General features: G+C 52.5%; 7 protein-coding genes across 7 annotated transcripts; 2 read left to right on the top strand and 5 right to left on the bottom strand.

Moving 5' to 3' along the window:
- Positions 1–434: 434 nt before the first annotated feature.
- TGME49_257720 (proton ATPase, putative) lies at positions 435–13,022 on the bottom strand (the record flags this gene model as incomplete). Its single annotated transcript, XM_018781150.1, has 10 exons — positions 435–2,833; positions 3,253–3,448; positions 4,602–4,726; positions 5,644–5,692; positions 6,100–6,209; positions 6,840–7,002; positions 7,337–9,184; positions 9,730–9,915; positions 10,123–10,505; positions 11,360–13,022. 10 exons carry the CDS (start codon positions 13,020–13,022, stop codon positions 771–773), a joined length of 6,786 nt encoding a protein of 2,261 aa, XP_018636985.1. The 3' UTR covers positions 435–770.
- A 4,536-nt stretch (positions 13,023–17,558) lies between these two features.
- Positions 17,559–24,495, bottom strand: TGME49_257730 (methionine aminopeptidase, type i, putative; the record flags this gene model as incomplete). The annotated part of the gene is made up of 10 exons (XM_018781151.1): positions 17,559–17,618; positions 18,093–18,184; positions 18,434–18,481; positions 18,903–19,003; positions 19,720–19,790; positions 20,316–20,386; positions 21,234–21,323; positions 21,906–22,025; positions 23,173–23,382; positions 23,904–24,495. The coding sequence occupies 10 exons, from the start codon at positions 24,493–24,495 to the stop codon at positions 17,559–17,561; spliced, it is 1,455 nt and encodes a 484-aa protein (XP_018636986.1).
- Positions 24,496–25,099: 604 nt separating this feature from the next.
- On the top strand, positions 25,100–28,382 carry TGME49_257740 (UMP-CMP kinase; the record flags this gene model as incomplete). Its single annotated transcript, XM_002364967.2, has 4 exons — positions 25,100–26,008; positions 26,643–26,730; positions 26,957–27,031; positions 27,823–28,382. Exons 1-4 carry the CDS (start codon positions 25,343–25,345, stop codon positions 28,380–28,382), a joined length of 1,389 nt encoding a protein of 462 aa, XP_002365008.2. The 5' UTR covers positions 25,100–25,342.
- Positions 28,383–30,562: 2,180 nt separating this feature from the next.
- TGME49_257750 (homocysteine s-methyltransferase domain-containing protein) lies at positions 30,563–34,958 on the bottom strand (the record flags this gene model as incomplete). The annotated part of the gene is made up of 8 exons (XM_002364968.2): positions 30,563–31,090; positions 31,639–31,699; positions 31,882–31,949; positions 32,507–32,585; positions 32,932–33,044; positions 33,551–33,805; positions 34,226–34,303; positions 34,836–34,958. 8 exons carry the CDS (start codon positions 34,956–34,958, stop codon positions 30,563–30,565), a joined length of 1,305 nt encoding a protein of 434 aa, XP_002365009.1.
- A 378-nt stretch (positions 34,959–35,336) lies between these two features.
- TGME49_257755 (hypothetical protein) lies at positions 35,337–36,297 on the bottom strand (the record flags this gene model as incomplete). Its single annotated transcript, XM_018781152.1, has 2 exons — positions 35,337–35,652; positions 36,128–36,297. 2 exons carry the CDS (start codon positions 36,295–36,297, stop codon positions 35,337–35,339), a joined length of 486 nt encoding a protein of 161 aa, XP_018636987.1.
- Positions 36,298–38,355: 2,058 nt separating this feature from the next.
- On the top strand, positions 38,356–43,026 carry TGME49_257760 (hypothetical protein; the record flags this gene model as incomplete). The annotated part of the gene is made up of 1 exon (XM_002364969.2): positions 38,356–43,026. The coding sequence occupies one exon, from the start codon at positions 38,356–38,358 to the stop codon at positions 42,082–42,084; it is 3,729 nt and encodes a 1,242-aa protein (XP_002365010.2). The 3' UTR covers positions 42,085–43,026.
- Positions 43,027–44,544: 1,518 nt separating this feature from the next.
- Positions 44,545–57,055, bottom strand: SET2 (histone lysine methyltransferase SET2; the record flags this gene model as incomplete). Its single annotated transcript, XM_018781153.1, has 13 exons — positions 44,545–44,992; positions 45,553–45,692; positions 46,301–46,387; positions 46,648–46,776; positions 47,122–47,198; positions 47,549–48,815; positions 49,218–49,263; positions 49,590–49,984; positions 50,515–51,122; positions 51,565–52,292; positions 52,733–52,892; positions 53,657–53,897; positions 54,521–57,055. The coding sequence occupies 13 exons, from the start codon at positions 57,053–57,055 to the stop codon at positions 44,545–44,547; spliced, it is 6,861 nt and encodes a 2,286-aa protein (XP_018636988.1).
- Between the last annotated feature and the right edge of the window lie 3,893 nt (positions 57,056–60,948).

Raw genomic sequence — 60,948 nt, 5'->3', positions numbered from 1 at the left:
GCTATCGTTATTTGAAGTTGTTATAGTCCGACCCAGCACTGCTGCCGCAACCTTGTACTCGCACACAAGTGGCGCTTCTGATAGGAATGTGTGCCACCCCTGTCTTAGGAACTAAAATACTGACAGATCGATGTGAAGACGACACCACCCGGTACTATCAACACTGCTTGCATATAACGTCGTCAGGCGAAAACCATGCTGTCTGCGTCGAAACTGAGATCACAATACTAAAGGAACCGAGCACGTTTCTTTCCCAAATATTCCAACACCAGGAAGCCCACTATGAATGAATTTCTCAGTCGCTTCCCATTGCCTTTCCAATATGGGCATCGCCTGAATGCTGTCAGCGCCTACTGCACGTGATGATACGGTGGTATACCAGAAAGCAAACAAGTAAAATCAAAACATCCGTCTTTACAGCCATGGTGCTGTGATCACTCCCTTTCTCAAATTGGCAATGAAACACGGGCTCGCTCATGTACCGAAAACAAGGTACTTCTGAAGAGCCCCTGAAATGGTGGGGATTCGCCAGCGTGCCATCACGCGTTCTGTGAAGTCAGGCGTGCTCAATTCTGATGTAACCTGCTGATTTCGCATACCACGCTCGGCAGGTACACCACGACCTCATGAAGATGTTGGCAGCGAAAATCACTGTCTGCCCTTACGTCGACAAAGGGAGAAGCCGCCACAGTAGAAAAGGATTGTCCACGCTGGCGGCTTGCGACTGCAATCTGTCCACCAAAGCGGCTGTGGCATCCGCACTTCTTGGCCTATTTCTTCGCATCACTCCCCTCGCCACCTTTAATTAATGTCTGGGTCTTGCGAAGGAGCACCTTCGCGCCTTCGCCTGTCTTTTTGAGTGCTTTGTATGCCTCCTGAAGCGAGGGAAGCACACTGAAGATCGGCTCATGCGTGAAGGCGAAACCCTTGTACTCCTCTTCGTCACCACGCGCTCCTGTCCCTCGGCGCATCTGCGGACTCTCCACAGCAACATACGCCACACCTTCTGGACGACCTCGCCTGGCTGAGATTGGTTTATAGGTCCCTGATTTGAGCTGCTCAACAAGAACTTGTTCTAGCGTCGGTTTGCGAGACATCTGCCACGCCAGGGGCGCCAGAAGCGGCAGCAGACAAGCGATAATCGTTATGGTCAGGCCGAAGTAATACGACGCACACAAGGAACAAAGGACGTACGTTCCATGGAGCATCTCTGCTCCAGCGATGTTCAAGAACAATTTCCAGTACGAGATAACGACCCAAAAGAGAAGCGCTGCCACAATCTCACCGACGTGTATTAGGACTTCTATAACTGTCCACGTGTTAGACAGCACCGCAATGACGGCGTTTACAATGATGATGTAGCCCAATTCCATGACATGAGAGAACGAGTCAAACTGAAGCGAAGTAAAGCCATGAGACTTATTCACGCTCGGTGTCCACGCACCAACCACGCTGTAGACAGTAAATGTCAACTGGCAGACAGCTACCCAAAGGGCAAAGGCAAGCCAGAGAAGCAAACAATGAGTGCCGTAACACCGGTCATTTTCCGGTTTCTTTCGATGCTGAAACCATGCGTAAATCATAGAGAGATCTATCCGGTTACCCCACCGGGCGAATGGCCAGAATAGGAATCTCCCAACCGCTCGGCATGAACGGGATGCCGGATCAAGGATAAGATTGTTTACCCACTCACGTGCTTGAACCACCCTATGATCAGTATAATACGGCCACAACGTGGAAGGAATAATTTCGTATAGGACAGGGTTTTCTAAAAGTACTCTATGCGGGACCTGACGATCAAGAGTGACGAACCCAAGCACAGGCAGACACGTGAAAGCGAGGGAGACGACTTGTTTCGTCCAGGTATTCCACACATCTAGCCCACTAAACCCAGAAAGAAAGTTCATGGCAAGGGTGCACCAGCACATAACGGCATTTCGGAAAATGCATACGTACACAAGAATACAATTTCGACGAAGGGCCTCGCGCCCATGAACAAACAGCAGCTTCCGCAGAAGTCGGAATTCACCGATCGAAAAATCGGCTGCCCGAGCAGCTTGCAACCCTTCCCGTCCGGAGATGCCAACTCCAACGGAGGCCGCCAGGATCATCGCCACGTCATTTGCCCCATCTCCGATAGCTAACGAAGTGCCTCGTGGGTTGAATGCTGAGTTTTGCCTAAGAAGCAACGCCTTCTGTTTGGGAGTGACGCGGGAGGCAATCAAGGTGGAGGCGTGCCGAGCTAAGGAATAAAATTTCACTTTCAGCAAGCGATCTTGCATGATAACGGCTAAAGCCGAGCCTGTAACAGTCGTGCAGAACTCGCTGTACTCTCGAATCCGAACATCGCTGCCGAAGCCTGAGAAGTGCGGCACTCCTCGGCCACTTCGACGGTGCGCTACATTTGTGCCATCAAGGCTCGAATCATCAGAGGAGTCACCACTCCAGCCATGTGAGTTAATACTGAGTAGCTCCCCCAACTTCCCACGGATGCGTTTTGTTGAAAACAACGCAAGGGCACTTCTTTTGCCGTGAGCCTTGCTCCCTTTTTTCGTGTCCACGCCAGCAATAGCAGGGGCACTGGGGGACGGTTGCAACACGGCCTCTGTTGCTGCTTCCACCGCTGTCAGCTTGAAACTAACGTCTCCCTCTTCTGATACACGACCATTATCGGGTGTCCTCCGCCTTGTCCTCATCCCCACAGTTTTTCGGTCTGACACACAGGGAGAACCTCTCTCTTTGTTCCCCTTCTCTGACCGCGAAAGCGCCTCTGCGTTGAGGAGGGAGCCAGAGAAAGGGCACCGGTTGCCCCGCTGAGCGGTAGATGACACACCTGGAGGATAAGTGACATCAAAATAAAGCGAGGTACCATCTTGCACTAGTGGCACGACAGACACACGATTCGCCCGCCAAGATGATCTTCATAACTACAAGCCGGCTGTCCCTCCAGTCTCGAAAGTAGAAACGGTGGTGCTCGAGGGCGTGCCAAGTGTCAACGCGTACTGCGTGTCTACTGCGCTTCATCAAGTGTTTCGTCGCGAAATATCGAACGGCCAGAGAATGACGCCGGATCATAAGGAAGAGAAATACTAGTGCCTCCCTTACGTTCAACTTTCTCGGAGGCAGCGGCACGAGGCATTGTAGCCGAGTTAACTGGAGTGCCCTTCAGAGCCACTGCCTTTTCATTATGCACATTTTCATGGAGATGTTCGTCTTCGAGATTTCCTCCACCAGAAGCAGATCCGCGCCTACTTTCCAAGGTCGAATCTGGTGGGCTGCCTTGCGGGGAGACACCGTCTGGTTGACCCGGGAACAGACTCGGATCTGTCGCCTCCACTTTTAACGGCTCCGGACTCAGTGAGGCACTCTCCGTAGATGAACCCGGAACTCCTCGCGATCTTTCAACACGAGACTTTTTCGACATTTGCCGGTCGACAAGCTCTCTAACCTGAGTGGGATTCACGTTCAGAAAGCACAGCACCATGTGAAACGAACCCCGTGCCGGGTGAACAGTCTACCGAGCGATTCCATAAATGCGGACCCTGCATGCGCGAGAGTAGCAAAAACGTAGATATCCCTGTAGGGGCCCTGTTAATCGAAATGCACCACTAAATGCTTTTTTGTTCCAGCGGCGGAGGAACTAAAAAATATCTGGCACCACAATGCCGTTTAGTAACATGGACGAATGCAATTTTGCGCATATACGGGCGACACGCTTCGCCGACTGCTGCTTGGAACTGCTGTCAATCTGGATTCTGTGGAGCAAATGCTACCGTAGGCGCTCATGCTTATAAGAGAGATACTTACCTCGTCGTCTTCCTCCGGGTCCATACCCAGATCACCCCAGTCGATTTCAGCCCACCACTGACTATCACGAATGCCGTCACTTTGCTGGCCAAGAAGATTCGCCACATGACAGTGCCGCTAATCGAGAAGTACAGCACGCACACCCAAACGCGACTTTTCGGAGGTGTTCTCGGTATCAGATATATGACAAAAACCGTCGACAAATGAATGACTAGTGCACCCCTTCAACTAGCGCCACGAGCGTGTACCGGTTTCGATTGTGCAGCGCTCTGCTGTCTTAGTCTCCGCCCTAACGTATTTCCTTACAGGAGTGCTCACTGTTCGTTGTCTTCTCCCACCTGCGTTTCTCTTCGAATATTTCCCTGTACCCTGTTATTATGACTCCGACAGACAGCCACGCACAGTGAAGCTACTGTCGTTGCTCTTGAACGATATCAGCGTCCCCAAGACTCAACACTTGGTGCTTTTCGCCGGGAGACAGTCGACGATCCAACATGGCTAGATGCTCCCGCTTCCTTACACATCTCAAGGTGTTTCCAGTGCGTCACGGGCGCCAAGTATATGTACATGAGCAAGGACATTGCCTCTCTCCACACATTTGGAAACGCTTATACATGTTGCACTCCTGGGGATAGACACAAATGGCTATGTATGGCATCTAACTGTACTCGCGTTTTGTACCCACGGAGTGTACACACAGATGCAGATGCTGGGGTGCACGTTTCCTGGATGCTTATAGACAGTCCGTTTTTCCTTAATCTCTACGTGCTCTATGTCTCAAGAAGCAAACGTACTTCGTGTCTGGAGAGCTGCTCGACAATGGCCTCCTTGTTGGTGGCATCAATAACCGCGTTATACGCTGTCTCGCTGATTAGGTTGGTGCTGTGGCCAATGTTGATGGCTGTCTCCAACTTGTCCCCTACAGTATTTGAAGCACACAATAGAGAGTCAAAGAGGCGATAAAAAAATCATGAAGCTTTCTCAAACCCGCCAATCTCATCTCTGCAAATCTCCTTTCTCATCTTGGTCTGCACGAACAACTTAAAGAGATCCGCATGTCCTGAATGCCTGCTCCCCAGAAAGAGCTTGTAGACTATCCTGTTTCAGTGGTAGTAAACACGTCTCACACTCCAAGGTCATGTGGCGCACGCAGGTGTGGTCCCATTACCCATCGGAGGAAACGCATGTGACAGAAAAGCACACTTTGCAGAGTTACAATGAGAAGGCCTATGGTTAATACAGAGGTGAAGCCGCCCCATTCGGTTGACTTTCGATTATTAACGGCAAAGTAAAGTGCCATCGCAGATGCTTCGAGGCGAATACGACATTGGAGAGTGTGTCCACAAGTGAGGATAAACGCCTTCGCCTGTGATGTCCTGCGAGGTCGAAACTGAAGCGGGCCTCTCCCTTACATTCAAATAAGGCACGCCTTTGCGTACACGAGAAACTACTTTGCAGAACTGCGTTTTGACTTTTATAGACCTCCAATGTCTCTCCCGCAGCCCTCAGACTGCAGCAGCCACAGATGCTTTATCAGCGCCAATGCTGAGAGCATAGTGATGTCACACAGTGACTTTCGAGAGGGATCGACCAGGAGGCGTAGACTGGCTACGCTGTTGTATTTCCACTACAAGACTCTGTTGTCAACGGTACAGCGTACAAAAATACCATCTGTATTTGTGTACAGGCAGTGACATGTGTAGAAGATGAATTCTTGCTCCTCGTTGTGGTATATAAGCCAGGAGCGGGGGCGGGAACCCAGAAAAATAAAACAGTAAATGCGTGCGATGTATTGGCACCGAAAGACAATCTTTAAAGAAAACTGAAGAGACCCACCGGTAAGCACCCAAACCTGAATCCCGGCGGCCTTCAGATCCTTTATCGTCTGCACCAATACATGTAGGATGAGAAGACACAATACACACCATGTGAATGAACAGAGGACAGCTGCCTATAATCAGCTTAATCCCCTCTATGTGGCCTCGTAAGCTGCACCTGAAGATTATTTCTTTTCCATCGCATTCCCCGGATTCCATTGACTACGCGACTTGCTCAACGAATCTTCTTCATGGCCGAGGAGAGCAAAGGACAGAGAACAAGGAGCAGGCGAAGAACAGCAGAGGAAAGGGCAAAAAGTACAAGGAGAAAATACGAAGCAGAGGTGAACTCATGAAAAACAGAGAGAAGAGAGAACATCGCGAAAAAAGAATTTCATGAAGATGCAAAACCTGAAGGGGCCGTCTGAGAATTTGTCATCAGCCGGTAACGCGCTGTTCTCTGTACGGTCCTCACCCCCTGAACGTCATCCTGAAGACGATCCTCGATACCAGAGCAGCCAACAACTAGCAGATCTCTCTCGACCATCGCAATGCAGTTCGCGACGGCGTTCTCCTGTTCCTCCCCTACAGAATAATACAGAACAAGGGCAACGTGGTTCATCGCCCTTCTGTTGTCGCCCATAGCGTCCGGCATCGTGGCTGGAGGAGCATCTGATAATTCTGGAGTGAAGGTGAACAGCCTTGCTTGAATTGTGTTAGACAAGACGGCGTCACAAAGGCACCAGGCGACCGCTATAAGAAATTGAGTTGTGCAGTGCCAACTGCTTCACCCTCCGACAAAACGGATGCCTAAAAGCAACTGTACGCATTCCATGTTCATGACATGTTTCGATGCGACAAAAGACACGAAGCCCACACTGAGCCGGGAAGTCTTCTCCCTCCCAGTTGATTCGCCTTGGAAGCGTCTCACGCATGCGCAAGTGTATGGACACGTCCTGAGGCGACTGTTCAACGATCATTGGACCTTTACAAGTATGCGAGTTCTTTTCTCTTCCTTTTTTCACATACGTACATATATACATAGTGAAACACATATACATATATATACATATATATATATATATATGTAGGTGTGAGAGCCACTTGACAGTTACGGAAACACTGCGTAATTCTGGCTGTGATCGACGCACTCACTGACGCGCCAGCCGCTCCCACTGCTTCTGTTGAGGCGCTCTATATCTTCTTCAGCCTTACCAAGAAGTTGCTGGGCCTGGGTAAATCGAGAATGGAAGTCTCTGTAGAGCTCCGGCGGCAGGTAGCGATACCCAAAGACCAGTGTTCGGAGTCCAGAAGAGGCGAAACCGTGCAGCTGGGCATTAATGGAAGCCAAGTGCTTCTCTTGTCCACGCGCTGCAACCTGTTGGCAATGATAACGCACTCACCCCGTTTGAATCACAGATCCTGTACATCGGCTCTCGCACCGGAGTTGCTACTCGGCACCTTTTCCCCAAAGTTCCATGGTGGCTCCCGGACTTCCCACAGAGCAAGCGGGTCAAGCAACCTTTGGCGTCGAGGATCAGTGATACACCAGAGGTTCATCATCAATCGATGGAGATCCACGAAGAGACGAACGGCGTGAGCAGCGCATGCAGCTGTCGCAAAAGGCTTGTCGAAGTATGTGACTTAAACAGAATTTCCCAGTGACAATTGGGTGCACAGTAAGAACCGACTTCGCCCGTCATCGCTCTTACCTCCATCATCTGCGTGTCGGCACCTTTGCAGAGGAGAAGATATCGGCCATCGAATCCTTGCGTGATGACACTCATTCGCTTTCTTACATTGTCAAATTCGAGGACATCGAAGATTTCAAAAGACAGAAAAGGTACCGCAGATTTGGAGACGCTTCGCTTGTCACTTCGAGCATGGACAAGGGCGCCCAGGAATTCTTCTTTGGATTCCGATCCCACAGACGCGGCGCCGCAAGCATCTGACGGGTATACTCGTGACTCCTGTTTTCTTTTTTTTGCCCCGTGATCCTCGCTGTCTGGGACTTCTCGTTCGGTTGGCTTCTCCGCAGCACCCCTACCGCTGGCCCCAGGATGCGCTTCAGCTCTCCCGTTGAAGCGCGGAGTCGCTGGAGCCTCCGATCTTCGCTGCGGTCCCGCCACCAGTCGCTGGGCTCTTTCGAGTTGCTTCACAATCAGTTGGCGTGTCATTTCGGTGAAATCGGTACTGCTGCCATTGCCGTCTTTTCGCGGGTAGCCACATCTCCTGTCTTCATGCGCCCCAGGCCCCGGGCTCCGCAACCCTGCTGCCTTTCGGCTGACCTCGACCTCGCGCTTCCACCCGAGCAGGAGCTCGACCATGAAGGAGGAAGTGAGTTCGAGCTCGACTTCCATAAGAGAGGGGCGGCCGGCGAACTCGAGGCCGAAGTAGTTGCATGCACTGATGAGGCACAGCTCGTCGGGGGAGCTCGCATCGTACTGCGGTGGAGCCTCGTCGAATTCTCGGAACGCGAATCCGGAGGCCTCGTCGACCCACTCTGTGCGACGGGGGCAGATGTCGAAGGCGTCTTCCCAGACCGGCGCTTCGCCCTCGGCTTCTCGCGCTTTCCCTTCCATCTGTTCCGCAACCGACACCGTGTGACTCCTGCGAAGCCGAGGAAGACTGACCTTCCGCAACCGCGCTGCGCCCCCTGCGCAACTCGAGAGAGCCGCCACAGCAGCAGAGCTGATACCCTGGCGTCCTCCGGCTTTCCGCCGACGGAAACGTTGTTCACTTGAGCCTCGCCGCCTTGCGCCCCTGCCACGCTTCCTGGCTTTTTCGTCGTCCAAGCTGTCTCTCCGTAAGCCTCCGCTACCGAGCAGCGGCTGTGAGACGCCGCGCTCGAGAGCGGACGGCCCGGGGGCCTTAGTCTCCTCTCGCGAGTTCCATCGCCTCTCGCGAACGAGGACGGTATGGCAAATACCCATAATCAGGAACAGATGGCGGGCAAAATCGACGACGTTAGGAGGTGATCGAAGAATCGACCTTGCGAGTTCAACGCGGTCTAGACTCACGAAGCTGTTCTCCTCTCGGAGAAAAATTGGATGACACACAGTAGAGCGGAGGGCGCCTCCCGCGAAGATGGGTGCTGACGACTGGCCTTCGTCTTCGTCATTACCACATCGAGAATACATTTCCTCAGAGGTCGACGGCCCAGAGCTGCTGTCGTTTGCATCCTCCTCTCTCTCGACAGAAGCGCGCGACTCTCGCGCGCCTCTTCGAGAGCTGCGGCTTTCACGGGGCATCCGCTCCTCAGCATTACTCCGCGGAAGAGAAGGTGCCTTTGAGAGGGAAACCGGAGAAGCCTGAGCCATTCCGGTCTCGGACACGGAGTCGCTGTCAGCGCCAAATGCGGAGTGCTGCGAGCAGTGTGAAAGGCAATGCGAAAGGCTTCCGCTAGACCCAGGCGAGACTGTCAGTGCCGGCGGATCACCAGGAATGGAACGGGGAGCACTGGACACCGCCCGCGGCATGGCCAGGCGCCCAAGAGCTGAAGTTGCCTCCTGAGAAAGGCGCCGCGATACAGCACAACGCCGCTGCGCTTCGCGTTTCAGCTGAAGCAAACACACAAGGATGGAAAGGAGAGTGAGAAGGAGAGAAAGAAAGATGAGAGACGCGTCAAAGACGCACGGAAGGAAAAGAGGGAACATGTGTTCTCTGGACATTCGCATTTGCATGCACGCTGTGATGCTAAACCTGTCGAGGAGCACTTTCAAAGAATGAACAGATTTCGGAGCACCACACAGCGTAAGGGACATGAACGTGTACCGTTACAGACAGTCCATCTATGAGAGAAACCAAACACTTTCTGGCACATTGAAAACGCGGCCTCATTCTCGATGTCTGACAAGAAGTGTGGAAAATGATTCACGCCTTCTTCCACACCCCCCACCTCTAGCTGGATAGAGAATCGAAACGCTCCGAATCCAGCTCAACAGGTATCAGTGTCAGTAAACCTATGCATGTATATATATATATATATATATATATGTAGAAAGAGGACGAAGGTGCTTTGGTTTGCCAGGCCGACACGGACAGGGATTCAAAGACTGTCTGACGGGAAGGCGAGAAAGAAAGCGTCTTCCTCTAAGGCACGAACCTGGCGCATTTGCTTTTGGAATTTCCGATCGCTGGCATTCATCGCCGCGCGGTCGTCGCACCAGAGATCCATGCCGTACTCAAAGCCGTCTCCGAGACCCACGCACTTGAGCTGCATGATGTTCTTCGTCAGCGTTCCAGTTTTGTCGCTGTACACGTGAGTCACGTTTCCCATTTCTTCTATCAGCTGGGAATGAAAAGACCGGAAGCAGTCGAGCAGCAAATGCGGAGTGGAGAGCCGAGCGTATGCCAAGGGCGGTGCCACGACCTACTTCAGTTACTGCCCCCACCTCACCTGTTACTTGGAAGTTACGTGCCTAGAAAACGCAAGGTGGCAGAAGAAAACTGAGTGTTTATGTTGATCCAGAGAAAATGCTTGGGTAGTGCAGCGTACCTGAGCTGCCTGACTCAGTGCATGGCGTTCTGCTTCAGTGCTGTACATTTCCTTGTCGAAGTTGATGAAGAGCCCCTGAACAAAGCGGCAGATTTCCCAGAGCATGAAGAGGTCGAGGGGGACGAAGGAGGCGAAGACCAGAAAGGTGGCCCCGAAGGTGAGCCCGAAATTCTTTATCGTCGAAACATAGTGCCGCAGGTCGAGGTACGAGGCGCGGTAGCCTTGCGTCTCAATCCAGTAGATGGACATGAAGGAGAGAAGAAACACTGACAGAACCTGGACGATGATCATCACCACAACGTGCGAGCTGTAGTTGAGTTCCAATCTGGACCACTTCTGGACGGCCCCCACCCGACTGTTCATCATCAGGCGCGTTTGCCTGCCTACAACGAACATAACACAATGCAGGCAGAGGTGAACTCCACATCCTTCCGGAACTTTTGCGTTGTATTCTTGTCTCAATTTACGGTCCAGGATGTTCCCCTTTTGGCTTGGAAGATCACCTGTGAACGTCTCACTTGTTATGATGGTAAAATGAAAATATGAACCCTACTTTGTAATCACTTCAAAAAATAGTCACTCAGGTACCCTGTTTTATTTGGAAACTATTAAGAGGCGTGAGCCTCGTGACCGCCGAAAGAAGAGGAACGAACCCAGGAAGCTTGTTGAAAGTGGTCTCGGACCCCGAGCGCTGACATGAGTGGCAAAGGAAAGCTAGAATTTTGCTTTCGGGCACGGTATGCAATGATGTTACGAACCGACTCTCTGATATTCAGTTATCTTAATGTGATAGATCAATCAGAGTCGAAGTCGCTTTTTAAAAAACCTACAATTAAGTAACCAGTGTGTAACAACAAAACGACGACGAAAGTGTCCATCAAAAGATTCGGCGCCTAGAAGCAACGGCTGGAGACGGAGAGGACACCATGGAGGAAAGTCAGCGAGGAATGCATGAACGGACCGAGGAAAGCAACGCAATCTGCGAATGCAGTGGACGCGGCAGGCCGGCATCAAACATCTGGGAAAAAACTGCCGAGCACGAAGAGCTGGCATAAACTAGTACTAAAGAGGATAACACAGAGAAGCATCCGGGGAAACTTTCTTGCAGTAAACCCACAAAATCTCAACGTAGGCGGGCCACAAATACCGAAAAATGACGAGCAGAAAACCGAAATTCTAAAAGATGACAGGCGGTCGAAGAAAGGTGTGTCTACCCTAAACGCTTCCGTCGGCTCACCTGCGTACACAACGGCTCCGTAAGCCCACTTTGTTTCCACCATCGATGTGCCTCTCAGAAGCAGCTGGTTGAAGCTGAGCGCGATTTCCTCTTGTTCCTCGGGTCTTCGTCGTTGCGGAGGATCCTCAGCATTTCGACTGAAAGTGTCCGACGACTCCTGGCGAGCTTCGGGTCCTCCCTCATGAATCTCTAGGGCTTGCAGTCCGCCACCGTCACACCTGGTGCCCTCACTCCCCTCGAGGTCCTCCTGCCGCTCCTTCCTGCTGCCTTCTGAGGCACCGCTTTCGTCAGTTGCCTCTTCCTCTGAGATGGACGCACGCTCTAGATGGGGCAAATCATTGTCACGTTCAGAAGACCGCGAAGCACGATAGGAATGGCACGGACAACGTTTATGGAGATTCCGTCCCTCTCCGTTTTGTCGCGGACTGGAATCCTGCTTCTGGATCTGGCCGTTGCGAGGCACCTTGTTTTTGCCGCCAGAATATTCTGTCACATGCATTGCATAGCTGGAGTCGCTTCCTCCAAAGACCCTCTCGTTTGTTGCCGTGTCTGCTTCATCTCGCTCGCGCTGGTTCTCACTGTTCCCCATTGGGATTCTGCTTCCTGAACTCGAAGAACGGCCTCTCGTACTGCGGGTCGAGCTCCCGAGTCTCTCAGCATTTTCGTCGCCGCCTCGATTCGGAAGGGGCGGAAGAATCACTTTGCCACTGAAGCTCGTCAAGTTTTCGCAAGCTGGCTCGCAGACGAAGCGGACTTTTGCAGTTCCAGCTGTGCTGTCATCTGCGAATATGCGCGTGAGTTTCGGCAGACAAAACCGGCTCTTCACATTGCTTTCGCCGTCGACGTTCTTCGTTTCGACGTTGCAAATTCCGTAGTCATGAGCACAGTTGAGCAGCACCAGATCAGCGGGAAACTGCTGGCCAGCCGTGACCTTCACGACGTCCCCGACGCGAACCTCCCGCCACTGCTTCTCCACCAGCTTGCCTTTCTCGAAAACCAAAACCTGCTTGGAGTTCTCCTCCTCGTCGCTTTTGTGGCGGCTGTAGTCTTCGAAGAACTCCTTAATCACTGAGAGCCCGACAATGATCGAGATGGGAATCAGGTACGTCGGCACCCCGCCGGAGTCGCTAATGGCGGGAAGCAGCTGAAGCATGGCGACGCAGAGGAAGTAGAAATTGGAAAACCGCGTCAGCTGGTAAAAGAGCACGAGCGGGACAAAGCTGTACTTGGTGTACTTGGCGGTGTGGATTTCGTTTTCAGGACGGGCACCCTTCAAAAAGGTCACATGACTGTCGCTAACCTGATGCACAGGTGAAGGCTCATAATGCCTACGATGCCGCAGTTGAAGCGTCGCAGGAAACTTCCGAGTCTCGCGTTCTTTATCTTCCGGGGCCTCGAGATGCGTGCCTAGAGAACGGGCTGTTTCTCGAGTTCCCTCTCGTTTGCTGTCTCCGCTTGTTTTGTGCACAGCTTCAAGGTGTGGCAGTGCTAGCAGGCTCTCGCGAATCGCGACGTCTTCGTGAAAGTCGTAATTGGTAAGGAAGAACACATACTCGTTTCGCCTCGCCTGGCGGTTGCTCCACCATATTTCAAAGGGCAAGCAAAGCACATTTGCGAGGACGCCTCGATCCGCCGCAACTTTATCTTGCACAGGAATTGACATTCTGTCAACAGCCCCCGGCCTCTTCAGTGAAGGAACACAGCGGACGGCCAGCACGGGAAACACACGAAATCATCTCCCAACAGTGGAGCCGTGACATGAAACGCAACCGCTCGTTATCGTGTTTCTATCTACAACAGATAGCAACTACAGAAGACTCACCGCAAGGTAACCCAAACATGTCGCCAGTCACCGGGGTTGCAGATTCGCTGGGGCATAGAGTCCAAAGAGCCAGCCACAGAAGAGAAGAAGAAAATGAGAAACCACAAAGACACAAAAGGGAAGCAATCTATCTAGGAATATGGTGCTTCTCTCGATCTAGTATGTAGAATGTCCAAGATCCCTCGGTCCGAGAAGCTTTCATTTCCCCTCGTTCTTGACTCCGTACTGACGTCCGTCTCGACTCTCCCACACGCTGCTTCCGACGTGTGATGGACCGGCGGTCGCGCATCGTTCAGGTGAGAGAACTGAACTCTGCGCCAGACACTCTAACGTCGACGGCAAATACAAAAATCAACAGCTAACACGAAGTCGGACGCCAGAGAACTCAAACAGAGAAGTTCACGGGATGCAGAACAAGAACCAACAGCTACACGGTCCGCCGCATCACACTTCAGACACACCCTCGAACATCAATTGTATTGCATGTATCGTACACGCATACACAACTGCATTTGTAACTGTCTGGATGTACCGATCTCGATCCCTGCATCTGCGCATCCGTCCACTGAGATGCGTCAGCTACTATCACTGCGCAGAGAGACAAAGACGAAAAGAACGGATTCGGATATATCCGTGCATGCATGCTTATCTATCCACGTGCTACACTTATAAACGGTGAGCCAGGTACGTTTGCTTCTGTACTTAGGGATAGCAGATACACGCAGGCAGTAGTAAAGCCGACTCCCAAGAATCCGGTTCAGATTTGCAGCAAGTGTACACCGTGAGTACTTGCTGTCGTGATACGAGTAGGCTGTGCGTTTTCTTACAAACGCACGTCTCACGCTGTGCACGCGTGCCCGCCACTACAAGGGCAACCTTCGATTTGCCCTACACAATACTGGTGAATTTGGACTAGAGCACCACGCAGATGAGGTGCCACCATTTTGTCCTTCTCCCGGACAGAGATGCGAGCCTCTGGCTGCTCGATGCGGTGTCATACAAGAATGGCGCATCCCCCCAGTGTGAGCGGCACAAGCCGAATTGAGGGGGACCGTTGGTTGAGATGGTGTGCCTGTTCAGAGTAGGCGCTGAAAACGACACTCATACACGAACGAAGATGAGCATCGGTTACTGGTAGCCCAGAGGAAGGATAAAAAGAAGTAGAAGTCGGGAGCGCACGCGGAAACGAAGACGTTTTTGACCGGACAGCCGCGTGAAACAGGGGCAACCAGTGGCGGGACACAGCCTTGGTGCAGAGGCCGAAAGGGGCGGCATACAAAAGTTCCTAATGAATACGGCAGTTTAGCTAACTTCTTCGCGCTTTTCCAGTGAAGCATAGAAACACTTCAAACTCTCTGGTAACTGCTGTAACTTTTTCAGTGGAAGTCTGGGACAAGCCAGTTACGATACACACGTGCATGCGGCGGATGGAGATCCCTGTATACCGCTAATTGAGTTTTAGAGAGTGCTCTCCAGAAAAGTAAAGCATTCGCCAAAAATGTGGAGGGGCAGCTAGCTTAAGCATTTCTAGTGCTAGGCACACTGAGATACCAACTGAGAGATGACCGCTTTATCATCAAGCAACTCTCGCGCAACAAGCATGACTCAAAAACCTGCATACGCGCGACTGTTGGATGGCACGTGAACGTCAACAGGCACGATTTTGCCGTGGCCTCCATTCTGGTCGAGACGACTGCACGAACACTTGAACCCTGTGCCCAGTATGCCAATTGTGACGTGCCGACTCACCACGTCGGAAGACGCAAAGTTGGTGGACTAGCTTCGACTGGCAGCGAATGTACGCAAAGCATGTTAAAATATAAGAAAAACGTGATCTTCGGAGTTGAAGTGCTTCAGTCTAGAGAGGAGTGATCCCAAGAATCAATTGTTTAGATACTGGCGTGTTTTGGCCTCATTCTGAACTGGTATTGCGGGGTTTTATAGCGAACACGTAAATGCCCAAGCGAGACGGGGTTATTGATTGCCCAAGCGTCTCATGCACGCTATAGCTAACTACAGTTTAACTTTTTGTCATTCTTCCTTTCAGAGGCTTTTGCTGGGAGCGTGCGGATTCACGGTCCAGTCCATCTAATTTGATTACCCCACACACGAGAAAAAATCTGATTGTTGGATGTGCCGACATCTGGTGTTGACGCCAGGTATGACGGTGTCTATTTTTTTCGCAATTCTACACTAACAATCACTGGCCTTTGTGAATTCGTCGCCTCGATATTATCTCACCTATATTTCATGTTGTGCTGGCTCTTCGTTACTGGGCTTGATGTGTGGCAAACGCACCGTTGCATTGTGCTTACTCGCTTGCCAGGTCGTGTGCACGATATCCTGTACAGTCCAGTGACCAGTTGGACGATTGGCTGCCTCTATCCCTTCGCTCCCTTGGAGCTAAACATCCCATGCCGCTCGTAGTTTTCTCCGGGCTGCGCAAGCCGACAGTTTCATCACCAGTTGTTCGCAGGCGATTCAATGTTGCCGGCGGGGGGGATACTGAGGACTTGTGAGGCAGTCTTACAGTTTTATCTTTCGGCAAAAGCTTCCGTATTTTCAAAGCTCCTGTCGAACTCACGGCACGTTCGAGTTTTTTGTCTTCGGGCAGCCCACTGGAGTCCGTATATCATCTCTTGCCATGGAATTCAAATCTTGTGATCTGCTGCGATACGTATGAACTAGGCTGTTTAGCGTCCGTAACTTTAACAGCCAGAACCTTTTTGCCACTCAAAAGGAAACCAACACCGTTGTTTTCACCTCTTTCTCGAGTGGGTTTTCGAGTTGCACACGTCTGCTTTGTCGACGGTCGCAGCAATACGTCTGCATGCAGACAAAGAGATCTCCTCGTTCGCGCATGATTCTTCCGTGTCCCTAATTCGACTTCCTCTCATCAGGATACGTACCGGAAGGTGTTTACGTTTTCTGGCTCGAAGTCACCAGGCGTGGCCGGCACCGAAAGCCATCTCGCTTTTCTATCCTTCACACGATGTTGATCTGCTGCGTTTTCATTGGGGCAGCGTTGGTGGGTGTCGCAGCTCTTAGCGAAGGTATCCGCAGATCGGGAGTTCTGACAGCGTCTTCCTCACAACCTGAACGGCGAGGGGGCTGTCGTGGTCGTGTCCATACGCCGGCGTAAACGACCCACGTATATCTATATCTATATATAACGTATGCGCATATATTTTGGACTGCGTGAATATTCGCGTATATGCATAGCTCAGAGATACTTGTATTTCCTTGCACTTCTATACACTTTCCGGCGTCTGACATGGTTGCGATTTGACACAGTGTAAGCGATACCACAACACGTTCATACCGTTTGTCGCCGCGGAGGCGTTTGTCTCTGCTATGGCGGCTGTGAGGTAACAACGTTCAACACTCTTCAAAGCGAGGATTCGACCACATTTTCGGTAGCTGAAGGCTGTGGAGATCTCCCAAGCCTGGTCGCCGTAGAAGATTCCGTCTTTATCCCAGGAAGTTTGAGGGACTATTGAGACCTGAACCTCTGCGGTGCTCGAAGTGCTTCGTAAGCTGTTTGATACATTTCACACTGGCATGCCCATCAGGCATCGGGACCCATCGGTCGTGCAACTCCAGAAAAAAGCAGTAAACTGAATCTGCGCGGCTGAGTCTCGCAAACCAAGAACAGAAGCATATGAAGTATGTAATGGTGTATGACCTGTGAGAAATGTCCACAATTATGTAGAGGGTGCTCAGTTACGGTGGATACCCGGCCAGCTGCCCGTGGATCCCGAAAAGGAAACACCAGCAGGGCGTCACCTCCTTCCTAGCAAGTGGGGAATAACACTATGCAAGAACGGGATGCCGCCGCAGTTCGGTCCTGTATAAGTAACTGACAAAAACCCAGCGGGCGGCGGAGCAGAAGAAAATTCCGTTAGATCTCGTATACCACCGGACGCAGAGTAAACCCTTCGGACATAGACACTCTTGAGCCAGGCAGGATAGCGAAATGCAAGTAGAGAATTGTGGGGCACCGGCGCTAGTGTTCTTCCCACGAGGTTCTTCATGTGTGACTTATTTGCATGAGATGGCGAACGCCAATCAATCCGTTGCAAACCGTAAGCAACTTAATGTTTAAACCTCACGGAATCCTCGTTCTCGTCACTTTCGAAACTCGTGACTCGAAAATGACAATACGGGGATGGTGACACGAAAGAATCAGATGCACGAAGACTTTTGACGGCGGCCCCTCCGAGTATCGGCACACCTCCGCTGCTTTCAACTCCTGGAGCAGGGCGCTCAAGACCCACGAACGGGAAACAAACTCGCAAGGCTTGGAGGTTCCGCCAGGCGGCCGATACGACCGAGGGACGATGCTGATTCGGGAGACAAAGGGAAACGCGCAAAAAATCAAAGGGTCGGCTTCGTTAACACCTCCGCTCCCTCGGGTGTCATTAGGATCGTGTGTTCCTGAAATCACCAACGGACAGGAGAAAAAGGGTCCTACAACTGGAATCAGTCTTCAGTGGGTCTGAGTTCACTCGCCGGCCAGGCTCTTCAGAGGCCGGCATTAGGGACATACGCTAAGTAACGAAGCTCCACCACGTATTGATATTGTCACCTTGAAAGACGATTCTCACGCAGTGATGCGGAACGCTAACACAAGGCGCAGGCCCAGGTGAGGAAGAGGTGAACGTGGACAGAGTTCCTGCACACCCCACGCCCAGATGAATCCCTGAACCATCTCGTTTCATTTTGACGAAGTGGCCAGTCACTCCTCAAACTGCCTTTCACACTGCCTATGTCGAAAGGCGTTAATGCGCTCTTTCACTCGGGGCGAAGAAGCACCGCTGTTCAAATTGACTCGTTTTATCCACGGAAATAGAGACGGGAAACGCAAACGCGCACTTGCCCTTGAGACATCTGTTTTTCATTCCGACTTACAAACTGTGCTGCTCGACCGCCGTCTTGGGTCACAATGGTCCAGCCGTCGTTCCACGTGAAGAGGTCCGAGGCACCCTCGCAGAGAATTGGCTCTACAAAAACAAACGACACGCATTCCCAACAACAGCGAGTGACGTCCGCAAAGAGAAAGTTCACACCACATAGTGCGACACGGACTGCGTTCTTGAATGCGAGCTAAGACAGGATCTACCTGTTGGATGGAGAGCACGAAAGGCGGACTTTGTCACAGGCGGCGATTAAAGGCTGACAACCTTCTACCTGGAAATGTAATTTGGCGAGACTTGCTTTGTTACAAACGTCAGCTTGCTGCCTCCGCCTACCGATGGTGAAAGTTTGACCGACACGGAAAACACCCTGTGTATCGTTTGCTGTACACACATGACAACACATAGAATCCTACAGATTCACGACGGCCAGCAGGCCGACACCCTGAACAAGGGTTCTTTTCCTCTCTCTTCCCTTACTTCACCTTTTGCCTTCTACAACCCTTTTTTGTCAAAACAACTGCTTCCTCTCGTATTTCACTATTAACTACGTCTCTCGACACGTCTCGAAGTTTCCACTCCCGAAGCAAGTCAACGAAGACATATCACACATCGTCACGCGCAGACACATAACTCTACCCGCATGTCTGAATGATCAGCGATACATGCAAAGACGAACACCTTTTGGTTCTCGAACATCGCGTCAGCGTTTCACAGACTGCTAGCTGCTGCAAAGACTTGTGACCCCAGCAATCCATGTATGAGTTGGGTACTGCGGGGAAGCAAAATGAAGGGCAAGGCCTACGATAGGCGTGACAAATCAAAGGTGGAAGGTGCATTTTTCTCCCGATAAAGTGGCCGCAGAACTCGCGAACAACGGAGAATCCTCTCTGCTCCGCAAGAGCTCTGAGCACAGTACACGCCGCATAAGGCAGGGAAAGCCGAAAGCTCGACGGAGTGTGGAGAGTGTGGATTCCCTGAGAAGACGCAGACGCCGTCCGTGAATAAGAGCGAAACCACAACTGGAGATCTCCTGCAGATTCATCATGTAGCCTGTGTTGGTGCTCACTTGTTTGCTTCTAAAAGGGTGTCTTGCTGTCGTGAACCAAGAAACGCGTTTTTTTCTTCGCAATCAGAGACCTAGTTAAGAGAAAAGAACGGCGGTAAAATGCCGCGCGTCTTCCTATGCAATCTCGAGCGCCAGGGAGATTTGGCGTTACTCACTATAACTATCAAAAATGTGTAAGATAGTTTCGAGGCGCAACATGACGCCTCAACAGCGACGTCCCGATTTAATCATATCCCTCAAGTCCTAGTAACACACGAACCAGGAATTGTCGTGTCACATAACTGCACGACTTCTATTTGGAAAAGCTTATTGTGTTTCTTATGTTTTTGTCCTCGTTCCGCGGCGACTCTGGCGTTCGCCGCTACCACTCGAATACAAACGACAAGAAATAACGTCCCTGTAGCCCCTCGCGATTTTCGTAATCGGCATAGGACTCATGTTGTGCCCGTTAACGTTGCCCGGAGAAGCTAAAGTAATTCATGTTTCTCTTTCCTCGCTCTCGGACGTTGATCCGAAAAAAACACTATCTGGTTCGTTTCCTTTCGCTGCTTACGTGATGCATCGGCCGACCTCCTTGATGGGCAACCCCGGGTACAGAAGCTTGATGGCCTCGTCCAAACAGTCCTGAAAAAGCCACGGAGATAGATAGGAGAAGCGAATTCGATACAGTGTCGTTGCTGTTCATTAGAAAGTCATTCGCCGAATCGGCTGCCTAGCACAAGGAGAGGCATACACCGGGACAACCGAGAAAAGAAACGATAAAAGAGAGTTGTGCAAGAAGAAACGCGTTTCTGGTAGGTGCAGCAAGAGCGGCACTTGTCCTAGGATGCGACTGACCCAGTGAACCATGAGAGCTTAGAATCGACGGACGCCGCAACACGCTAGGGAGAAAGTGAGAAAGCCGTCTGTCGGCTCGGACTCTTTATTCAGCGCATTTTCGTCAAGACCATCCTTCCAAGGTTTGAGGATTGCTCTGGCATCAGAAACCGGGGAGAGAACACGGGGACGAAGCCAACTAAGAATACGTGGCCTCACATGCAAACACGCTGTGTGGAAGCGGCAACATAGAGGAACGTAGAACTGTAGATTTTCGAGGCTAAGGTGGGCCCTCCTGACACGAACGCCACAACACACCGAAATCTAGCTTACTTTTGTCGTTTCAACGAGCGTACGGTGAGCTTCAGTGACACTGCCGACCATCGCAGTCCCTGCGCAGTCTCCTGCAGAAGAGGGAAGAGGGCACGATAAAACAAGTGCTTATTGTGGAGAATGCTTAAACGACATGTGAGTTACCACTGCTGGGGAGGGCGACGAGGCGTGCATGTTTCTCTCGACGCAAAAGAGCCTTCTCCCTGTTTTAATTGTCAACCCATGAGAGACAGAACCCCTTTGGGGCTTTAAAGGGCTTGTGCTCTATGATCGCAGAGTTGGGTTAAAGTGTCAAAGCACCGAAAACAATTCTACCATGATGTTCACGTCTCAACAAAAGCGAGACATAAACCTAGAAATGGTTGCGAGAAAATATCGCAGACTGCACCATTTGACTTTTCCAAGGTTCAACAGTTCATTGACAATGACACGCACACTCGATGGAGCCCCATCCTGTTTTTCTCCGTGTCCAAAATGGACATCAACAGAACCTTTGCCCACTTCGTGTCCTTGTACTCGTGCCACTGAGTACACTGGGAAACAAGAAACATTTTGCGCAGAATCTCAAGTTCTCTTCGGAGATCCGCAGAACGTAAAAGAAGCACGCAGGGCCACACGCTCATCGGGCATTAGAAAGAATGACGCTGATCCGTACCACGATTCATACCATAGAAAAGTAACCTGCCGAGTCTCACGTGGAGACACTACCATTGCTCTGCACTAATTCCTTCCACGGGCGCTGCATGTCGCGCCCCATGTGGAAGGACCCCCACCAACTGTCTCTGTTCTCGTGTACACTCGCCAACAGCATATGCCTGCCTCTCTGCGCAGTTCGCACTTGATTGAAAAGCACTAACGATCCGAGGTGTTGATCGAAAGGGTTGCCAGTTCGTCAAACGAATACCTCGCGCTACTTACCGAAGAAGCCATCGACATATGCAGTGCAGTCGAGTGTGACGATGTCTCCATCTTGGAGGGGACGGAGGTCGGGAATTCCATGGCAAACAGCTGCGATCCCAAGAGCAACAGTTTCATCAAATCATAAAACGGTTCTTCGCTCCGGCATACGGCTCTTCTGTCTCTCGTCACTATCTAGCCTAACACCCTGCTCATGCGTCTGCTACCACGCACCACACTGTTCACATGCTTTGCAGCCTTTACTAACGAGAGGCCTATTCGAGAAGACGCAGCGTTGAGTTGTCGCTGGCATTCCTGTGTTGAACCACTGTGCTCGAGTAAGCCACCACACACAACCACAAGTTCCCCCGAAACAATATTCTAAACCCCCATAGTATGCAAGAAACAACCATTCCGGTACGAGCTCTTTCGATAGCTTGGCACAAGGTACTGGTAGCGATAAGGCGGACGCACACAACGATGAACGTATTCTGAAACTTCATAGACGCTGGAAACGACAATTGCGGTGCGCGCCTTTCGATCGCTTAAAAGATAAAACTGAAAGCGAGAAGGCGGACTCAGACATACCGCGCGTGCAGGCCACGACAACTTGCCGCAGGCATTCGGAGGCAATCGCGCCTGGTGGCCATCCAGGGAGAGAAACCCCAGGACAGGCCAGATGTGTCGACTCACCCTCATTGACGGAGGCGCAGACAGCTTTGGGGAAGTTGTGGAAGTTCACTGCTGCAGGATAGGCCCCTACACTAACAATGTACTCGTGCACAATCTTGTCGAGGTCCTCAGTAGTCACCCCTACGTGCACAAAAAAGCGAAGCTCCGTGAGCATGCTCGTCTGGAGAAGGTTGTAGCGACAGCCCAAGCGGTAAACAAGTAACACATTTCCATCATTTGTTCCCGTCAGTTATTTCCTCAGCTACCCTGCGTGGTTCCTCCCTAGCTCCACTCGCCACTGGCTGTGTAAGGAACGGTATGGTCACTTTGCGTCGAGTTGCGTCTCCCTTTCCACATGAGGGAGGGGAGGAGGGAGCAGGATCGGAGTTGCTGAGTAAGCGACTGACCACTTTCGCAGAATGTGCCCGTCTTTGACGGCATCCTTTTAATGACAGTAGTTTATGCAGTGTTTTCAAGGACTGCAGCGCCCCGCGTTCTCAAGGCACAGAGTCACTCATTCACAATACAGAAAGCAACATCCAGAACGCCTCCTTCAGTACTTCTGTCTCTTTGTAGGTTCCTACCATTTCCAGTGTGTGTCAGCGTCCACGCATGTTCGTTTACATATATATATATATATATATATATATACATGATTTGCCTTACCATCACGGAAAATTGAGGACACTACTCCAGCACACATCGAGATTGCCTGGCCGCTAAGACTCACTATAAAGGCTACGTACCAGCGCTCCTGCGTGGGCCGCTCTCTGCCTACGATTTGCAATTTTTCACCTGTCTTCTCTTGATGACAGAGGAACAAAGGCTCTCTCCAGGAGCCTTGACCTCTGCATCTACTCGAAGTTACACAGTCTACTGAGACGTATGTAAGACAAGGTGTTGGTTCTCCAATTATACGCGGGATGTCCTTTAGACGCGAAGAAGAGAGGACATCTTCCCCTATCTTCTCTACTGGAACAGCACGTCAGCATGTTTTTTTATGTGCACCTCAGAAGGAAACGCGCCCTTCTACATTGTGTTGGTTCCACAAGTATAATGCGTCGATTGCTGCTGTCACTTGTACCTTCTCTACGGTCTGCAGAGCTCTGCCTATCTATTGTATAGGCAATGGATTTGCTAGAGATTTTCAATTCGAAAGAGGCCTTTTCAACAACGACTGCGGCCCGGAAACTCCTAAACACTTGCCCGTCTTAGACGCTGGTCTTGGCATTCCTGACCAAGGAAACAGTCTCTTCTTGGGCTCAGAAAACCGTTTCAGAAACCTCACCCTCTCGCGCAGCGTCGAGACCGAGCTTCAGAGCATTTGCCGCCACGGTGGCAGCTGCTCGGATTTTCTTAAGAGCGTCCGGTGTCTGAACTTCTCCCGGTGTGTCGGATGTGTCGAATCCTCTGTCGGCTTGTCCCGTGGAACATCTTGCGTACGGAGGGCGCGGAATCGAGGGGGGAATTGGATGTGCTGGAAGCACCGCATACTGGCCTGCGGATATTCAGGCACCCGAAGACGAAACAAAACGTGAATGTGAGGTGCTCAGTGCGTTTGGTTTCTTGGGAGGGGGTCAAGAGTCTCTCCAGGTGTGGGTGACTTCTTCTGAAGAAGAATACGCAGGAAAAACGACGGCGAAAAGTCTAGCGAGATGCGAGGCACAGAGGGAATCGTCCGATAGTGCGGCCAAGCTCGTCCCGTCGTGTTCAGGACCGTATCTTTCGCTGCCGAATTCTCCAATGTTTCGAAAAAACGGGAACGCCTGAGCGCAAACGCTAACGCGCATTTGCTTGCACGGCACCACGATGAATCACCCACTGATATATATATATATATATATATATGTATATATATATATATATGACTGTAGATACATTCCTGTTTTGATAGGGAGTCGAGATGACACAACAACGCTTGGAGAAGGGCCACGAAAAAGTGGAGGAGGTGACGGGCAGAACGGATCCTCTGCTTTCTCCACTTCTCTGGACCCCCGAAACTCGACGTCGTTCTCGTACCTTCAACGAGAGTGTGCGGAAAACGGCGTTTGACTGATTCGTCTCGACGCAAGACGAGCTTGGGAGTGAGGAGCGGCCCGCTGGAAGCGGAGCCTCCTCCTGGCTTTGTTGGCGAGGAAGCAGTCGAGAAGAAACATCGGTGGAATGGACGTGTAAGGTTAATCTGCCTACTGCGGTCGCAAGTTCGAGGCCGCAAGGGCTTGACAAACAGCTGGCTCCTGCAAGCTTGGGCAGGTTCGAGAGAATTTGTGCGGAGTTGTTTCCTCGCAATGCCGCCTTCGCTGATCAAGCAGCTGGAGGGTGGAGGACGAGCGGCGGGGACGGGCTTTCTAGCTGTCGAAACACGCGACTGTTGAGTTCTTCGTGGTACGGTTGCTCGTGAACCGAATGCCGACGAAACGGAACTTCCTGAGGGCTCTGACTTGCTCGGAAACGGCGAAACGATTCTCGAAGCGGAGGAAAGCGAAGCAGACCACGCGGACAACAGCCGCAGTGAAGGGTTTGCACGGGGCTCTGCCACGCTGCTGCGATGAAAAGATTCGGATAAGGACGAACGGACGGACCGTCCAGACGCTCTGGTAAAGCTCCACATCGTGGGCAACTAAGTCGTCTCATAGAAGGAAGGACCGCAAAAGAAGGAAGCAAACACGCCAGCACAAAGCAAACGAGGTCGCGAATATCGAGAAAAAGATAGGAATAGTTTTCTTCTCCAGGATTGGAGATGCGTGCTCGCCCCGCCAGCGCTCCTTCCCAACAAGACGGAAAAAAAGCCCACTCCGTCACGATGCCACAGCGTCCCGGACGTTCCGCCTGAAAGGAAACCCGAGGGGCGCCTGGCCCTGCGTGTGTGGAAAAGAAAACAAAGTGTGTTCAGATGCACGACGCCGCCTCTCGTGTCTCCTGTTGCTGCGCAGTGTGCATCTGCCTGAGCAGTCCGCGCGCTTGACAATTCTCTCAAAGCTACCTGAATTTGGCTTGCTGTGCGTCCACTCTAGCCTATTCTCGGCGATACTGCCCGGTTTTAAGCCGTCTGTGGCGTGACTTTTTGCACAGTAAGTTCGTCGGCTCGTGACCAGCCCCGGCACCCTGTTCTGTGTCAGCATGCATGCAACTGAGGGCCCAAGTCCTGTTGCCCTTTCCGGTGGTCTCTTCTGTCTTGGGTCTGAAGGACTGCTGGAATGGCGTGATAGCATTTTGATTCTGATCGTGTTTCCTAGACGTTGAAGGTTCTGTCGTGTGAATTACTTATTCGAGGATCTTCGGGCAGTGACTCATCCTCACTCACCCACACCCGACGTGATTAAATCTCCGTGCATGCCTTTCCCTGGACCTTTTGCGCGTTTCGTGTCGAAGCGGGAAGGAACATACGCGCACCGCCCAGTTGAATTGCGATCAGCTCAGACACAGAACGGTCAGTTACTGTGGCACGCTGATGCTCCATGTTCCTTCCACTGCCCATGGGAAGTTTCCAAGACACGCGAAGGAGTCACTCGTCTACACCGGTAGCTCGAATTGTGTCTTCAGTTTTCAGGGCAACTTGGCTCTCGTCCTTGGCTCTTGTACCTTGTTTGTCGTTTCTAGGCACCTTCGTTCCCGACGCTGTGCATGAGGTGTACGTCCACAGCAGCGCCGCTGTCCTCCCAGCTCTGCAGTTCTACGGACAGTCACAAATTTCCATGGTTCGTCCTGCCTTCCTAGACACACACAAACGCATCCTTTCGTCGTTTTTCCACAAATTCTCCATCCGTGCTCCTTCGCAGTATTTTGTTCCGACCGGGAAGCCGTCCAGTTCCTTGGCATCTAACTGTGGCCCATCCGTGCCGGCTGTACTTTGCTCGGTCCTGCCTTCCATATCTGGCCGCCTCGCGTGTGAAACGGAAGTTCCTAGTGCTCTATCAACGTGGGAAAACCAACTGCCTAGCGGGCAACGCACTGAACGGGGGTTTACTGCGGCGACATATTCGTCAGCTCCATTCGCTCAGCAGTTCTGCACTCGCTTGCGGATGAACCCGCGCATTTCTACGCTCTGTGGAAAAAGAGACGCAATGGCTGCAACCAACACTATCGAAAGCGGAACTACCCGCTGCGAGAAGAAACCGAAGATCGTGAGTTTATTGAGGCTATTTAGCTGGGGGTAGGGGCTGGGGATCAGCTCCACAACCGGGTCTTTCACAGCAATCGAGCATGGAAAACTTTGAAGCTGGAATGTGAAGCATCTCCCGACGAATGTCTCGAACGCACCCGCACGTTTCGCGGGCTGTGAGCCTTTCATCCAGAGCGATGAAGAAGACTCGTTGGAAGGGTCGTTCGCTGATTCGTCAAAGGCTGCTCGCTTACGAGGCGGCAACGAAGGATTGCCGGGAGGGAGCAACATCCGCGAAATCTGTCACCCTTACAAAAGAGAAGAACCTAGAGGACACAAGTTCAGAGAATGCACAGTGTTTGTCACAAGTTTTATTCAGTTGGACGAAGACTTTCTAGAAATCCATGTAAAAAGGAATATTGAATCCGAGGTTGCGGTTGTTTCATTCTGATGCCATCGTATCATGAACTCGATTTCTACGTAGTCCGTCTATTATAGACCAAAAGACTCCGTCAACGGTGCGTCTAATTGATTTTCCTATCTGCTGTTGGAGACAACAGGGAACGGGCGGGGTTAGTGTCACTTAGGTCTTCGCTCTGCCTGTTTTACTTCGACCGCCTTGCTGTCTGTCCCTTGCTTTCCATTCGCCTTCGCAGGTTTTCGTTCTGGGTGGCCCAGGCGCAGGCAAGGGAACTCAATGCGAGTTGCTAACAAAGCACCACCGGGTGTTCCATATTTCGGCGGGTGCGTTCGGCAGTGTGACGGCAAGTCGAGACTGCTTCTGGTAAAGAGTGCCGCTGCGAATGCGGATATCATTGCTCATCCGTCGCGCAGTACGAAGAAAATAACTGGCGTTCGTATTGACCCCAAGTGCCGCGCGCCGCAAGAGGTTAGAACATATAGAGAGATATCAGGGGGCTGCGTACACGGTATTGATCGCTGGTTGGTTTTGGTTTGCGTGCGTGTTTAGGCGACTGTTTGCGAGAGGAACGCCAGCGTCCCAACAGCAAGGATGGCGAATTGATTCAGGAATGCATCCGCGAAGGTACGGCTCCAACCGAAATATCGCACGCTTCGAGACAGCGAGTAAAGAGCCATTTGCTCAGCTTGGACGAATCTCCACACTGAGAGACGAGCTTCCATAGAAGGGAGGACACTATGGACTATCAGCGGGCGTCTCTGTGTGTCCAACAAACGTAGATGTCTCTGGAAGTAATGGAGGTCGGCGCGGGGGAGCTTTCCGGATAGGCTAAATCTGTGGATCATTTCTCTTTGCGCTGGAGTGTCCACCATTTTGCAAGTTGGGCGAAGGTGTTGTCCTCATATACAAACATGCTTCAAAGAAAAACTGTGCAAACGTTCTACCGTATTCTTCCTACCCCATATGCGGTCGGAAAGAAGCTATCGGTTCATATCCTCTGTACGCGAATGAGTGCCTATTCTGCATGCTGATCGAGCGTCGGGGTTTCGAAGAACCGGCATACTTGTAGATGTGTAACACGATTTACGTCTTGCAGTAGCGTTGTTGCTTTTGTTCTGTGAAGGAAGCCATCTCTCGGGCGTATGAAGTCTAGTGACACTGCCTTGAGAAGACAGCTTAGAGGCGGCGTTCCTGTGTTGCTCGCTTTGGAGTTTTTCTGTCTGTCCGAAATACGTAGGTTTATCTACCTATAATGCCGACAATGGATTCAGTTGGAATTAGCCTATGTACGCAGTGAGCTACATAAGTCCAAGGAACTTGACAAGCATCGTTCTCGTGGGAACGATGCCGGACGCGCTTTGGAGACGAACAGGAAAATTCACTTTCTCTCTGGCTTTGGCCGCTGGTGTTTACAGGTCGCATTGTACCTGTGGAGATCACTCTGACGCTGCTTCTGAAAAAGATGCTGGCACGAGGCTGGTCAGAGGTCTTCCTGATCGACGGTTTTCCGCGCAATCAGGACAATCTCGATGGCTGGTTGTCCTTCACGAAGCGGGAGAATCTAATGACAAAACTAGAACAGATCAGCACTACAAATCCGGAGCTCGCTCCTCAGTGCAAGCAAGTTCTCGAGCAGCTTCAAGCCGAGGGAAAGACCGCGGCTGATGGAGCTGCGAACGCTTCCCAAGCCAACGGCGCTTGTGCTGACAGTGACAGTGGCGTCGAGATCTGTTTCTGTTTGTTTCTGGACTGCTCGGAGGAAACGATGGAGGCGCGGTTGCTGGAGCGTGGGAAGCATAGCGGGCGTGCCGACGACAACGCGGCAGCAATCAAGAAGAGATTTAGAACGTACAAAGAAGAGACGATGCCCATTGTTCAGTATTTTGAAAAGCAAAACAAGGTCAAGGCGATCGATGCGGGGCAAACCGTCGAGCAGGTGTGGAGTCGCGTCGATCAGCTTTTCAAGAATCTGTGAATGTCGAAACATCGTCCGACTGTCACGCAGCAGCTGCTCCACCCGTATGGCTTCCTAGGAAATAGTACTGCTACGCGTATGGAGACACAGACGTCGTTGCAAGACACGTGTTTTGTCACCCTGGAAGCAAACGGTTGCTTGTGGCAGGCTGTGTGAGAAACACGCTACAGAAGATATCGCGATCATGTCGTTTGTCGAGAGCGACCTGCCTACCACGGTGGATGGGGTTGTTGGAGCAAAGGGATAGTTCCGGTACACCGCGCATGCTCCTTCTGATCTGACATTGGGCATATCGCACGACGGGGATGGGTCAGCGGATGTAGCCGATCTACTTGGACATGACTGCTACATGCATCTGGGTGGTCCGAGCAAGTGGAAGGAGCCCCGGAAAACACACCAGAGCGCGTCGACGATGTCAAACAGGTACACCCAACCCCTTGGGCGCCTGTGAAGGGCCCGTGGGAAGAGGACCATTTTCTTGTGGAAGAGTGCACCTTTCGCCGAATGTGTCTTTTTTTCTCAGAACGAGTTTCATGTCAGTGCCATGGACTGTTCTGACGCAAGTGTCGCGTGTTGGCTGATGACTGGTCAGTGCGAACCGTTATCTGTTTTCTGTTGCTCTCTCACTTCCGCTCTTCGTTTGTGTGCGTACGGTCGCGGGACAGTGTGTCCCACGACAAGGAAACAAAGTAAGAGAAGCACCATACTCACACGGAAGGCATGAGGTGCCCGTTTTAGCACATGCCGTGTCCAGAGCGGATAAGGACGACATCCTGTCGCCTCACAAAAAAAGGCACCAACAAAAAATCTTCGACATCGAGACTCATTCGCTTCGAAGGAAAGATGCACCAATATGGAGACTGGCACCACGCTGCTTCGCTCTCTCCAGCGCAGAGACGCAAACTACGATTGTCTGCACTTCGTTCTTGTCACTAGGAGATTAAACTTACTTATCGCTTTCCTATTTCGAGTAACGGTCTTCGAAAGCTCCTCCAGAACAGTGTCGGCCATGTGAAACTGCGCTAATGGAACCCCCTCACGGCATCCGACATCTGACAATCTGACAGTTTTGACGCCGACGGACAAGGTAGGCGAGGCATTGCTCCGTTTGTCTATGTACAGAAGGTTCCCCTTTCTCAGCGCAAAATCGCGCTGGTCCTTTGAAGTGCCACTGACCGTCTGAAGCTACATATGTCTTTCACCCTCCCTGTTATGGGCGGTTTTTCGTCTCTCTGCAAACCACTGCTCTAATAGCTCGCTCAGATGGACCATGGAACAGTTCTCTCTTCAACCAAGTAGCCAGCAGGCATCACTTTGGACTAAGCACCTGTAAGTGATTTCGTAGTCAAACGGGGCGTTGCTGTCACCGAATGGTGAGTCACATGAACACACCTCAGAGGTGTGAAAAATGCATTTTCATTTGGGGAAAAACAACACACAAAACGCAGTGCTTCAAGCTCAGCATTGATTTTCCCTGTGCCCATGCAGCAACAGTGTCGAACCGCACGTGCAGTAGAACCCCTCAGGAATCACCCCGGTTGAGGTTGTGAAATTGAAAGGCTCGTTGCATGCGAGCTGACAAAAAGTACGACGAAATGGTCTGCGCGAAACAAGGAGGCCGTAGGCGCGCCTTGCCTCCTTACCTTCACGTATACAGGCCCCGACGTTTTAAGTAATTATTCCTTGTGGAACCACACGTTTCCTTGTACAGTGGATGCGGCCTTACCGCCAAAAAGGGCCTGCCCTTTTTCTGCGCACCCTGGGATAGCATAGTTCTCATCATCGTGACACAGAGGCGACCAAAATATATGCACGCAAAAAAAAAGCATATATCTGCGCTCACCCGGATGTATATATACACTACAGAATTGAATACACATCTTACAACTGGAAGACCAGCTCCACTTGCTTTTGAATACAATTATAATTCACATGTATATGTTACAGCCCTCCTGGTACTGTGACTAAAGAAACGCTATGTCTCCTGACTCGCCGCCGCCTACGCGCGGACGTAGACGGCGACTACAACCCAATCAGAGACTAGTACAGGCGTGGATGGGACATCTTTTGTTAGATATTGTCACAAAAAAGTACATGCGTGTATTGTTGATGATCTGGACTGCTGCTTCACTACGGAATTCCACTGCCATGCCTGCATGCGACATGATCCGGCGATCACTCTAGTAAACGCCTAGGTTTTCGAGAACAGCGCGAATCTCCTTCAAGTCCTCTGGACCCGTCCCACAACACCCGCCTACAGCAGTAACACCTCCATTCAGCCACGCTGGAACACGAGACGCCAGCGGGTGCTTTATAGTTTTCGTGAAACCGTGTGGCATGCGATTTGCCCGGAGCTTCGGCTGACAACGCAGGCCGCCAGCTGCAGACCCAGAAACAAGCGAGGTCTGAGGTTTCACCGTGGTAGACTGATCTACTCCTATACTGCACATGCAAGTCTCGGCACGGCTTACATGACCATGGCAGGACTCTTCCTGCGACTCAAAATCCTTGGAAGAGCAATCCTTAGTGTTCCTGGCGGCCTCGTTGTTTGGATAGCACACGACTTGGAGGCTCCAAGGATCGCGTGTTTTTTCAAGAGACGCAGCGAGCGAATCGCGAAGCGGTGGCGAACACAGCAAAGGCACCGTCGTCGAGATGGGAGCACAGTTCACGCCAATGCCCGAGATATACTGGTCTGCTCCGTCTTGCTGAGACCAGAAAATAAGGAAATGCATAGGCTCACATACAGGGGCCGCATGCCGAAGTATCACGTTTCGCCGAAACATGGAGGCGCGAACGGTGTATGTGTCTCAGCATCCAACTCTTGTTTCGCCCTACGATGAGGAGGATGCAGATTGTAGGGCTTTGCAGATGCGGCTGATAGGCATCAGAGCAGGCGCGATCGCTATTGCTACGATGCCATCCGGTTAGGTGGAAACACAACACCTGACCCAGTAGAAAAACGGTTCAGGCTTGAAATGTTTGGATCCAACATAGTCTAAAGTGATCGAAGTTGTGTGGGTGAGGGTCGAACCGAATGAAGTGAAGTCACGGTCGGGAAGTCAACATGCTATATGCATCTGTCCTCGCCGCATACGAATAAAAATATTCCCTCATTCGGATCAATCACGCGTATCCCACAACCACCTCCCTGCAACGCAGATTGCATGGACAATTCGGGAAACGTGAAATGCACGGAACAAGGGATACGTATAAACGAATTTAAGGAAAGCTCGCCAATTCTTTCTGAACCTACTTTAAGGACATCTGCCACGACGGATCGGAAGTCCTCGCCGCCGGCTAACTCCGTTGGCGACCTACAGAGGAAAAATTGACACAGTGAAAAGGAGCGACTGAAAGGGTCGGACTGCTCTTTGAAGGACGGTACAAACTGAACAAAGGGGTACGGCGCCTCAGTGGACGACCGCAAAATTCGAAAGCCGAAACAACACCGGCGGCCGTCAGTTGACTAAGGAACAACACAGATCTACCGACTTACTTGCACGTAAAGGCAAGCCATGTTTTGCCTCGGAGGGACGGGAACTCCCGAAGGAGTGAGACAATCGCCTGAAAACAAAAAGACCACTAACCTTCGTTCAGCGTTGGAAACCCCACCTTCCATCGACTCTCCCTACTTTTTACGGTATCATGACGGCTGCTTCCAGAAACCAGCTCGCTAAAGCAGCCCGGGGCTCAAATCGCTTTTAGTAATACATTCCCAGACAAAGACATTACTTGCGTGCACCTCTTCCAGTGAACTCAGCTTAGAGTCACCTGCTGACCATCAGTAAAACACCCTCGAGATGAAGGAGTCTCTCATGCAGAAACGCCATGCTGTCTATTCGGGACACCAGGACTTCAAACGCACTCTGCAACAACAAAACACGCTCTCGAATGGTCTTCCGTAACGCCAAGACACACACGCTACGTCTATTGTGCGAAATGGCAGCTGCCTTAGTACTTGACCGTGCAGACGGAGCACATACACGAACGTAGCACCTCCCGAATTTCTGCTGCTGCGCTCTCCCGGCAAGAAATTGCAGCTTCCGCTCTCGTATCCGCCAAGCAGATTCTCCGTTACAGTGGAGGCAAAAGAAGCAGTGCACGGTGAATGACACGCTCACCTTTGCTTCAGCGTGCTCAGGCAGCGTTTCAAACACCACGCCGTCCACGAGGTGCTCCTGTTCGAGCGCTGCTTGCAACCTGAAATTCCGACAGAAGGCAGACGAGTAATTACATACACAAACACAAAATCATGCATACATGTATTGTAAAGTGAACCGACAGATTTACAGATATTCCTACACGTGTACACCTTCCTACATGTATCCGCATACAAACAAGCAAATTGAAAGGCCATGTCTTAACTCGTGGTAAATTAAGATATATATGTATATCTGGAACTGCAAAGGCATGCAAATGTGATTAGTGTAAACATGCACAGAGATATGCATGGGTACGGCACATCATTCTCAGAGGAAGTCAGAAAAGGGGATTGGAGGGTGCCAGCTTAAATCAGCGATTGCAGAAGGCGTGCAGCAACACTCACCGCCACCGATGGTAGTCGTGGAACGTCTTCTCGGAGACACCGTAGTTGCCACGGTATTCAGCACCCCCGCCAAGAGACGCGCCATAGGAACCATTGCTCACAAGGATCTTGCGCTGCAAGACACAGAGAAGCACAGAGAGGACGCCTGCAGCCGAATGCACACAGTTCTTCAACCGAGCGTCATAAACGGCAACTTCTGTTCGCGAGTTTTGCACGCATTTCGGCATTCCGGAGAAGACCAAAAGAGGGGACCTACACACAGTTCCGTCCACACCAGTGTTGGGCCTTTTCGCTCTCCCAGCGCTGTTCTGACAATGATTCTGTTCCTATGTCAGTAGTGACTTTACAAATGCGCGCGAGGCAAGGAGGTACGATTCACAGGCTTCCGTCCAGACAGCATGCAATCCTCTGTTCGTCCCTCGACAGCCCTCCCTGTCCCCATCTCCGCGTCGTGCAGGTTAACCTTTGGTAAACACGTCCTCCAGATGTTAGCCCCTCAAGCCGTGAATCTCGGGAGAGTTCGATCCAGAACATTACGCAGGACCACCACAGAAGATGTATAGTGCTCGTAGTATAGCAACACCTATGTAATAAAGAAAATGCATAGCCATGCGCTCACGTTCCGCCGTCGGTATCTTCGGTCGGCATCTCTGGCATTTCCTTGCTGCACGCTGTCCGTATCGCTGGTGGCTGCATTTCTGAGAGCGTCGACCTCCGGGCCTTCATTCTCTCGCTCCTCGCCAAAACTTCTTGCTGACACATCGCCTTCCTCGGCAAGCCGCCGAGCCTCAGCAGCGAGATTGATGGCGAGCGCGACGGCATCGTGCGCGGTGCTCGGCGAGAGGCCTATCTGAGCAAATCCAGTGAGAGAAGCCTGAGGGGGCGAAGCAACAAAACAGGATGATTTCGCTTTTTTCTGCATAACAGGGGGCATATGCGGTATCCTCGGCACTACGCACTGAAATGGCGTCTGCATACAATTTGAGTTACACCAACATTGTCACAAAAGATCATCGAATATAACGGTATGCCCCTCATTGTAGCGGGACCAGCTGTGAGCGAAAATCTTAAACTGAGGACTCAAGTCGTTGGCGACACAACCTGTAACGTCTGCGCCGGTTGCTGGGCCAGCGTCGAACAATCCAGGAGCTCGGCGCCAATGCGAAGCGAGCAACATCGCGAAGGACACCGAAGACACGTCAGTAGTCGTGCAAGCCAACGAACACCCTTGATGCGGAAGAAGAGACCCCAGTTCACACCCGGCAGACGCGTTTTCCCTTATCGATCTTCTTACCTGGTAAGTAGCCGTTATGGCGACATCTGCGCCAGCATCGAAGAAGTCGAAATGTGCGCGACGTACGAGGTCGGGGGCCTGCATTCAGTTGTCCACACGCGAGGAATTCGGGTTCGGCAGAAATCGTTTTACCACGCTGCCCACAAGATGAGGCTGGCACCAGACGGTACGAGCATTCGGTCAGCACGAAACGAACAGGTGCGTCTTCCGGAGACGACTGCTTGTTTCATTCTCTAGTCCACGCTTATTCTTACCAGACATATTGCAGAGGAATGCTCGCTTTGTCACATACACGGAGATCCATGCAAAACGCCATGAACCACTACATTGGAAGTCTTCACACCTATTTATGCACAACCCTGACTCAAGTGGCTCTTAAGGGCGATCGGCAGCTCACGCGCCTAGTCATGCAAGTGCACCTGCCGAGTAGTGTACATACACCTACGCTGCCTCGTCTCTTCTTTTTAAGGAAGACCACAGGTGCATCTGCATTCAACCGCACAGGCTACTACACGTTGTCTGCATCCTGAGCGTTGCTGTAAAAAGTGAACATGTACACGAGTAAGGGGAGACGGGAAAGCGCTCGCATGCTTCACGAAGAGTTTCGTACCGACAAAACTGCCTTGCTTGCCCATAGTGGGTCGCCATGGAACTCCGCACCTAACGCACGCAGATGAGTGCCCAGGCCGCCGTCAAGGAGAAGAATGTCATCTGTGAAACCAGCATGCGGCATCTTGCAAAGCACTTGCGGCAGCTTTACTGCTGTCTACACGGGGTGTCTCCGCACAGTGGCGAATGGTCCCATACGTCTGCTGGCGTCGACGAATCTCCTGCAGGGTCGCGAGGGTCACTCGTGAAGAAAGCGCGACAAACCAAAGGAAGCAGCCGACGTCTGAGCAAATAAGGCAGGATCTGGTGACAGTTTCTGCGCCGTTTCTCCGCAGCCGGCCGCAGTTGCAAGAGACGCCGAAAAAACAACGTAAAAAACGGATGCTAACGCGCTTGTTGAAATTCGGACACGAAACGCAGACGAAGGAAGCTTTTCTGGAAAAGATCTGAGGGAACTGCCGCCGCAAGTAACTGCCTTGGAGGAAGGAGTAGGAAGCGTGTTCTAGAGCAGATGTCGGGGTGTTGCGTTCGTGACCGCACCCCGTCCGTCGTTATTGTGAGCTGGCGGGCATGAGGCAACTTTTCTTGTCTCGGGTGCAAAAGCGAGTTGACATTCGTTGTGGTCGGCCCTGCGCACGAGTACAAAACCCAACATCCGCGCCAGATCCGATTTCGATCCCCGTGCTGTCGAGGTTAGGACTGAAACCCAGCATCTGCGCCTCCTGTTTGCAATAAAGGGAACTACAAGCCCGGTGCGTACTCTGCTTCCCGTCGCCCTAGCTCTGCGCCCGGACGCAGGTGCCCCTGTAGTCCGCAGTCTGCAGGAGTGACACACCCGTGCACACGGACGCAGCCGTGCATGAATTTAGAGGAGACAAGTATGCCGAAAGATGTTTTTATACTCGTTGGTAGAGTCGATGGTATAACTCAACCAAAAAAATGTACGTAATGACATTTAAAGCCGTGTGTCTATGGGCTGCTAATGAGCATGTTTCTGCCTACGGACAGGCTTATTCTCGTCTGGGACTCTGAGACATCGAACGAGGGAAACCAAAGAAATCACCTTACTTTATACAGGGTTCGCGGCACGCTTTAATCTGCATTCCCCTAAAATAGCAAGTCACCGCGAAAAGCACCAGTCCTAACACGGAAGAGAGGCTGGCAGGAACCCTTCAGAAGGGACATCAAAAGATGTCCTTCAGCACAAAGTGTCACCCACACGCGAGCATTTCGAATGGTTTCTGCCCGTTCCTGGATCTACCGGCCGCATGAATGCTTTTTTGCCGGAATTACCTCTGTGGCTTTTGATGATGCCGGCAGCGTTCCCGCAGCACACCTTCCTCTCTTTGAAATGTGAAGCAAACACATCTTCTGCCGCCGCCCTTACGGCTCACTCTGGGAACGTGCGCGTCAAAAGTCACCAGCTGTTTCCGAAGAGATTGGTGTTGCGCAGCCACGCTCATCCGCGGACGCCTCAAATGGGTGTTCCTCCGCTGCTGACATTTCGTGAGAGGGAAAGACGGCAGACAACTCCTGGATTATATATTCGCCCGTTGTGAAGCACCCGAGCCCCCATCTACCGTTTAATGCTCGCGTCGCTGTATGGTTTACATATATTGCGGAAGCAGCTCTCAAGTATTCCGCAGTTATACAGCCCGCACCCTTCAAACGGTCGACATTGTTGTCGAACTAAAAACATACGAGTCGCGAGCCCCGTGCTTATGTGGCACAGCTCCGCACCGGTTTTCTATTCCAGACAGTGAGCGAATTACTGCGCGAGGCGAAGCAGACTGAGGAATGCGTGGCTTCTTGTTTATTTTTTCTCTCTGTTTCCCTTCTTTTCCTAGAATAACTAGTAAGGAGGGCGTCTGTCGACTTGCTCGAGTCTTCTTCCGCCTGCGACGGACGCGGACGCGATGATGATCGCGCGCGTCCTTGAGCGCTAGACACACTACGTGTGCCGCAACTTCGCAGGCCTGTCCTGCTCCGTGGGGGAGGTTGAATTGATACAGATTCGTCGCTGCGCTGGCCTAGATTCTAATATCAGTGCTTCTCACGCGGATGTTTCTCGAATAATTCATTTCTGAGAGTTGCAGCGAGCGTTTCCGCACAAGGTACGTAATTTGGACCGAACTCAACGACGACCGGGAGAGGCAATGCGCTATACTATGTTTGGGGTGGTGACCTTGCGTAACCTCAATCTCGAGTCAAACTCTACGCTCATTCAGCAGCACCGACCGTGCAGGTCAATTGGTTGAAATTTCTTCCTAGTTTTCCCGTTGTGTGTTTTGGTGCGTTCATGGTCCTGGGTGCCGCTGTAAACGGGCTTCGTCGTTTTCCAGCCTTACTAGCTGAGAGACGGCCCCCTAACGAGGGGGTCCCAATGCACGAGCCACAGGAGAGCGTGCACAGGTTGCCTTGACGGAATATACACTCGTCTAGCCGACGTTTTCATGGTCTTGAAGTCTACAGAAGTCTTCACTTTAGGCAGTTCTTTATATCCGATTTCTCCGCGGAAAACCCTCCTGTTTGCCAGTCCTACATTGGACACAAACTACTTGCAAGTGCTCTTTCTCTGGGTGATCTTTTGAAGTGGCGGCAAACAGAGACGTTTGGCCTCCTTCCCCGTCAGTGGCTGTTACTTTTTCGTTTGCATGTTGCTGTTGTTTTGAACCGTCTCGACTTTTCGTATTCCCACTAGACAGAAACTGCATACAACTACGGTGCCCGCAGCACGCCCGCAGCTTTGTCTACATCCGTGGCTGTAAAGGATGTTTTTTCGAACCTGCGTGACAAACTTAGTCTTCGTTTTTTCTGCAATTCCTCTTTCCCACTCGTCGCTGAATACGACTGCGTAATAAGACACACTCTGTAGTGCTGTTTCATACCTCCCACACTTTCTTCGACGGTTTGCCAGCAGCCTCAGCCGCTCCGGGCGCCTCGTTTTTTGACCTTTTTCGTGACCCGTTTGTCGTAGAGACGCTGAATGTGGTTTTCAACTCCCTCTTTGACTCTCGTCTTTTGTCACATACGTACAGCTGGAAGCCAAGTACTGGCGACGATTTCACCCATTTCTTAGTCGATCATTTTGATTTTTTCGACATCGGCGCCATTATATTTGTCGCTTCTGTGGATTCGATGGAGCGCCGACACATTGAATTCGTCCCACTGCGAACGACTGCCCTTGGCAATCAGCAGGGGCTCCCAGGTATCCAAAGATCCGGATGACGCGTGTTCACAAGCAAAACTTCTGCGTAGGAACAGTGGTTCTCTGTTCCTGTTTCATGCGCCGAAATAGAACAATTTGTCCGCCTGCTCAATATACCAGTGGACAAGCTCAGGCGAATCATAATATAATGTCTTTGCTTAATCTGCCTATCCTACTACCTAAAGAAGATTAGCAAACATTTTCTTCCTGCGGCAGTCGTGGCATTGTTAGTGCAGTGTGAAAGCCGTTTCAATGCTGATGCCTCGCTGCTTTTCACTGGCGGACACGTGCTACCTTGCGGAAGCCTACCAAAATGATTCACCCTTATCGGCGTCCGAGGGGACACGGCAAGGTCGGCACAATCACCGAAGAAACCGCTTCTGCTTCGACAAGTGAGGCGGTGTCATTTTCCCGGATGCGCGGGGGCAGTCTGTGTGAATCGACAACCGAGTTATCTTCCCCATGTTCTCCTCGCCCAATTTTTTCCTCCGTCTGTTTGTCGTCTTCATCATCCCTATCTGTGTGTGCGTGTCCACAAAAAATTGCGCACGTCGTTTTTCGGCATGAAGGAGAGGAGGAATGCGATTCTCACTCTCTATTTGTGGGAGGCAACGTGGGCGGGCTCTGCAAAATATCACCGGGCGCTGATATTCAGACAACCGAGACACAGGATGGCAAAAACACTTCCCCGATAACTTCCCCTTACGTTCCAGTAGCAGGCCAGGGAACGCTGCGGGTCGATAACTATGTGCATACAGATGAGCATTACTCGCAAACGACTGGACGTTCACCCCGCGTCGCGGATAGTGGAGTTAAGCAACACAGGGCGGACTTGGAGGGTGAATCCACAGACCCGTCACCCTCAACAGATCACCCTCTGTCGCCTCTAGTGGATTCGTCGCCCTGCTCGTTTGCGCGTGTTTTCTCGCCACACTTGTGCGGCTCCATAAACGCCACATCCCCTTCTGCAGGAGAATTTGTTTGCGGGTTCCGCAGTGGTAGTGAAGGGGAGGGCGATGTGCGGAGTGCTTGTGGCGTTTCGCCTCTGATGTTTCTTGCACGAACTTCCACTTCATCAGACTGCGTGCCTGACGTTCGGAAAGAGATTCCTCGGCCTGATGTTTCTTCCTCAGATGACGTGCCTCAGGCTACCTTGTACCTTGGGCATCTTTTCCCTTCTCGAGGTGCTGTGACACCGTTAGATACGCACGTCGCAGAACCTGGCACGTCCCTTTGTTTTCCTCATTTAGGTACGCCGAGGGAGGCGCATTATTCAGACAGAACGAGGCGCGTGGTAGCGAGAACAGAAGGAACGTCCAACAGAGGGGCTGCAGACGCATTTAATAATGGTGCGGGAGCGGGGGTTCGAAGTAGTTTCTGCGCGGCTGGTGGCCCGACAGCGACACGCGGATCCTCTGACACGGATAGTTGTGGTCCCGGTGATGTTGAAAAAGATCAACGGCCCAGGGGAACAGCGCCTGCTGAAACAGCGGAGGTGGGAGTGTCCAGGCGACGTGGTGAGGCGCGAAAGAGGCCGCCAATCCTTTCGCGGCTTCTGTCTACCTTCACCTGGGCGGAGCGTGTACGTTCTCGCAATGAAGCCTGTATGGAAAGCAGCAGTCAAACCAGTCGTCCTCCGATTATAGCGGAAGACGATAAGTCACTCAGCTGTATGCCAGAGGCGCAGCCATTTTCTGCCGCTTTCCAGACCTGTAATAACGGAGGAGTTGAAGATGAGGCACACTGGCATGGACTCATGGGCGACTGCCGTCGCCGTTCTGATCCAATACTAGACGGTCGGGAACAGGTGAGGAACCGCGCAGAGCTGGCATCGCTCCGATGCAAAGACGACCGTCTGCTGGTTGAGCAGGCTGTTGCCAGTTTTGCAGAAGGGGCAGCGAGCAGCGAGAGTCATAGTGCTGGTTCCTGCACCGAGACACCTAGAGGCCTTTCCGGCCGTTCGTCTGTCTGGGAAGCAGCTGTGGCCCGTGTTGCCGCGGATGCGGTGTTCAGCTCGAAGAATGAGAAGCGAGGCGACGACAGGGACGCTTCGGAGACTGGAGGAGACACGAACGGAACAACACGGGAGAATGGCGAAGTACCTCTCTCGCACGGAGAGGTAGGAGACTCCGATGAAGACTCAGCGAGAACCATAACGCAACCAGCACCGCCGAATTGGTGGTGGACGTTGGTGCGAAGCACCGGATGGTTTTTACCTCGATCTGACGTGCCGAGTGTTGGCGGAAGCAACGCAATCTCCGAGAATGAAGGTTCGATAATGTTGCGGGACGCAGACAGCAGTTTTCCTCTAGAACGTAGAGGAAGACAACGCACGTTATCAAGAAGTACAAATGCATGGCAATTGGAACTCCCATTTGGCTCTGGCGTGTCATATCATGGGACTAGAGATCCGCATCAGGATGCTGTGATGGAGAGGGATGATCACAGCGACAAAGCTGGGAACAGAGATACATCTCGAATGCGACCGTGGTGGCAAGTCTGGGACGGGCTGTTTGGAGCGATGTCCTCAGACGAGGGACGGTCCTGCTCGACCTGTGCAGATGCTGACAAGCTCTGCAAAGATAGAAGCGAACGCGTCTCAGAGTTTCCCTCTCATGATTTGCGGGAGGTAGGCGAACGAGAGTGTACCTTGTCTATGCGTGAGACGAGTGCAGAAGATGAAGAACCTGCAAGGAGAGAACAGCTCTTGCACCATCAGACAGGAAATGACTCTCTGTCTAGTCACGATATTGTCCAGCCAGACGAGGACAGAGAGTATTCCGGCTCTAGGTGTCGTCAGTCGCTCCTTCCCCAGGACATGGTAAGTCCGGTGCCGACACCTATAGTGGTGACGCTCGCCTCCCTGTCGCGGCAGACGGCCTCGAGTGCTTACGAGGGCTCGATTTCACCCATAGCTCAAGCCGGCGACGATGATGATGATTGGGATTTTTTTGCGGACGAGGCTCAGATGGATGCGGTCCTTGAGGCTGCTCTTGCTTCTCCCGGTTTCACCAACTGCCTCCTTGGGTTCCGCGCCTCTGAAGAGGACGTTTCAGCCGATGGCAATGCCGGTAGTAGTACGGTGGAAGAGCGGGCTTCGCTGGATGCGAATCCACTGCCTCGGAGTTCAATTGCCGAGCTTCGCGAGCACTTGAAGGCGTCCCTGAGGGACAAAAGTTCCCGTATGCGCCGGCACTTTCGGGGCGTTAGGCAGGCGGTAAGGACCCGTGATTTGCAGGCCGTGAGGCGAGAACTTGCAGACATGGCAGAGGTCGGTGGACCTGAAGTCTCAGGCATATGGGCGAGTGTCAAAGTCGGCATAGGCATTGCGACGCTCGCCTCGGGGCACGTCATTATGGGCGGCATCATGTTGGCGATGGCCACAAGCGCCGTGGGCTCGGCTGTACTCTGGGGACGACATCGCGATCAGTTTCGCCGGTGGATGGCTGGGGAGGAGCCTGACGGAGGTGCTCAAGAGGAGGGAGAGCGACGTGTGCAGACAGAGGCCGAGCATGCAGAAGGGATCGTGAGAAACATAGACGGAGGGGAGACTTATGAACGCGAGCAAGGGGGACAGCCGACATGGGACGAGGCCACCAGACGACGGACCACAACATGGATGTGGTGTGAGAATCGAGAAGAAACAGACACCCAGCGAAGAGTTGTTGCGGCGCCAATGATCCCACAGTTACCTCTCGCACTTGCCGTGGCCTCCTGTGAATCATCTGCTTGCAAAGAATCCGGTAGAGGCACGGGGACCTCTCTTAAGAACCCGGGGGACGATGCCGATGAGACGGCTTGCGCGTTCAAGACAAAGGAGAGGGGGGACAGAGGGGCAGCGGGGTGTATTGCTGGGTGCCAAACACCTGTCGTAGATCGAGAACATCTCAGTTGGAGCGGAGAAGAAAACGATTCCCGATTCGTGTCCTCCGGTTATAGAGATACAGAGGGCGACGGCGACTCTTGTGATTTTGAGGCCCACATCCCGAGCATGGCGGATGTCGTGGCGGCCTCCATCCACCCAGACTGTGCAGCCCTGTGAGACACTTGATTTCGATCAAGCGATGACGTTTTTCACTGAGAAACAGTCCTTGCTTGGAAGGGGTTACATGCAAGCACGCCGCCGCTCAATCGATGTACATTAGCGAGAGTTTGGGAGGCTGTGGGCGTGAGGTGACAACAGAGAAGTTTTTTTGTGTCTCTCTCTACGATGGCGTAAAATATAGATGCATACGGGCTTGCATTTGAAAAAGCGAAGGGAATGGAGGAGGTGCCAACGTTTCCGGATACTCAGAATGGACAGCGGGCAACTGTGCTATTACACGAGGCAGAGGCAAGGTGGGACCAAGAGAAGAGGTTTTGGGTTCCCTGCGGGAGAGCTCTAGGCAGAGAACTGAGACGATGATAAAGGTAGGGATTCAGAAGAAGGTTTCACTATGTTCAAGGAGAGAATTTGGATGGCCAAGATTATGAACGACGAGGCAAAACAGGAACAGTGACTGCACACGATCATGAGACATTCCCCGGTGGGCGGAAATTAGGGAACCCTGCAGGAATCAGACATCTGATTACACATGGGTCCATACAGCTGATTTTCCGCCGGCGCAAAACAGTAGATTGCGCTTTCAAAAGCAGCACGGGCAAGGGGTACTTGGGGATGAAGCGGGATGCTCGCTTTCCGCTGAATTGTGAATATTTATGTGCACTGTGGCTCGCGAAAAAAAGAGTGGAAATAGGACGAACAGAGACGTGGCCCTCAGCTTGACAGAGATCGCATTATTTTCCTACACTCTTCATGGTCGACTTCTATTCCTGAAGAGGAGTTGAGCCAGCGCTCGACGTGTGCGTTCACTTTTTTCTGTGTCAGACAAAGTCAACATGTTGTGGTGCTGCCTGTGAAAAAAACAGTTGCGTTTTTACAATACGGGGAGAATAAGCTGCATCTGAAGTCCGTATATGGACCGAGATAATCACTGAAACCCTAACTTCTAAAGCATAAATTAGGCACTAGCGCCTTGAAGTGATGTTAACGACTCAACTACGTCATACGAAGCTGGCGGCTTTGACTCTCGACCCCAATTGCTTGGAATAACGAGCGGCGGCACTGAAAGCAACACACAAGGGAGCAAGTCGTGTGGCGCAACGCTGTAGAGTGCTCCGTGATAGGCGACATGACGCAGCCTTTTGTCGGCATTTAACGTGGGGCATTCGGTCTATGTGCAGTATTGCAAAACGACATTTGAAGATTCCTTGTACCGCTCAGCCGGGGCGCATACTTTCTTTCGAAAGAGATTCTTCCCTCAGACGCATCACCGACGGGCACTCGTATAACAGACTGGAAGTATTAATCTCTGAGACACGATTATTTATAACGTTTTTCTGATGAGTATATGCTTCGAGTTGGACATATGGTTTAGATTCTCATCTATCAGGGTGTCATAGTTGCGTTGAACCAAAAGATGCTTGTAAGGAAATTAATACACTCGATCTGTATATAACAACCGAGCGCGCTTCTACGTGTCGACAAGCATTCGTCACATAATGTGAAAAATGGACTTGCCTTTTAGACGCCAAAGCCCTTTCTTGGACGTAAAAGCCGGTCCCCATCTGTTTAATTTCCTCACGGACAGGTTGGCGTTATCTGCATTGCTACTGGCTTCGCTTATTTGAGATGAATGTTGAAGACTGTGCAAAGCTGAGCTATCGCACCCGTCCAAATACTAACTTCAGCAGTCCATAGAGAGTTTGGTCGAACACTTTCACTACGGGCGTAGTGCACACTCGAATTCCAGAATGACCTGTCAGGCACAAGGGGTTAACTCTTCAAAAAAATGATTTTTCCGACCCTTGCCGCCGTTCGCCGAGTAGGCCGGAACACTTTCGTAAACCTCGAAGGAAGCGCACAAGCATCAGATGCTGCAGCCGTCCGTTCCGCAACAGAGGCCAAGAGACTAGTCTGCTTTTGTTTAAGCAGAAAGACACACACACCGTCTAACTCTGGAGGGCCGCGGTGCTTCACGTAGACTCCGTCAACACCGCCGCCTGCCACGCGCTTTTGATCACGAGGAAGCAATTCTTCACCATTAGCGTCTGCTTCTCAGCAGTGCCTGTTTCTCTCAACGGCGCAGTGTAGCTAGGCTCGATGTGTTCTGAAACAATAAAACGAATTCTGTACCATGCTTCCTCGAGAGGAACACACCTGCCGGTCCTCCGGCAACGCAAAATTCCCTACACTCCAGTCAGACTGTCCGCCAATGCCAGTTTGGAGTAGAAGCACCATTAAGGAAACACATGCCCAAACACCCGTTCGCTGATATGAACATGGGCGTTCATGTTGTGGTCGCTGATCTGTCATATACTACGTCTCTCTCTCCTGCTTCACGGTATGCTTGTAAAGCTACGTCTTTCTACCACAACTTGCCGGGTATGGCCTGCGGACTCTTTTCCTCTGTCATGACGGGTGATGCCCGTAACACAGAATTCCCCTTGTCGTGATCAATGTCTACTCTTCCACATAACCTGCTTCAAAAAATAAAGCTTCATCTTCTTCCTGAAGGGTGAACACGGACTGGATGACGTCCACATGCAATCCAGCGAGAACAGGTAAAGTTTCCCCTCCACTGTCAACGCCTCCGCCCCTTCCTTTCTCGTGGCCAAGATTGTTCGGGCAGAAGCTCCCCTTTCCTCCTTTTCTCGAAGCGTCGGTTCGCCCAGTACGCTTCGCGACCACCGACCCAATACATGCCTCCGTCTCGTCTTCAATTTTTTCGGGCAACCGCGCCTTTTCACATGCAGCTGCGTAATCCTCGCCTCCTAACGAAGAGTCAGTTTGACGCGTGAATAAGTGGCTTTGGTGCGGGGACTTCGCCAGCACCTCCAGCAGTCGCAGAGCGTTCAGGCGCACTCCCACAAGCACGCGGTCAGCTTCGCTCATCAGATGCCACTGACGCCTGTGAAAAAGGAAATACAAGTTGACAGTTTTTAATGGAGGTACACAGTTCTATTGGAGCAGCGAGGCGTTCTTTCAGTTCAAGGCGGGACAGACACGGAGATCCACCACAACACAACATGACGACTAAAAAACGAACCGGTCTCACGGAGAAAGCCTGCGCATGAGACTGCAGCTTACACAACCATAACAAAATACATCTGTCTCTCTTTGGAGTGACAAACAAACGTGTATACGAAATACGCGCCCGAGAGAAACCTATTCATACGTCTCAGCATACATTTCTACACCGGCGGTTATCTACATGTATACATTCTTACAGATTTATTTATATCTGTAGCCAATTACATGCATACAAACACAGAGAGAACGATAGTAATTGGAACAGCAAAGCCTCCAAGTGGTCATCGGGATAACATGTGCATGCATCTGTGTAGCTGGGGGTGTGTGACGACTACGAACCATCCTAGGAGTGAGATGCAAAGCCGTGTTAACCCAGAAAGGAGACTGCGCGCTCTCCCACCAGCTAAGGACAGCCGCTCTGTTGAACGCCCAGCATACCTCGAATCCGAGAGGAGACAGGCGGGGCAGAGAGAGTGGCCTTCGTCGTCTTGGCTCAATTCCGCGCAGTCGGCATGATACGCCTCGGCGCAGGAATCGCAAACGCTCACGACACCTTCGCTGTCACACAGCGAACATACCTGAACGACAGAGAAGCAAATGCGGAACAACCGATGCGCGAACCGTAGATATGCCCAGGGGCGAAGCATCACCGGAGATATACGGGCGAACAAACACAAAAGACGGCACCGAACGGGACCAAGGGGGACAGCAGCGTTCCACAGTCTGACGAAAACAAGAAACGAGCCCCGCTGGAACAATGAAGCGACGGAGCACGAGACGGAAGCACAGGATTCAGTGCATTCGCAGTATCATGAGAACACATAAAACATTTTAGCCTTGCAAGCACCGGCAAAGAAAAAGGAAGGCAATTACACGCCCGACCTAGAGAGAATGGTCCAGGAGGTACACATTAGACTGAGAAAAAACGATGAGTAAAAAGGAAACAAAGAATGGCTATGTGCCCCACACTATTCCCAGAAGAAAAGGCTGTGTTCCAACCCGCGGAGCAGGAACGCGAGAAAGGGCACAGTGCCGGAACTGAGGGTGACTGCCGAGATACCAATAAACAATATCAGGATTTCTGCGACAGAAAACGACTACATTCGAAAACAACATAGGGGCGTGTTGTCGTGCTTGGTGCATTCAAATGCATGCAGGGATTCGATTTTCTCCTTCTGCTACACACCTCCGTTGCTCCCCAGTTCAGGTCCACGAGGTCCTGCAGTGCCGTCTGCGCTGAGCGGCCAGACGCCTCTGCTGCGCGAATCGCCATCTGAGAGAAGAACAAATCTCTCAAGGATATGTCTCGTAAGTCATGCACATGGACGGAAGGGACAAAACAAAGACACACGCATTGCAGGTGCCTAGATAGACATGCACCTGTGTGGTGCTTCTGTGTGTGTAGATGCATGTATGCGTGTATCGCTCCCTCTAGATATACATATATATACCGATACATACATATATATATATATATATATACCACAGGGCAGTCACACAGAATCGACATGGAGAAAATACGTGTTGACATACGTTGGAAAGAAAGAACTTCTTGGCTTTGTTTAGGCGTTCTTCCGTAAGGATGGAATGCCGGATCGCCTGCGTTATGCCCTTGTCGTTGAAGTCGCTCGCCAGCAAGCTCCAGGGTATGTCCATGCACATCTGCGCGAAGGACAGAGACCACCAGTCGTACACGTGTTTGTAACAAATCATTGACAAATTGCACCGTATGCATATATATGTGTATAGATTGATAGATATAAGAACAAACCTCCTTCTCGGTATATCCACATATGTATTAACGAACGATCTGTCTATGAACGGGTTTGTGTATGTGCACACTTATCTCCCCCACTCAGTAACGATGGGCATCTACGTGCGTCAAATGCATATATATATATATATATATATGTAATTTTACACACACGCTGACGCATATAAACGTGGATCAATATGTGGCATTTCAGAAGTCCGGCGGAAGTACTTGATAGCAAAGCAGTAACTCACGGATTTCGTTTTGCTGCGAGTGAATTCCTCGACAGTCTTTCCGTCGAGTAGGAGGAGTTTGACAAAGTTTACGGCGGCTGCGCACAAAAGAACCAACGCTCAACTACCGTTGAGCAACGGTGGTAAGCTGCGGGACATCGGTTTGATCCCGAGGCGACGCCGCCCAATAGGCGAATTGCCAAAACACTGTGGATAGTAACCCCAGTTACATTTCACTTTTCAACTGTGCAACCGTCGTCGGGTACGCCGAGGATAACCGGTCAGACACTGCTGGGAGGTCGAAAACTCAGAATGTATCAAGAATTCCCTATTTCTCCATCAATCCTTTCTTGTGACCCGCTCTGTGTGTTTCCGGTCACCATCATTTGTTGTCTCTATCTCTTTCGCTATCAACAAGTGGTCTAGCTAGCGATGTCTACATTCCTACCGTCATAGAGGTGGAAGTCGAAGATGAACTGGGCGAAGAAGGGGTTGTCGGCTTCTCCTTCGTTGAGCTTTTTCTCGAGCCACGCTCTGGCCTGGGCACTGGTGCCGATGGCGTCGCGTCGCCAGGTGTAAGGCGAGGGAGGCGGGATCCGTTCGGCTCTGGAGAAACTCTGAGACGTGATGGCTTGGCAGAGTTGCTTGCAGAGGAGCGAGTCGAAGCCTTCCTTCCGCTTCAGCGCATTGTCCGCGACGTCTCCAAACTTGTTTCTGCGACTGTCTCCGCCGATCCGCCCGCGGCACTTGCTGCTGCCGCAGAAGCAGACGAAGCCCTGGCCAAAGCCCTTACGGGTGAAGCCGTAATCGTACGAGATCTCCTCGCCGGGAAGAATCGGGCGCAGCGCGAAGATCCCCATGCGGTACGTCCCGTGGACGTTTACCCGCTGCAGCGAGCAGTTCGGCTCGCAGCTGTGATTCACGAGTCGCGCGATGTTCCCCACGCGCGTGCTGTCGATGTAGACGTGGGGAATCACTTCCATCACGTACCAGTGCTGCGGCTGCCCGCGGGCGAGTTCCTGCTGAGTGTACGCTCGGACCCGCGCCGCGAGTAGCTGCGCATCCAGCACCTCGCCGACGTACTCGATCACCAGCTTCCCCTCTTCGATCCGCTCTCGTGCAAACACCCCCAGGCCCTTCTCTCCGCAGTCCTGAACGAAGCAGAAAGCCTGCGATCCCGACCCGCCTCCGCGTTTAAACTGCCGGTTCCCGCAGTCTGCCGTCCCAAACTTGCATCGCTTGCGGTCGCACTGGATCCCGCGGCTCCGGTTCAGGCAGTCCGCGTCGCAAGAACTCCCCGTGCACACGCACATTTCGCCCTCGCTCCGCGCCCGCAACAGATTCCGGCACTGCGCCGGGAAAATGCAGCTTGTCGTGAACTGGAAATTCAGCCGATCCGCCCCAAAAGACTCCGCTGAGCCTCCAGGCGCCGGCCCAGCCCCCCGCGATCCAAGGGCCTCGCCATCCCCGGTTTTCCGCCGCTTCCGCGCGTAGTCCCAGACCTTGGATCCAGGGGCAAAACGAGAGGCGCCCGAAGGGCGTGGCGCGTCCGACTGTGAAGAAAAGCCTTTTTCGCCTTTTCGGGCGGAGAGAGATGAGACAGTGGAGAGCGCCTTCCCCACTTCCGACTCGTCCCCAGAGTTCGGATCGTCCTCCACAAGTGCACAGCTCTCCCAGGAGTGGTCGTCGATCACACGTTTTGCCGTGACTCCGGTCTGACAGGGAGAGACGCAGCCGGCTCAAAGTACCAAGTGAAGAGAGAGGAAAGGAAATAAGCTGTGGCGACGAGGGAGGGAGGAAGCGCGAGACGCACAACAGTCACGGGAACGAAAGAAGAAAGAACGCAATGCGGGGTGCTGATACGGGTTCTAACGGTGGGAAGAAACAGATGAGAGAAAAGCGAGCTTTACCTGTGGTACACGTGTGATCGTCGGCACTCCCCGCCGAAGCTACACAATTCGTATCCAGGGCTCACAGATCAGACATGGAGAAGAGGAGCAAAGCGGGATATCCAAATTCACGCAGACAACGCATGTCTGCCCTTCCAAGCAAGGGTATCTCTTAACACGCCAAAGATGGTGGAAAAACGTTTTTGGTAGTCTTGGAACTAGACCCACATTTTGGACTCGCGACGACTCGGTCCGTAAGAAGCGGCGAAAGTTTCTGCACGCACCACACCGAGAGAAAGGGAGCGATGTGCAGCTGAGGAAGGCATCGCAAATGCATGGCGTGAAACCGGAACCACACCCTGAACTCGAAATGCAATCGCGGAGACTCCTGCCATTTTGTGCCTCGCTCTACGCATAGTGTCCCTTACCCCCTATGGCTAGCCACTCATCCTGTTTATCGCCCCCCTTCGCCTCTACACCTCTCCCTCGTACCCTGAGAGGTTTCCTCCGTAAACGCAGTTCACTGCGTTGCTTGTTCCCGGCCGACCCAACACTATCCGTTGCTGCGGGTTTTCACGCTGTCCCTCCCTCGCCTCTCACGTGGTCAGACTGGTAATGCAGTCTGCGCCTGCGACGACATCTTTGACCATCTCCGCAATGCGTCGCTGCTCGTCCTCCCTTCGGCCCTTCTTGCCCTTTCGCCGCCTTCTGTCGCGTCCACCCCGTTCGTCCGCCGTTTCGTCTCCTGCGCCTCTGCATGCGGGCCGGGCCTCCCCGGCGCTGACGGGGCGAAGCACGGAGCTTCTCCGGTGTTTCCAGCTTTCAGAAAACCGGCAGAAGTCGCACAGAATCGCTCCTGATGCGTCGCTCAGAATCTTCGACGACGGCGGGACACAGCGACTGCAAAACGCTGATCGGCACAGTTGGCATTCCCAGATATCCACGAGCGGCGAAACGAGGAGGGATGGGAAGGGGTCTGGACGGTGCATCTTGTACTGCAGCAGAACACGCGGTCAAGACAGGGTACAGCTTCGGGCTTATGGTGAATGCGAGTGTCGACGGAAGAGGTTGAGGAACAAAGGTGGACAAGTTGCTTGACAGAGCCGCCGTTTTCGACTGCCGCAGAGACCGGCGAGCGAAGCCCGCGAGAAACACGTGAAGTTGGGGCAGGGTCGACTAAGGGGAAATCACGGAGACGCAGAAAAAATGAAAAACTCTCCACGGCAAAAGACGGATCACGAGAGTCAACGAGAAGCCTTTTCTCTTCTCGAGTGAAGTTCGAATTGACTAATACTACACTGTTACCCAAAGAGGTGACCTGTGCTTTGAGACGCTTTCCGAATTTGCCATTTCCGCTTCTCCCGGCGAAACGCGGTGCGCGACACAGCAATTCAACAGAAAAACGCCGGACGTATAAAGCACTCTCTTAGGTCGCGCGAGACAGACAAGCAGAGACAGGTAGAGACCGAGGAGCGAAAGGAACAGACGAGAGTAGAAGAGCGAAGGCGCGTTAGAGCTTGTTTACCTGTTTTGCAAAGATTCTTCTGTCGGTCCACCCTCGCGTCGACTCCTTCACAAACTCGAAACAGACTCGAGCAAAGGCGAGCTGCTTCCTCAGTGCAGGTACCTGTCCTGCAAGGGAATCAGCACCGCCCTGAGACGGTGACGCGGGCTCCAGCGCCAGGATCGAGGCAGAAGCACCTGGGGTCTCGGCTGGCAGACTCATGGACTGCGAAGCTCCAGGTTGTGGACCCGTTTCGTCTCCAGCTGTTTTTCCTGGTTCGCCTGTGGCCCCACTGTGACCGTCAAGCAAATCTAGGTGTCCTCCGCGCTTCTTCGGATGGCCTCCGGCTGCTTGACTCCTCCCAGTCGCCAGCTCAAGCGTCTCGCAGGATGTCGCTGGTTGACGGCTGCCCAGATGGGCAGTCGAAGCGTCCCCGACGTCACTGAGTGACTTGCCGGTGCGCGGGTTCGTCTCCGGTGGCGCATCGGCCGCCAACTTGGGCACAGCTAGCTGCAGGTCGTCAGCTAGCTGCGCGAGCTGGCGAATGTGCGTCTCCCACGTGAAATGCTGCGCCTCTAGCGTGTGGCAAGACACACAGAAGTGACGCGAGCAGATAAAACGCTCTCGGCCTGCAAGCAGTAAAGACACAATCAGGGAACGTATGGAAAGGAATAAGCGGAGGAAGCCAAAAACGTGTGGCCTTCAAGCAAGCGGACAGGAGGTTCCGAACAAAACAGAAGAGACAAGCAACGACGAGAGAGCGAAGTCGCAAGGCAAAGGAGGAGACACGAACGGGAACCGAGGACAAGAGGGAGATCCGGGGGGAAAGGCAAGCTCGGAGATACCGAGGGGAGCACGACACTGAAATCGATCTACGGATGGGGGGAAACGACTGCGACACAGAGAGAAAGAGAGGACATTATGTCACGGGGACGGGGCTGGAAGTGACACACAACCGAAGAAACACAAAATGACGAAGGACAGATGATGAACACAAAGAGGACACGAAACAGAATTAACAATTGCTGCATGCGCTGTTGCGCCTCTCCCGTGAGACCTTAAAGTTCCTACCCTGAGCATCGAAAAACACATCCTCGCCTGCCTCGTAGAGAATTCGTGCGGCTTCCACGAGTCGATTGACATCATCAGATTGCCCGTCTGCTGAGTCTTTTCTCTGAGCTCCGCGGGTCTCTCTCGACGCGAATAAGAGAGAAGGCGCGCTGCCACCTCGCGCGCCTCCCCGACCTTTCTTCTGTTCTTTCTGTCTGTGTCTTAACCCCTTCCCTGTCTCTCTTTGCTGAGCAGCCCCACCCCCGTCGGCTTGCGAATGTAAGCCTTCCCGCCCCTGGGCACCGTCTACGTCCGCCTCGGCGCACGCCCGCTGTTCGCCGGTTCGTTCCTCGCCTTCTCTGCACTCTTGTGACTGCGGGGCCTTCCCTGTTGCCGCCATGTTCAGGGCACTGTGGTCAGCGCGTTCGCCGCTGCCTGCTCGTCCCAGAGACCCCGAGCTGCAACCGGCGCCGCAGGAAGACGAGGAGCCGCTCGCGGCGAGGAGACACTTGTCCTTCTCCGCCCCTTGTCCGGTGAGCTCTGTGGCTGCAGCGGAACCTGAGGGCCCGCTGAGAGCTTGCACCAGGCGACGCAGGTCGTCGCCTCGCAGTGACGGCACCTGAGGACCCCGCTGGAAAGGCGAGATGTGTACTGTCGACTCCACGCATGCAGGCCAGCAATAAAAACGCCGACACAGCATGTGGCTGCACCGTGCCAGCTGACGTCGAGGCTTGCGCAGACCGCACGCACTGAGACACGCAACACACACACATACATACACACTTCAGAAACGTGGAGTTCCCCTGATATACTAAGGAAAACATGCGCGTCTTTACTAATTTGTCACGACACAAACGCAGACGAACGTACATGTGCAAACACGTCAAAGCGTATATCGGTAGACGTAGATGCATACACACGGGTACGTGTGACTCTCGATGAAAACAAATGAAGGACGGCTCTGCGGGTCTGTGAGGACGAGCGAATGCCTCGGTTTCTCAGAGTTAGTACAAGTGCAGAAAGGATAGGCGACATCGCAGAACGAGAAACAGCACAGGCAAACACCGCGTGTGCAAGGCACACAGCACGTACATTGTGCATACCTACATACATAGATGAAGTACACCCACGTAGGACGGTAACTGATTCTTTGTGTATAATCAATTGAGGCGCGGAGACCGGTGTTTACCTGCACCGGAGAACCTCGTCGCAGCAGTCCTCGCACTGAAAGGAGAAGGCGCGAGACCGCAGGTCGTTTTCGTCTGCCCAGTCGAGTTCCAGGTTGCCCAGGCCAACGCATGCCGGATGGAAGGCCCGCTGGCAATAGGCTTCGCAAACGAGCATCGTTGCTGTGACATGCGAAACAGATGACAGCTCAAAGTATAAAAGAATAACCTTCCATGATGAAGACACGAGTTCAGATTTCATCATTTGAACCACATGCTGAGGCGGAAGCTGGATACAAGCCGAAGAAGCGAGGAATATACGCTCACAAGCCAAAAGGGGCGGCGCGACTTGACCGAGGCAGTCGGCGCAGATTGACGCGGAAACCGAAAGGCGGACACACCACCAGTGAAAGGGAGAAAACATTCCAGGACGCATGTGAGAGCGCGGCCGAAAGAAATAGATGCAGCGGAACGTGCAACGCAACACGAAAACAGAAACGGTGAAGAAGACCAGAAAGGAAAACGCGAAACGAGGAACAAGATTCCGTGGCTACTTAGAGCCTTGTTGTTGCCCAGATGACGGAAGACCTGCAACAGCCGCATATAGGAAGATGTCGGGGCGAGGTCCTTATCACAAAGAACTGAGAAAACGATCTGAGCGCCACTTTCTCGTGCTGCCATTATGGGTGGGTCGCATCGTTCACGGGCTTCCTCTTTTCTCTGCGAGAAGGGAAGCGGGTTTCAAAAAGGAGGGATGCTTAGCCTGGACGTTTCCGCGTCTGACAGACACACCCGAGTGTCAACGTCGACGTTTTTGAGCATTTAAGCCATCAACATGTCAAGCAAATATCCGTGGCGACGAAACTGGTTGACTAGCGTTTTCACAAAGAACATCACGCCTCCAGAATCACGCATCAGAACCGTTCAACGGAAACAGAGAAACCTACTTGTGTGCGGGTCTCCGTTAACGCGCTCGCACACGGCACAGTGCAGCTCGAGGTTGTCATTCCAGACGCGAGGCGGCAGCTGTCTGTACGCCTGAGAGCGCACAGCACTTCGCTCCTCTTTGGAGAGAGAGGCGACCGGAGAAGAACAAGACGGCGAGGAAGACCGGTGGCCGCCGTCTTCGTCGGCCCCGACTGAACGACAGAGTTGCTGTATATTTCGCCACGCCTCAACCACGGAGATCTGCCAACACTCACACAAAGATACATTTTTCTTTGTCAGCTCTTCTCGCCTGGCCACTCAGGTGGAGCCTCCTACCCGTATCCCCCGCTTTGCGACTAGACGCGTTTACACGCGTTCAGGAGGGCGACACGGGCCTTCAAGGTCTACCGCGCTTCTTGACAAGTTCACAGCAGAAACGTGGTTCAGCCAATGGCGTTCGCCCCTTCACTCGCTTGTCCGCCGCTCGGTCACCTTCGAGTGTTCTGGCGTTCTTCGTCCTCTCTTCTTTTTGCGCCCACCTACCGGCAATGAGCTAGTTACAGTACATGGTCTAGCGATGATCTTCACCTTCTCAATGCCGGCGTTGAGGGATTACAACATGCTGCCCCAGCAAAGTGCCACCGAATCACCAGCCTCGAAAACAACATGACTTTGTTTGCCTCCACCTGCTTCGAGTATTCTTCCTTCTTGTCCTGTTGCAGCTCTGCTCTTGTCCAGCTCCTGCCACCTTCGCGATTGTCCAGCAAAAGTTTCCCTGCCCCCGCAGCTCTCTCTTGACTACCCGCGGTCGTTGCTTTCGTTTTTTCCGGTTTATTCTCCGTCCTATTTCTTTCTCTAATTCGACCCAAACGGGCAACACTTACAACGTCGTTTTCGCGGTCCCCCAAGAGTGCGTTCTGCACGTTCTCGTCAACGGGGTCGAGGTCAGCTCCTTCACCATACATGGAGTCACACTCGCTGTCGTAGTACATCGACCCCGCGTTCTCATCTCTCTCTCCTGACACATCTGCTCCCCGCTCGGATCCCACGCCTTGCTGCTCATCTTGTGCCGCCGATGCCGAACTGAGAAGCGCTTGTGTCTCTCCAGTGTCTCCCTCCAGCTGTTCGCCGTTCTCCTTCCCCCGACGTTCCTGTCGCGTTGTCCCTTTGCTATCCCGATCCATCTCACTCGGCCTTGTCTCCCCTTCCCTCCTCCTGTTCCCTGTGTCTTCTTCCCTTCGCGTCTCTGTCGGTTCATTCCCTTCCGGTTTGCCTTCCTTCCCCTTTTGAGCGTTTGCTGCCTCAGCCGCTTCGGTTGCCTCCTTCGTGTTCGCTTCCGCGCATGCATTTTCTTTTTGTCCTCCTCGCGCTTGTCCCGCCTCTCCACCGGAGAATCGCCTGCCACACTCAATGGATTCGTTGTCTGTCTCTGTAGCATTCTGGTCGATATGCTCCGCCTCTCCAGAGGCGCCACCCTTTACCCCAGCGTCCCCTGGTTCCCAGTCCTTTGCGCGAACGCGCGCCTGTCCTCGAGCAACCGTCCTTCCGCTTCCTTCGCCCCGGCCTCCGGCTCTGCTCGCTTCCTTGGTCTTCGTCAAATGCTCCAACCAAAGAGCAGCGTTGTAGACGCGCACAGCACCCTGGGCGTCGGCGGCTATGGCGCGCGCCGTCCCGAGTTCCGCCTTCGCCAGAGTCTCCATCTTTTTCTTGAAGCGAAGCAGAGCGGCTTCCTCGTTTCTGCCCCGACCCTGCCTCTCCTCGTCTTCCTCTGAAGGCGAGCAGCGATGGGAGAAAGGCACTTCGCGGTCTTCGGCGAGAACGGTGTTTCTCGAACAAAGAGGCGAAGGCGACAGGGAGGCACTATCCGAGTCTTCTGAAGCGCTCATTCGCTTCAGCAACTCGCCGCGACCGCAGGCGCCTTCGTCGGGGCGATCAGGAGACGACTGAAACACCTGCTGAATGGGAGGAGACATATCCATAGAGGTGGAGGCCTGACGTTCAGGTTGGCCTTCTCCGAGTTTTGCAGCCATTTCTTCCCCCTCTGCACGGATTGTGCTGGTTCCCTCTTGCTTTTTCTCGCCTGAGGCATTCGCCCTCTCATCCTCGTGCGCAGCCGTTTCTCTCAGCCTCTTTTGTCCTCCTGCTGGGGACCGGATTGTGCTTTCCTGAGCCCCGTTTTGGATACCTTGTTCCTCTTCTCCCGGTCTGGGTTCTTCTCGTTGTCTCTTCCGCGACCCTTCGGGTGCCTCCGCGCTCTCCCGCGCGTTATGTGCCTCTCCTACCTGCTCCACGACTCGCCCCATTCTCTCTTGTGGTGTGTGGACTGGACCCGTTTCCGCCACCTCACTCGCCAAACGTCTCGAGTGTCCGTGTTCTGCCTCGATTCTCGCTCGCGCGCCTCCACCGCGGCCTTCGTCTCCACTCGCCTGCTCGCCGACGTCCTTCTGCTTGGTCGCGGCGTGCTGGCTCGTCCCCCTCACAGCCCAACCGACCTTTGGAGCGTCTGGGGGTTCTCTGTTCGGCGCCGCGGCTGCCGGTGTACCTAGTCTCTCTTTCTGAGCTCTGGATGAGCCTCGGTGAGAGTCGTCCGTCTCTGTTCTGCGACCCCAGACGGGCCCACGCCAGTCTTCCAACTTCGCCTCAGGGCCTGTCTTCGCGCCCCCTTGCCAGCCAGTCCTTCGCTTCGGAAACGCAATCCCTTTCTTCCCCCTTTCCTGAGAATGCACAAGAGCGAACACCCGCTCTCGCTCTCCGTCGTCGTCAGAGGAGCTGATGTGGACCTCGACGTCACTGACCTGGACTCGTAGGTCTCCTTCAGCGGCGTTTTTCACTGCTCCTCTGCCTCTCCCGTTCACACCGCGAACAGGCGGTGACAAGGTGAGAGAGCCTGCAGACAGCGACGACTCGGGTTGTGCCCCTTTCTCTGCGTCGCTCGCTTCCCTTCTCGCCTTCTCGCCTCTCGCAGAGACCTTATTGTTCGCTAGGATGACATCTGCAACGCCGTTGATTCCAGAGGAAGAAGAGGAAGCGGAAGGAGACGGAGGTGCAGAAGAGGAAAGAGACGACAAAGAAGAGGAAGAGGACAGTGATGAGGCGGCATAAGCAGGGGAGACAGAGTTTGCGACGACAGGTGACGGGGTCGAATCAGGCAGCGAACGAGCCACCGAAGAAAGAAAACGCGAGGACGCAGGCAGAGGGGCAGACGAGCAAGGCGAAGAAGACGGGAGAAGAGAAGGCGAGGCAGCCTGGCGGTGCCGCCTCGCGTTGTTAGATATTTCGTGTGATTCTTGAATGCCCTTTACACCGCACGCATCGATCTGAGTCATGAGATACACACCCCTCGATGGAGGATACAGAGAAGGAGAGAACGGTCGAGGCCGTCCCGCTAGGGGAGGAGCACGCCGAAGCTTCTTCGGCATCGACTCGACCTCCGCGAGCGATAGACAATCACAGGAGAAGCGCGGAGAAGGAAACGCAATACTAGCTTGTGTACATGCTTTCAAAACGAGAGAAACAACAAGAGACAAGCAAACAAATACCAACACGCGTAGATGTAAACTGATGTAGAAACATAGAGATAGGAGGGGCGGACGGTGGTGCGGTCAACGTATCCACTGATGAGGGAGTCGAGGAATAAAGTAGAACGGGAAAATGGAGAAAAAAGAACGCAGGGCGCTCGGTTTTCGCACCCGGTCCTTTGGTGTGCGTTAGGAGGAGGCAACAAAGGGGCAAGAAGAGGCCGCTGTGACGCTCGCCGTTAGGGAGAGGGGCAGGAGGAAGGAAAAGTGACAAGGGAGTGCGCAGGCGCAGAAGAAAGAATCTGTGGCTTTTGTAAGGAGACAGCACAAGAGGAAACAAATGAAGAAAAAAAGGACGAAGAGAATCAGTGGTGTGCCGACAAGGAAACACTTCTCGAAGACATCAGAGGCGAGATCCGAACGGGAGTGTTGTACAGTCGAGAAATGTCAAAAGTAGAGTTTCGGGTCCATAAAAAATTCAGGGAGATGCAGGAGAAGAGGTAGAACAAGACAGATGCAGCAGGTCCTAATTTTCAGGATCGTCAGCCGAGGAGACAAGAGGGTGGTTATGTCTGGACAAGAGCAGACAAAGCGATGACGGCAGGCGGACACCGGAAGCGCAGAAAGGGGGTATCTCGCTTTCTGGACGCCTACAAAGTCAGAGCCAAGAGGAAACGAAACAAAGCGAAACGAATTGATTGAGTCTTTTCGAACGAGAAAAGAAGCGGGAAGACAGGATGGGACCTTTCTCCCAGTCTCTCTCGACTTGCGCAGACAGCGCAGAAAATGCCAAGGCTGAAAATGGTGTGAATATCTTGTCTTTCTTCCCTCCTTGTCCCTCTGGGAAAACGGTCCAAAACGCTGCGACGAAGATCAGGAGAAAAAGGACACACAAAGAGAGTATAACACAAAATCGCGCACACCTTTTCCTCGACAAACGTGTTTGGGAGCGGGGCGAGAGAAAGGGGGGCGAGACGGCACACAAGGAGGAGGTAGCGAGATACAGTGAGAAAAGATGGAGAGGTGGACGAACGGTGACAAAGACGAGAAAAGCCAACTCAGCTCATATGGGAAAACGTCTGTCCACCTGCGCACTCTCCTCTTACTTGTCCATTTTTCCACTTGGCGCGTGCGCGCGACCCCGCGGGCATGCCCTTGTCTCGCACCTCTGCGTTGCTGGCTGGGGAGCTCATGTTCATGCGTAGAATCTCGGTTCCTCAAAGAAGCGCAAGCGTAGAAATGCACACTTTTGCCATTCAAATTTTCGCTAGTAATAACAACGGGCAAGCCGACAACGCATGGCCGTGCGCCTCTAACCCACTGGAAAGAGTACACAAAAGAACGCCGGAGTGTAAGATCTGAACCACAGTGTAGGACGGATGAGGCGAAAGCTTCCACAGCATTAGAAACGCACTCGGGCAGGAGGTACACAGTTTCGGGGCAGAATAAAAGACAAGAGGTGGAACTGTGACCTCAGTCCTCCACTCCAGGTCTCTACAACAAGGGAAGTTCCATGAAACGTGATTTAGATCCGAACATACTGGAGTGAACAGTAAAACGATGCGCGACGCCAGTGGGCGAAGCCGTCGAAGTTGTGCCCTTTACTTCTTGTCGTTCGGAGTGACATAATCACAAGAGGGATTTGGTAACTTCATCATGTGGGGGAAGGAAGTGACGAATACGCAATCGTTTGTCGAGACGGTTGGGTACTATACGGGGAGGGAAGGCGGCCTTGTCGCAGTTTTAGTTGTAGAGGGCCAAAACTATAGTTGCAAATGTCGCTAGGATCTGGTACTTGCGGTCTCGTTCCTCACAGGAACGAGACCTTGTGTGGACGCCGGCATTGGTCTCGCCATTTGAGGATGTTGAGATAACTCTATCCGCTGCCGACAGCCAGCTGACGACGGGGGGTGCCATGGCGCTCCGCGGTTTAGCTTGCCTATATTAGATGAAACAGATACAACACGGGGGGTCATCGTTCCACGACCATTTGGTACGTCGACTGAGGAAACGAAACAGAGCTGTCGCCGAGGACTTCGAAACGGTAGGAGGTTCTTGCGACAAAACCGTCGGCGACGCCAGGCTGGACACACTTTTTGAATACGGAAAGAGTTTTCAGAACTCGTATTGGTCGTGATACGCAGGAAACACACCGACGTGTGACTGGGACATCTCGGCCCTTTGCGCCGAAGACAAAGCACGCAGATGTCACTTGGCAGCGTTTAGACTTCATGATATTGTCTCTTTCGCGAACAGGAGCCGGCAAGCACTTCCGAACCTGACGGCACACAGACACAGACCACCACGAAAAACATTCGCTTGTGAATCATACCTCAACATGCAGAGGGTGTATCGATTGTGTTCCAAGAGTTTTCTCGTTTTCCAGGTTGGGGAATTCCGAACTCAATAGCACAACTTCGGGGGGAGACAAGCATTTCTGACTACCATTTTAGGCGAAACACCAACATCGCACTGTGCTTCATATAAAGCCACTAAAACCCGCTTTGTCACGGAAGTGAGAAAATCGAGAACTGTCTCAGTTGGTTGGCTGCCAACCTAAACATCTCCGCTGATTGACTCTAGTCATTAGAGTCACACGGGACTTGAGCCTGTCTCTCGAGAACAAAGAAAGACTGTCTCGTTCAAGCATAGTCCTCTGCGCCACACACTCGTTCGAACTTGATATTCATCTTTCGATTCATTCTGCAAATCTGCGTACGGAGCGACTTCTTCAAGTGCGTTTGTGTTAACAACTCTCCTGGTCCGAGCTGCAGGTGGCCTCATTCTGCTACCACAGAAGAAAAAAGGTCGTTCACCCAGACGGGAGTCATAAACGCCTGGCTGAGAAGTGACATTTTTCTCTACTCTTCCAATTCAAAGGCTTTACACGTCCGGACGGGGACGATGCTTCTGGTTGGTGATATAGTCGCGGCTCTCCTAGAGGTGAAAGATTTGCAGGGACTCTATGTACAAGACGCAACCCAGTGAGGTATGAATTCGTCCATCAACCTATCAGCCAATTGGCAGTACGACTGGAACCCTCATCGCGATGTGAGAAAACATGCAACGCTCAAGCGACGAAGCTTGAGGCTGATGGGGTCCTTGAATTCCCAAGAACACCTCTGGGTTTCGTCTTTGTCTCATGGCCACCTTTCTTCGGCGTTGTTACGCCTGTAACTGTCTATTTTCGTCACTTCAGTGGCTCTTCCCTAGGGAGTCGGCTTTTGCTATCCCTGATGCAGAGTCCACATCCGATGCTCTCGCCACTTTTTTTCTTTGGCTGCACTTCGCAAAACCCTAAACAACACAACGTGGCCTGAGCGAACCGCGTTTAAGGATTTCGCGGACACACAGAGCCGTTGAACCGAAACAAGACACGCACCCGCCACCCCTTACTAGTGAAGCGGGGTATGCGTCGCGACTTAGAGAAAATGAGTAAATCGTTTATCTTGTCTATCAGCTTTTGTCCTGGATCCCCTGGCACCTGTACCGGTAGTGTGCCGCCAGAAAAGCATGCGAATGCCTTGTTGACCGCCTTCGAACAGCGCCACCTTTTGTCACTCTTTTGTTTGTGGTGTGCCATGGTCCGGAAGAAAAGGTGGTCTCGGGGAAAATGCGGTGCAAAGACTACGAAAAGCCTTCTCGCTAAAAAAGACAAGCACATGCTCGAAAAGTTCCCGCTAGCTGGCAAAGCTGCCGACGTACCGCGTGACTTCAACACCTGAAGAGAGAGGCGAGAGGGTCCTTCGGTCGACGGAAGACAAACAGGAGGAGTTATTACTTTATCGGAAGTT

This window comes from Toxoplasma gondii, chromosome VIIb (genome assembly GCF_000006565.2).
Source record: "Toxoplasma gondii ME49 chromosome VIIb, whole genome shotgun sequence".
NCBI classification, from domain to species: domain Eukaryota; phylum Apicomplexa; class Conoidasida; order Eucoccidiorida; family Sarcocystidae; genus Toxoplasma; species Toxoplasma gondii.
The sequence above is the reverse complement of the archived record's forward strand: the minus strand, read 5'-3'. Positions and strand labels throughout refer to the sequence as shown.